General features: G+C 62.9%; 6 protein-coding genes across 12 annotated transcripts in view; all 6 read left to right on the forward strand.

The window, feature by feature from the left end:
* The window catches only part of PPP6R1 (protein phosphatase 6 regulatory subunit 1), a 19,749-nt gene extending 18,279 nt beyond the window's left edge, over positions 1-1,470 (forward strand). For all 6 annotated transcript variants that reach the window (XM_044988887.1, XM_044988884.1, XM_044988886.1 and 3 more), the window contains one exon: positions 207-1,470. In XM_044988887.1, the coding sequence (XP_044844822.1) occupies positions 207-210 (4 nt within the window). In that variant the 3' untranslated portion in view covers positions 211-1,470. The remainder of the gene's footprint in view (positions 1-206) is intronic.
* Positions 1,471-3,471: 2,001 nt separating this feature from the next.
* On the forward strand, positions 3,472-6,679 carry LOC123350382 (lysoplasmalogenase-like). Its single transcript, XM_044988936.1, is given in 4 exon segments — positions 3,472-3,569; positions 3,571-3,630; positions 5,709-5,961; positions 6,230-6,679. Coding segments are annotated over 4 exon segments (771 nt in total). The 5' UTR covers positions 3,472-3,506; the 3' UTR covers positions 6,625-6,679.
* A 2,244-nt stretch (positions 6,680-8,923) lies between these two features.
* LOC123349781 (lysoplasmalogenase-like) lies at positions 8,924-12,463 on the forward strand. Its single transcript, XM_044987955.1, has 4 exons — positions 8,924-9,027; positions 9,461-9,584; positions 10,636-10,888; positions 11,731-12,463. The coding sequence occupies exons 2-4, from the start codon at positions 9,534-9,536 to the stop codon at positions 12,123-12,125; spliced, it is 699 nt and encodes a 232-aa protein (XP_044843890.1). The 5' UTR covers positions 8,924-9,027; positions 9,461-9,533; the 3' UTR covers positions 12,126-12,463.
* A 1,623-nt stretch (positions 12,464-14,086) lies between these two features.
* LOC123349780 (lysoplasmalogenase-like) lies at positions 14,087-17,857 on the forward strand. 2 transcript variants are annotated; one of them, XM_044987954.1, is made up of 4 exons: positions 14,087-14,114; positions 14,964-15,087; positions 16,141-16,393; positions 17,118-17,857. In XM_044987954.1, exons 2-4 carry the CDS (start codon positions 15,037-15,039, stop codon positions 17,510-17,512), a joined length of 699 nt encoding a protein of 232 aa, XP_044843889.1. In that variant the 5' UTR covers positions 14,087-14,114; positions 14,964-15,036; the 3' UTR covers positions 17,513-17,857. The 2 variants fall into 2 exon arrangements, with proteins under 2 accessions (XP_044843889.1, XP_044843888.1); XM_044987953.1 differs by lacking the exon at positions 14,087-14,114 and adding an exon at positions 14,287-14,530.
* Positions 17,858-25,627: 7,770 nt separating this feature from the next.
* Positions 25,628-43,420, forward strand: SYT5 (synaptotagmin 5). Its single transcript, XM_044989314.1, has 9 exons — positions 25,628-25,721; positions 32,584-32,742; positions 32,963-33,141; positions 34,148-34,267; positions 34,707-34,874; positions 36,640-36,807; positions 38,276-38,393; positions 38,865-38,998; positions 39,399-43,420. Exons 1-9 carry the CDS (start codon positions 25,709-25,711, stop codon positions 39,606-39,608), a joined length of 1,269 nt encoding a protein of 422 aa, XP_044845249.1. The 5' UTR covers positions 25,628-25,708; the 3' UTR covers positions 39,609-43,420.
* A 2,331-nt stretch (positions 43,421-45,751) lies between these two features.
* DNAAF3 (dynein axonemal assembly factor 3) lies at positions 45,752-58,355 on the forward strand. Its single transcript, XM_044988355.1, has 12 exons — positions 45,752-45,771; positions 46,547-46,627; positions 47,109-47,251; positions 49,024-49,117; positions 49,266-49,423; positions 51,814-51,990; positions 52,260-52,382; positions 52,841-52,963; positions 56,216-56,360; positions 56,651-56,765; positions 57,920-57,994; positions 58,085-58,355. The coding sequence occupies exons 2-12, from the start codon at positions 46,549-46,551 to the stop codon at positions 58,353-58,355; spliced, it is 1,503 nt and encodes a 500-aa protein (XP_044844290.1). The 5' UTR covers positions 45,752-45,771; positions 46,547-46,548.
* The last annotated feature ends 2,593 nt before the right edge of the window (positions 58,356-60,948 follow it).

Below are 60,948 nucleotides of genomic sequence, written 5' to 3' on the forward strand. Positions count from 1 at the left end.
ATCCCCCTCAGGATCTGGGGGAGGCTCAGCCTGTGCATGGGGGGGTGTTAAATTGGCCCCAGCTCCACCCCCCCAGGCTGGGGAGATGGGCCCTGGGTTGGGAGGTCCGGGCAGACGGGGGAGTCCCAGGTTTGGGAATTGGGTGGGGGGGGGACACGATGGAACAGTGGTGACCCCCCCCCCGTCCGTGTCTCTCTCCTCCCCAGATAAAGCTCGCGGAGGGCGCCTGGGGAAGCTGCTGATCGTGGGGGGGCTGGGGGGAGCCCCCCCCCGAAGCCCGGCCCGCCCACGGAGAGCTCATTCCCGCGGGGGGGGCAGCATAGGACGGGGGGGTCACAGTCCCCCCCATCACAGGATGCTCATGGCGAGATGGCTGAGCGCCCCCCAGGGAGGCTGGTGTGAGCCCCCCCGGCATGGCCCCCCCCTTTTTGCACTGAAATCGGCGGCTGAGCGACGGAATTCAAAGCGAATTGTTCGGATAAGTGACTCTGGGAAGCACTAACACCCCCCCACCTCCCACGCCGGCCCCCCACCGGGCTTCCAACCCTCGAGGTTAGCGGCCCCCGGGCCCCCCCTCCAGCCTGCCTCGTCTGGGGGGCCCCTCCCCACACAGATTAGATCCCCCCCCCCCCGCAGTTCCAGCATAAGCACAACCCCAACTCTTCCCCCCCCCCGCCCTTCTGTGTCAAGTCCAGGGCCTCAGCCTGGGGTGGGGCTCTGCCCCCCGGAGCCCAGCTTAGTTGGGCGGAGGGGAAGAAATGCTGGAGGGAGGGAGTGGGGCAGGACTAGGAGCCCTTGGGGGTGGGGCCAGGGACCATTGGGGGCGGGGTTGGGCATGGGTAGGCGGGGCCCGAGGGGGTGGTGAGTGCGGTGGGTCGGGCTGGGGGGGTTGCGGGGGCCACTACAAGGGAGGGGTGGAACTCAGGGCTGTGGGGCAGGTCCCTGCCCCTCCCGCCCCCCCCCCCCAAGCTGGTTCTGTGACCCCTTTAACCTCATGTTTTCCACTCCCCATTGTTATTTATTTCCCTGGCCTGGGGGGCTGGAGGTGTTGGGGGGCAGAGATGGGTCACGCCCCAGGAAACGGCACCAGCCGGTCAGAGGAAGTTCCCCTCCCACCCCACCCTGGCTGGTTTTCAAGGGGGGGGAGAGGGGATCCAAATAGCCCCCAATGCTCCCCCCCCCCCACCCCAGACTCAGTAGCCTCCCTTCCTGGATCCCACTGCTGGCACCAGCTCAGACTACAGCCCGTCTGCGGGGGAGCGGGGCCACCTGCCCCCCACCTCCATGGGGGCCTGCAGACACCTCCAGCTGTGTCGTCCCGTTCTCCTCCCCCCCCCCCCAATGGAAGGTCTAGGAGGAGGATCTGGGCCCCAGCCCAACCCCCACTCTGATGGTCTCCCCTCCATATGCCCCGGTGGGGGGGCTTAACTCTGTTGACCCTCCCCACATTTGGGGGGGGGGGTGTATCTGGGTACATGGCATGGACCTCAGGTCCCTCAGCCTCCCCAAACCCACCCTGTAGCAGATCTGGCGGGGGGGGGGGCATACGGTACGGAGAGGGGGGGTCTCTTTCCCTCCCCACCCCAGGGGATTCAGGGCCCTTCAGGAGTGGGGGAAGGCTTACGGGGACCTAGGAAGTTCCCTGCCCCCCTAGCTCAGGCTGTAGGGCGTGGGGGGCTAGGGGTCCCCCACCAATCAGCAGGTGTTGGTTGAGGGGCTGCCCCCCTTCCCTCCCCTCCCCACTGATCTTCCCGGCCTCTCCAGAGAGGCTCTGCATTGCACTAGTTTTGGGGGGGATCCCAGGTGCTTGGGGGGGGCGAGGCTGGAAGGGAGGCGTGGGGTCTGATCCCCTCCCCTTGCACAAAGAGACTTTGAAACAAGCCCCCCCCGCCCCCCGCACGGCCCCTGGCTGGGGGGAGACGGGGCCAGACGCCGGGCCAGATGGGCCCGTGACGCACCTTTCTCCTTTGGAAAAGCACTGAATTCCCCCCTCCCCAAGTCAGCAGTAGCCAACAGTGATGTCCTGGTAGCCACCCCCCTCCCCCGGCTACCCCTCTAGTGGCAATATTTAAAAGCTCTTAAACAGGAACCAAATCAAGTGGCCTTTTGGGGGTTGCCCCGGGGCCTCCCCGGCCGGCGACCGTCCCCCCTGTGCCGTGGGTCCCCGGCTCGTCTCTTTTGTTATTCCGGATGAAAATAAAAACCAATGGTTAAAGCCTGAGCCTGCCGCGGCCTCCTTCCTGGGGGTGTCAGGCGCCCCCAGGGCGGGGATCTGCTCTGCTCTGCTCGGGGGTGAGATCCCGCGGCTGCCCCGGCTCTGCAGCTCGCTGGCACAGCAGACGCCGAGAGACCCCCAGGGCCGCAGCCTCTGGTCAGGCACCAAGGCGCAGTGATGGTTCCCTCTAGCAGGGCCGAGTGGGGGGGCGCCAGTGGGGCGATTTACCCCGGGCTCTGCAGGGGCCCCTGGAGCGGGGTCCTTCACTCCCTCCGGGGGCCCTGGAAAACTCTCGCGGGGCCCAGGCCCCCGGAGCTTCTTCCGCTCCAGGTCTTTGGTGGCGGCGGGGCCCTTCCACCCTTGGACCCGCCGCCGAAGTGCCCCGAAGACCCACGGCGGGGGGGGGGGGGTCCTTCCGCCCTGGGACCCGCCGCCATAGACCCCAGGCCCCCCGAATTCTCTGGGCGGCCCTGCCCTCTAGACTTTACTCTACAGGACGTACTATGAATATGTGGCCCCCAGGCACTGGCCACGGCTCAGTCAGTGGCGGGACTTTCCACTGCCCCCTAGTCGCACAGAGACACCGCCCCAGGGATGCAGCCTTATACGCAGGTACAGACACGTTACACATCGCCCCTGACGTACTGAGGGGCAGCCCCCCCCCCCCACGCCGCACGGTGCCGCCCCACGCCGCACGGTGCCGCCCCACGCCGCACGGTGCCGCCCCACGCCGCACGGTGCCGCCCCACGCCGCACGGTGCCGCCCCCCCCTACGTCGCACGGTGCCGCCTCTCACCTCGGACGTGTTGGTTCATGGGCTGGCTCAGCCTGGTCCTTGTTATGTGTGTGGCGTGTGCGAGGCTGCGACCCCCCCCCTGATCTCGGGGGTCCGGGACCTTTCGGGTCCGTCTGTTTTCGCAGCCTCAGCCCTCGCCGGCGGCTGGGAGCAGGGCCGGCCTTGCTCGCAGCTTCGCTTTGCGTTATGTGAGCAAAATCTTGCCCATTACTTTAGTTCAGGCCTCGTACTGGGCCTCTGACAAGGGTTTGTCTCTCAGGGGCTCCTCTTGCTACAGGGGGGAGTGGGAGGCAGCACGCTGGGGGGGGGCAGCCCCGGGGATCACACCCAGGAGCCCGGGCTTCCAGCCCCCCGAGCCCCGCTCCTCCCAGCAGCTGCCTCCCTGTTATCAGCTGGTGCTGGGCGGAGATGAGGCGGGAGAAATCGATTTTGTCTCTTCCGGCCGCCCCCCCACCCCCCCCGGTCTTATCTCTGGCTCTGTTGAACCTACGGGAGATGAAAGTCCAGGCGGGTGCCTGGAGTTGGAAGCAGCAGCCAGGGTGCGTCCCGGAGCCGCTGGCCCTGCACCATGGACATTCTCGAGACGGACGCCCGCTACCGCCGGGACATTGCAGCTGATGTAAGGGGGGGAAACTGAGGCACAAAACAGGGACGAGTGGGGGGGGGGAGAGACTCTCAGTGGCCTGGCTCCCAGTTCCCTTCCCCCAGCCCTCCTAAGCCACTGGGCCCCACTCCTCTCCCAGAGCTGGGGAGAGAACCCAGGAGTCCTGGCTCCTAGCCCCGCCCCCCTGCACTGAACCCCAGTGCCCTCCGTGTGTCGTTGTGCTGCTGTTACGGCTCCTGGGACTGTGAGCCGGTAAATCGAGGCGGGATTTCCCTGCAGCTGTTTCCACTTCAATTCGCATAGCCCGCCTGAGTTGGGGGCGCTGCTGGCCCCAGAGGGGAAGGGAAGTGGGGCTGGTAGCAGGATCAGCGCGGATAGCCCTGATCGCAGTGAGGGCGTGGGTGACCTTGAGGGCACGATATCAGTAGGTTTCAGAGTTAACGCCCTGTTGGTGTGAATGCGGCACGCGCATGGCAGACTTGAGGGACAATTAGGAGCAAAGTTACCTGCCTCTTCCTGCCCAGTCACCTGGTGCTTAAATAGTTACCAAGGGTCTAGGGCCAGCTGCACAATCAGGAGGTTTCAAAATTAAAGCTGGTACTTTAGCATCAATAGGAGCAGAACTTCGCCCTTTGACCAAGCGGCTTTAATTTGGTCTTCCTGCTAAACGGTGGAATGGTTGTTAAATTGTGCAATTGGTAGGTTTCAGAATGAACACCTGCTCGGGTGAGTGGGCCTGGGCCCAGTTTTTACTTTGGCTGGGTGGATGTTTTAGGGTTGGTGTAGTGCCCGGGTTCAACTGGAAATTCCTGGGGAAAAGCTTGCTCGGCTTTGAAACTGGAAAGCTGTGGTTGAAGTGATGCCGGCAGTAGCTTAGTGCCAGGAAAGGGGCTGGATCAGGAATGGGGTCGGGGATAGGGCAGCCGTAGCGGGATGTTGCTGTGATTTGCTCTGGCAGCTGAATTACCAAGAACGATGTGTTACATGAGAGCCGTAGGTTTCAGAGTTAACACTTCATTGAGGTGAATGGGTGGGGGGAAGGTGCCACTTCCCAGCCCCACTGGGAGAAGGTGCCAGCAGATGAGCTGAGTCGATTTAGCTAGGGTATCTTGGTGGTGAAATAGTTAATAAGGCTGGTCTCATTTGGGTTATCAGTAGGTTCCAGAGTTCACGAAAGTGTCGTAAAAAGGGAGTTACGTTTCCAGTTCCAATCATTAAAAGGCTGTAGACAGTAACTCCTCACTTAACGGGGTCGATGCATTCCTGAGAAATGCGACTTTATGCCAAACGATGTTAAGTGAATCCAATTTCCCCCTAAAAATGAACGTCAGTAGAGGGGTTCCGTTCCAGGGAAACTTATTTCACCAGACAAAAGCCGTGACAGACGGAGACAGTATAAGTTTTAAACAATTGAACACTGGACCCAGCGACGAATGATAGTGAAGCCTGGGAGAGGTGGTGAGTCAGAGGCCTGGCTGCTAAACGATGAACTAGCCAATGTTAGGTGAGTCACTGGGCACTGGGTTATCAATAGGGGAGCTAGTGATCCGCATTGATTGTATTCAGCAGGCAGTCAGTAGTTTTCAGTGTTAACACCGTGAAATAACCAACAGGATTGTTGGTTACAACAGATTGTCGTTAGGTTTGGAGTTAACATAGCAAAATAACTGTCCAAACCCAATTTATAACAATCGATATGTCTGTTATTTCCCCCGTTAACCCTGAAACTGAGTGACACCCCATTTTCCAACCCTTGTGTGTCGGTGGGTTTCAGAGTGAACATGGTGAAATAGCCAGACTGTACATTACTATGGACTCATGTAATGATAGGTGTCAGTTAATACGATGGCAGTTAACAGGCTTATGCTTACAGAGTGGGTGATCAGTAGGTTTCAGGGTTAACACGTTGGTCTATTAGCTTTGGAGCATGAGTAGTCCTCAGAGTGGGAAATGACACGTCATTGCTGTCTGAGTCGCATGGTATTGTTCCCTGCTCCCTGATTGGACCGAGGAATAGTCTCCATGCCGGGTGCGCCGTGCTCTCCCTAGTGTAGACGGGCCCCGTCCGTGTCCATTTCCACCCCCCTCTGCAGGCCAAGAGCCGCCGCCTCAAGCTGCTGCCGTTCCTGGCCTCCTGCGGCCTGTACTTCGCCCTGTGGCTGCCGGAGCCCAGCTGGGTCAGCGCCGGCGTCAAGAGCCTCCCGGTCCTGAGCCTGGTCTGGTTCCTGACGGCCCAGGCCTGGGGTGACGGTGCCTGCACCCCGGCCGCCCGCCGGGTCCGCTGGGGGCTGATGTTCTCCAGCGTGGGAGACGCCTGCCTGGTCTGGCCCCAACTATTCCTCCTAGGTACGGAGTCAGGAGTGAGGGGCACCGGCAGGGCTGGGGGGAGCCCAGGGCCGGGCTAGCAGGGGCTGCGGGTCGGGAGTGAGGGGCACTGGCAGAGCCGGGGGAGCACTAACCGGGCTAGCAGGGGCTGCAGGTCGGGAGTGAGGAGCACCGGTGGGGGAGGGAGGGGGGCTGCAGGTCGGGAGTGAGGAGCACCAGTGGGGGAGGGGAAGGGGGCTGCGGGTCGGGAGTGAGGAGCACGGCTCTCTGACGCCCCCCTCCCCCGCAGGGATGGTGGCCTTCGCTCTGGCTCACGTCTGCTACATCTGGGCCCTGGGCCTGCGTCCCGCCCGCCCCTGGCTCCTGCTGCTGCTGGCGCTGGGCTGGGCCGGGGCCTACGCGACGCTGTGGCCCTGCCTGGGGGGCCCCTACGTGCCGGCCGTGGGGGGCTACAGTGCCCTGCTGGCGGCCATGGCCTGGCGGGCCCTGGCCCGGCCTCCCCCCCACCTGGCCGTGGCCACCGGCTCCCTGCTCTTCATGGCCTCTGACCTGGTCCTGGCCTGGGACCACTTCTGCGCCCCGGTGCCCCACGCCCGGCTCATGGTCATGGGCAGCTACTACGCGGCCCAGGGGCTGATCGCAGCCTGGGCCCCCCGCGCCAGCCCCCGCTGGAAGGAGACCTGAGCCGGGCGCCTGTGACCTCTGACCCCAGGGGGCAGCCGGCAGGGGGCACCCACGACCTCTGACCCCATCAGCGCCAACCCATCTGTGATCCCAGCAACCTCTGACCCCTCAGCATCAACCTGCCAGTGACCCCAGCGACCTCTGGCCCCATCAGCACAATGTACTATTGACCTCTGACCCCGGGCCCAACGAGAACCAGCTGACCTGGGTGTTGGGTCCTTTACCTACGACCCTGTGACCTAGGAGTGCCAACCTGCCCAACCAATGACCTGGAAGTAATTGCCTTGACCTTTGACCCTGCTCATTTGTCAGCAGGCCCAATTACAGCTTATTTGGAGATATGCGTTGTCTGATGTGGGCCGGGGGGGGCTGCCCCGGCGGGAGGTGGCGGCTGGGACAGGAGAGAGACAAGGGCTGGGGGAGCTTTTGTTGGCCCAACTTGTCTCCAGCTGTTGAGTGGGACGTTGAGTCCTGTGACCTTTGACATCCCTCTATGGACCTGAAGCCTGACCCCAGAGCCAGAATAGAACATAAGGAGTTCTGGCTCCCAGCCCCCCTGCTCTAACCACTAGGCCCCACTCCCCTCCACAGAGCCGGGGAGAGAACCCAGGACTCCTGGCTCCCAGCCCCCCTGCTCTAACCACTAGGCCCCACTCCCCTCCCCAGAGCCAGGGAGAGAACCCAGGAGTCCTGGCTCCCAGCCCTCTCATGAATGGTGGTTGGAGCCTCTTGCAAAGCCTGTGTCACGGCGCCATCTTGTGGCCGGTTGCAGCAGCCTGGCAGCTCAGGGGGTGGAGGGTTTGAGGCCGGATCTGGTTTTGTGGGAGGGGGCTGGGTTGGTTTTTCTATCTGTACTTTGGGGGGGGGGGGGAAATCCCGGCGTCCTCCAGTTCTCAGCCCGCGAGATGGTCCTGAGAGCGCCGGGGATTGTGGGTAAAGAGACGCAGTCAGGGCTCAACCCTGGAGCAACGGGCAACCCGACCCGGCGATCTCCCATCCAGGCCAAGCCAACGGGGTCACCCTGGTCGAGAGCTGACCTGGAAGTGATTCCCTTGGCCTACGACCTCCCACACAAGAGTCACCCCTCCCACCAGGCAACCCCAGAGGTCAACTTCTTGACCCCTGATCCCCATGCCAGGAGGTTAATTCGTTGAGTAATGACCCCCTGTCCTAGAACTTGTCCAAGAGATAGACCCCCCCCCCGCAAGGTCCAACCTCTGACCCCATGTCAGAAAACCACAGCTCCAAGAGCCAACCACAAGGTCAGTCTCCTGACCTATGACCCCACGGCCATGGGGCGGCCCTGGAATTTATTCCCCTGACCCCTGACCCCTCCCCACTCTGTGCTGAAATCTCAGCGCCCTGGTGCCATGTGAAAGAGCCAACGTAACGTCCCCAGAGGTCAACCCCTTGACCTCCCCCTGGCCCCCCACCCACACATCCAGCCTACCCAGGAGCTGACCTGGAAGTTGTTTGTTTGACCTACGACCCCATGCTGAGGGACCGACCCCAGCCATGACCGATGCCCCACGGCGAGTCGCCCATTCAGCGGCGAGCGCCATATGCGCCCTGTTGACCTCGGCGTTGCCCCATTGACCTGCCTCAAGGAGAGCTCCCGGGGGCTGCTCTTGTGGGACCAGCTGACTCCGAACCAGGGCCAAGGAGACGCCGACCCTCAATGGTCATGACAACGCCAGTCACGGCCGCCCAACTGGAGGGCCCTTGACCCGGAAGTTCTCCCACAACCTTGGCCGGCCCATGGCCAAGGAGACTTGGCCAACCCTGAGCGTCACCCAGAAGTGGTTCCCGGTGGCCGAGGTCCTGCCAATCGCAGCGGCTCCAGGGCAGGAAACCTGCCCCCACCCCGGCCCTGGGAGCGGGTTGACGGTGGGTTGCCCTGGCCCCTCCAGCCCGTGACCTGACGTCGAGCCTCTGACCCAAAGGCCGAGCTCATGACGCCACCCAGGAGAGTTCCAAGGCGCGGGGGTAGGTGGGGTGGAACGTCCCATCCCTGTGGGGCTTTAATGGGGTGGTTGTTGAGGTCGCTGCCCCCTTGCACACACTCCCCCCCCCTGATTGTGCTTATGTCAATAGGGGATGCTCTATAGAGGGGTGAATAAACCAGTCCCTGTGCCCCACCCCAGAGGGGCTGCATCTCAGGGCCGGGCGAGGGCTCCCTGGATAATGCAGGCGTCCTGGCTCTCAGCCCCCCATGGATTCTATCCAGACCCCGCCAGGCCCTGCTCTTCCCGGCTGAGTGGGGGAGGAGAGGGCTGTGGATACAGGATGTGGGTCCGTTCCCAGTTCAAGAGCCAAGGCCCCAGGGAGCCGCCCAGCTGTAGAGGCAGCAAGTGAGAAGAGGGAAGGACGCAGGTGGCAGGGCCAGCTGGCAGCCAGAGGACGGTGAGAGAGATTTAGCTAATGCCCCTGCCTCCTCCCTCTCCCCCTCCCCACTAGACCCCACTCCCCTCCCAAAGCTGGGAGAGAACCCAGGGGGTCCTGGCTCCCAGCCCCCCCCGGTCTAACCACTAGCCCCCACTCCCCTCCCCAGAGCCAGGGAGAGAACCCAGCAGTCCTGGCTCCCAGCCCCCCCTGCTCTAACCACTAGACCCCACTCCCCTCCCAAAGCCGGGAGAGAACCCAGGGGGTCCTGGCTCCCAGCCCCCGCCCCCACTGCTCTGACTGCTGCACCCCACTCCTCACTCCCTCATCCACACACACCAGTTCCTCTTCCCCCTGCCATTGCCTCCCTGTTACCAGTTGGCGCTGGGTGGGGATGGGGCGGGAGGGACCAATTTCCCCCACACCCCCATTTGTGGCTCTGTTGAATCTGCAGGAGCTCAGTCCAGGTGGGTGCCTGGAATTGGGAGCAGCAGCCAGGGTGCGTCCCGGAGCCCCGGCCCCACACCATGGACATTCTGGAGAAGGACACCTGCTACCCCCCGACGTTTGCAGCTGATGTAAGGAGGGGAAAACTGAGGCACAAAGTGGGGCCAAGTGGGGGAGGTAGACCCTTGGTGTCCTGGCACCCACTTCCCTTCCCCCACCCTGCTCTGAGCCACTAGACTCCACTCCTTTCTCAGAGCCGGGGATAGAACCCAGGAGTCCTGGCTCCCAGCCCCCTCTGCTCTAACCCACTCAACCCCAGTGTCCGCCGTGTGTCGTTGTGCTGCTGTTACGGCTCCTGGAATTGTGAGCTGGTAAAGCTGGTCCATCAAGGCGGGATTTCCCTCCAGCCCTTTCTATGTCAATTCTGCACCATTTGGGTTATCAGTAGAGTCCAGAGTTCACAAAACAGTGATGAAAGGGAGTCAGTTCTCAGTTCCACCAGGCCACGGTTCAGCCTGAGATAAGTAGATTTAGCTGGGTGCTTCTGGTAAGTCTCTTGTTAGTGGAATAGTTAACAAGGCCCATACACAGTGGGTTATCATTGGGTTTCAGAGATAACACCTTGTTATCAGCATTAATAACATTCAGTGGGCTGTCAGTAGTTTTCAGAGTCAACACAGTGAAATAACTAACAGGACCGTTAGTTAAAATAGGTTATTGTGAGGTTTTGGCATTAACGTGGCAAAATAACTGACAAAACCCCATTTCTAAGAATGGAGATGTCAGTTATTTTGCCATGTTAACGCTGAAAATAATGATACCACACTGTCAATGAGTGGCTATCAGTAGGTTTCAGAGTGAACATGGTGAAATAGTCAATGTCCATTATAGATTGGTGTAGCGATAGGTGTCAGAGTTGATATGATGACCATTAACAGGCCCGCTATTACAGAGTGGGTCATCGGTAGGTTTAAGAGTTAACACATTGGTCTATTAGCTTTGGAGCATGAGTAGTCCTCAGAGTTGACCCCAGTGGGAAATGACACGTCATTGCTGTCTGAGTCACATGGTATTGTTCCCTGCTCCCTGATTGGACCGAGGAATAGTCTCCATGCCGGGTGCGCCGTGCTCACCCTAGTGTAGACGGGCCCCAGCCGTGTCCATTTCCACCCCCCTCTGCAGGCCAAGAGCCGCCTCCTCAAGCTGCTGCCGTTCCTGGCCTCCTGCGGCCTGTACTTCGCCCTGTGGCTGCCGGAGCCCAGCTGGGTCAGCACCAGCGTCAAGAGCCTCCCGGTCCTGAGCCTGGTCTGGTTCCTGACGGCCCAGGCCTGGGGTGACGGTGCCTGGACCCCGGCCGCCCGCTGGATCTGCTGGGGGCTGATGTTCTCCAGCGTGGGAGACGCCTGCCTGGTCTGGCCCCAACTATTTATCCCAGGTACAGAGTCAGGAGTGAGGGGCACCGGCAGAGCTGGGGGGAGCCCAGGGCCGGGCTAGCAGGGGCTGCAGGTCGGGAATGAGGAGCACTGATGGGGGAGGGGAGGAGGCACCCAGGGAGCTACGGGTCGGGAGTGAGGAGCACTGGTTGGGGAGGGGTGGTGGCACCCAGGGGGCTGCAGGTCGGGAGTGAGGAGCACCGATGGGGGAGGGGAGGTTGCACCCAGGGGGCTGCAGGTTGGGAGTGAGGAGCACCAATAAGGGAGGGGAGGTTGCACCCAGGGGGCTGCGGGTCGGGAGTGAGGAGCACTGGTGGGGGGGGAGGGCAGGGGGGCTGCGGGTTGGGAGTGAGGAGCACCGGTGGGGGAGGGGAGGTGGCACCCAGGGGGCTGCGGGTCGGGAGTGACGAGAACCGGTGGGGGAGGGGCGGTGGTTCCCAGGGGGCTGCGGGTCCAGAGTGAGGAGCACCGGTGGGGGAGGGGCGGTGGTGCCCAGGGGGCTGCGGGTCGGGAGTGAGGACCACTGGTCGGGGAGGGGCGGTGGTGCCCAGGGGGCTGCGGGTCGGGAGTGAGGAGCACCGGTGGGGAGGGGAGGGGAGAGGGGCTGCAGGTTGGGAGTGAGGAGCACTGGTGGGGGCGGGGCGGGGGTGCCCAGAGGGCTGCAGGTCGGAAGTGAGGATCACCGGTGGGGGAGGGGAAGGGGCTGCGGGTCGGGAGTGAGGAGCACCCGTGGGGGAGGGGAGGGGGGCTGCAGGTCGGGAGTGAGGAGCACCAGTGGGGGAGGGGAAGGGGCTGCGGGTCGGGAGTGAGGAGCACGGCTCTCTGACGCCCCCCTCCCCCGCAGGGATGGTGGCCTTCGCTCTGGCTCACGTCTGCTACATCTGGGCCCTGGGCCTGCGTCCCGCCCGCCCCTGGCTCCTGCTGCTGCTGGCGCTGGGCTGGGCCGGGGCCTACGCGACGCTGTGGCCCTGCCTGGGGGGCCCCTACGTGCCGGCCGTGGGGGGCTACAGTGCCCTGCTGGCGGCCATGGCCTGGCGGGCCCTGGCCCGGCCTCCCCCCCACCTGGCCGTGGCCACCGGCTCCCTGCTCTTCATGGCCTCTGACCTGGTCCTGGCCTGGGACCACTTCTGCGCCCCGGTGCCCCACGCCCGGCTCATGGTCATGGGCAGCTACTACGCGGCCCAGGGGCTGATCGCAGCCTGGGCCCCCCGCGCCAGCCCCCGCTGGAAGGAGACCTGAGCCGGGCGCCTGTGACCTCTGACCCCAGGGGGCAGCAAGAGGTGGCACCCACGACCTCTGACCCCATCAGCGCCAACCCGCCTGTGATCCCAGTGACCTCTGACCCCTCAGCATCAACCTGCCAGTGACCCCAGCGACCTCTGGCCCCATCAGCACAATGTACTATTGACCTCTGACCCCGGGCCCAACGAGAACCAGGTGACCTGGGTGTTGGGTCCTTTACCTACGACCCTGTGACCTAGGAGTGCCAACCTGCCCAGCCAAGGACCTGGAAGTAATTGCCTTGACCTTTGACCCTGCTCATTTGTCAGCAGGCCCAATTACAGCTTATTTGGAGATATGCGTTGTCTGATGTGGGCCGGGGGGGGCTGCCCCGGCGGGAGGTGGCGGCTGGGACAGGAGAGAGACAAGGGCTGGGGGAGCTTTTGTTGGCCCAACTTGTCTCCAGCTGTTGAGTGGGACGTTGAGTCCTGTGACCTTTGACATCCCTCTATGGACCTGAAGCCTGACCCCAGAGCCAGAATAGAACATAAGGAGTTCTGGCTCCCAGCCCCCCTGCTCTAACCACTAGGCTCCACTCCCCTCCCCAGAGCCGGGGAGAGAACCCAGGAGTCCTGGCTCCCAGCCCCCCTGCTCTAACCACCAGCCCCCACTCCCCTCCCCAGAGCCAGGGAGAGAACCCAGGAGTCCTGGCTCCCAGCCCTCTCATGAATGGTGGTTGGAGCCTCTTGCAAAGCCTGTGTCACGGCGCCCTCTTGTGGCCGGTTGCAGCAGCCTGGCAGCTCAAGGGGTGGAGGGTTTGAGGCCGGATCTGGTTTTGTGGGAGGGGGGCTGGGTTGGTTTTTCTATCTGTACTTTGGGGGGGGGGGGAATCCCAGCGTCCTCCAGTTCTCAGCCCGCGAGATGGTCCTGAGAGCGCCGGGGATTGTGGGTAAAGAGACGCAGTCATCGCTCCACCCTGGAGCAACGGGGAAACCCAACCCGGCGATCTCCCATCCAGGCCAAGCCAACGGGGTCACCCTGGTCGAGAGCTGACCTGGAAGTGATTCCCTTGGCCTACTACCTCCCACACAAGAGTCACCCCTCCCACCAGGCAACCCCAGAGGTCAACTTCTTGACCCCTGACCCCCATGCCAGGAGGTTAATTCGTTGAGTAATGACCCCCTGTCCTAGAACTTGTCCAAGAGATAGACACCCCCCCCCCCCGCAAGGTCCAACCTCTGACCCCATGTCAAAAAACCACAGCTCCAAGAGCCAACCACAAGGTCAGTCTCCTGACCTATGACCCCACGGCCACGGGGCGGCCCTGGAATTTATTCCCCTGACCCCTGACCCCTCCCCACTCTGTGCTTAAATCTCAGCGCCCTGGTGCCATGTGAAAGAGCCAACGTAACGTCCCCAGAGGTCAACCCCTTGACCTCCCCCTGGCCCCCCACCCACACATCCAGCCTACCCAGGAGCTGACCTGGAAGTTGTTTGTTTGACCTACGACCCCATGCTGAGGGACCGACCCCAGCCATGACCGATGCCCCACGGCGAGTCGCCCATTCAGCGGCGAGCGCCATATGCGCCCCGTTGACCTCGGCGTTGCCCCATTGACCTGCCTCAAGGAGAGCTCCCGGGGGCTGCTCTTGTGGGACCAGCTGACTCCGAACCAGGGCCAAGGAGACACCGACCCTCAATGGTCATGACAACGCCCGTCACGGCCGCCCAACTAGAGGGCCCTTGACCCGGAAGTTCTCCCACAACCTTGGCCGGCCCATGGCCAAGGAGACTTGGCCAACCCTGAGCGTCACCCAGAAGTGGTTCCCGGTGGCCGAGGTCCTGCCAATCGGAGCGTCTCCAGGGCAGGAAACCTGCCCCCACCCTGGCCCTGGGAGCCGGTTGACGGTGGGTTGCCCTGGCCCCTCCAGCCCGTGACCTGATGTCGAGCCTCTGACCCAAAGGCCGAGCTCATGACGCCACCCAGGAGAGTTCCAAGGCGCGGGGGTAGGTGCGGTGGAACGTCCCATCCCTGTGGGGCTTTAATGGGGTGGTCGTTGTGGTCGCTGCCCCCTTGCACACACTCCCCCCCCCCATTGTGCTTATGTCAATAGGGGATGCTCTATAGAGGGGTGAATAAACCAGCCCCTGTGCCCCACCCCAGAGGGGCTGCATCTCAGGGCCGGGCGAGGGCTCCCTGGATAATGCAGGCGTCCTGGCTCCCAGCCCCCCATGGATTCTATCCAGACCCCGCCAGGCCCTGCTCTTCCCGGCTGAGTGGGGGAGGAGAGGGCTGTGGATACAGGATGTGGGTCCGTTCCCAGTTCAAGAGCCAAGGCCCCAGGGAACCGCCCAGCTGTAGAGGCAGCAAGTAAGAAGAGGGAAGGACGCAGGTGGCAGGGCCAGCTGGCAGCCAGAGGACGGTGAGAGAGATTTAGCTAATGCCCCTGCCTCCTCCCTCTCCCCCTCCCCACTAGACCCCACTCCCCTCCCAAAGCCGGGAGAGAACCCAGGGGGTCCTGGCTCCCAGCCCCCCCCGGTCTAACCACTAGCCCCCACTCCCCTCCCCAGAGCCAGGGAGAGAACCCAGGAGTCCTGGCTCCCAGCCCCCCCTGCTCTAACCACTAGACCCCACTCCCCTCCCAAAGCCGGGAGAGAACCCAGGGGGTCCTGGCTCCCAGCCCCCGCCCCCACTGCTCTGACTGCTGCACCCCACTCCTCACTCCCTCATCCACACACACCAGTTCCTCTTCCCCCTGCCATTGCCTCCCTGTTACCAGTTGGCGCTGGGTGGGGATGGGGCGGGAGGGACCAATTTCCCCCACACCCCCATTTGTGGCTCTGTTGAATCTGCAGGAGCTCAGTCCAGGTGGGTGCCTGGAATTGGGAGCAGCAGCCAGGGTGCGTCCCGGAGCCCCGGCCCCACACCATGGACATTCTGGAGAAGGACACCTGCTACCCCCCGACGTTTGCAGCTGATGTAAGGAGGGGAAAACTGAGGCACGAAGTGGGGCCAAGTGGGGGAGGTAGACCCTTGGTGTCCTGGCACCCACTTCCCTTCCCCCACCCTGCTCTGAGCCACTAGACTCCACTCCTTTCTCAGAGCCGGAGATAGAACCCAGGAGTCCTGGCTCCCAGCCCCCTCTGCTCTAACCCACTCAACCCCAGTGTCCGCCGTGTGTCGTTGTGCTGCTGTTACGGCTCCTGGAATTGTGAGCTGGTAAAGCTGGTCCATCAAGGCGGGATTTCCCTCCAGCCCTTTCTATGTCAATTCTGCACCATTTGGGTTATCAGTAGAGTCCAGAGTTCACAAAACAGTGATGAAAGGGAGTCAGTTCTCAGTTCCACCAGGCCACGGTTCAGCCTGAGATAAGTAGATTTAGCTGGGTGCTTCTGGTAAGTCTCTTGTTAGTGGAATAGTTAACAAGGCCCATACACAGTGGGTTATCATTGGGTTTCAGAGATAACACCTTGTTATCAGCATTAATAACATTCAGTGGGCTGTCAGTAGTTTTCAGAGTCAACACACAGCGAAATAACTAACAGGACCGTTAGTTAAAATAGGTTATTGTGAGGTTTTGGCATTAACGTGGCAAAATAACTGACAAAACCCCATTTCTAAGAATGGATATGTCAGTTATTTTGCCATGTTAACGCTGAAAATAATGATACCACACTGTCAATGAGTTGCTATCAGTAGGTTTTAGAGTGAACATGGTGAAATAGTCAATGTCCATTATAGATTGGTGTAGCGATAGGTGTCAGAGTTGATCTGATGACCATTAACAGGCCCGCTATTACAGAGTGGGTCATCGGTAGGTTTAAGAGTTAACACATTGGTCTATTAGCTTTGGAGCATGAGTAGTCCTCAGAGTTGACCCCAGTGGGAAATGACACGTCATTGCTGTCTGAGTCACATGGTATTGTTCCCTGCTCCCTGATTGGACCGAGGAATAGTCTCCATGCCGGGTGCGCCGTGCTCTCCCTAGTGTAGACGGGCCCCGGCCATGTCCATTTCCACCCCCCTCTGCAGGCCAAGAGCCGCCTCCTCAAGCTGCTGCCGTTCCTGGCCTCCTGCGGCCTGTACTTCGCCCTGTGGCTGCCGGAGCCCAGCTGGGTCAGCACCAGCGTCAAGAGCCTCCCGGTCCTGAGCCTGGTCTGGTTCCTGACGGCCCAGGCCTGGGGTGACGGTGCCTGGACCCCGGCCGCCCGCTGGATCTGCTGGGGGCTGATGTTCTCCAGCGTGGGAGACGCCTGCCTGGTCTGGCCCCAACTATTTATCCCAGGTACAGAGTCAGGAGTGAGGGGCACCGGCAGAGCTGGGGGGAGCCCAGGGCCGGGCTAGCAGGGGCTGCAGGTCGGGAATGAGGAGCACCGGTGGGGGAGGGGAGGAGGCACCCAGGGAGCTACGGGTACGGAGTGAGGAGCACTGGTGGAGATGGGGAGGTTGCACCCAGGGGGCTGCAGGTTGGGAGTGAGGAGCACCAATAAGGGAGGGGAGGTTGCACCCAGGGGGCTGCGGGTCGGGAGTGAGGAGCACTGGTGGGGGGGAGGGCAGGGGGGCTGCGGGTTGGGAGTGAGGAGCACCGGTGGGGGAGGGGAGGTGGCACCCAGGGGGCTGCGGGTCGGGAGTGACGAGAACCGGTGGGGGAGGGGCGGTGGTGCCCAGGGGGCTGCGGGTCGGGAATGAGGAGCACCGGTGGGGGAGGGGAGGGGAGAGGGGCTGCAGGTCGGGAGTGAGGAGCACCGGTGGGGGAGGGGCGGTGGTGCCCAGGGGGCTGCGGGTTGGGAGTGAGGAGCACCAGTGGGGGAGGGGAGGGGGGCTGCGGGTTGGGAGTGAGGAGCACCAGTGGGGGAGGGGAGGGGGGCTGCAGGTTGGGAGTGAGGAGCACCAGTGGGGGAGGGGAGGGGGGCTGCAGGTTGGGAGTGAGGAGCACCAGTGGGGGAGGGGAAGGGGGCTGCAGGTCAGGAGTGAGGAGCACGGCTCTCTGACGCCCCCCTCCCCCGCAGGGATGGCGGCCTTCGCTCTGGCTCACGTCTGCTACATCTGGGCCCTGGGCCTGCGTCCCGCCCGCCCCTGGCTCCTGCTGCTGCTGGCGCTGGGCTGGGCCGGGGCCTACGCGACGCTGTGGCCCTGCCTGGGGGGCCCCTACGTGCCGGCCGTGGGGGGCTACAGTGCGCTGCTGGCGGCCATGGCCTGGCGGGCCCTGGCCCGGCCTCCCCCCCACCTGGCCGTGGCCACCGGCTCCCTGCTCTTCATGGCCTCCGACCTGGTCCTGGCCTGGGACCACTTCTGCGCCCCGGTGCCCCACGCCCGGCTCATGGTCATGGGCAGCTACTACGCGGCCCAGGGGCTGATCGCAGCCTGGGCCCCCCGCGCCAGCCCCCGCTGGAAGGAGACCTGAGCCGGGCGCCTGTGACCTCTGACCCCAGGGGGCAGCAAGAGGTGGCACCCACGACCTCTGACCCCATCAGCGCCAACCCGCCTGTGACCCATGACCTCTGACCCCCTCAGCATCAACCTGCCAGTGACCCCAGCGACCTCTGACCCCATCAGCACCAATGTACTGCTAACCCTGTTGACCTCTGACCCCGGGATCAACAAGAAGCAGCTGTCCTGGGTGTTGGGTCCTTTACCTACGACCCTGTGACCTAGGAGTGCCAACCTGCCCAACCAAGGACCTGGAAGTAACTGCTTTGACCTTTGACCCTGCTCATTTGTCAGCAGGCCCAATTACAGCTTATTGGGTGACATGCGTTGTCCGATGTGGGCCGGGGGGGGGGGGGGGGGGGGGGGGGGGGCGGGGGGCTGCCCCGGGCGGGAGGGGGCGGCTGGGACAGGAGAGAGACAAGGGCTGGGGGAGCTTTTATTGGCCCAACTCCTCTCCAGCTGTTGAGTGGGACGTTGAGTCCTGTGACCTTTGACATCCCTCTATGGACCTGAAGCCTGACCCCATCGCCCCAGAGCCAGAATAGAACCCAGGAGTTCTGGCTCCCAGCCCCCCGCTCTAACCACCAGCCCCCAATCTCCCCCCCAGAGCCGGGGAGAGAACCCAGGAGTCCTGGCCCCCCGCTCTAACCACCAGCCCCCAATCTCCCCCCCAGAGCCGGGGAGAGAACCCAGGAGTCCTGGCCCCCCGCTCTAACCACCAGCCCCCAATCTCCCCCCCAGAGCCGGGGAGAGAACCCAGGAGTCCTGGCTCCCAGCCCTCTCATGAATGGTGGTTGGAGCCTCTTGCAAAGCCTGTGTCACGGCGCCATCTTGTGGCCGGTTGCAGCAGCCTGGCAGCTCAGGGGCTGGAGGGTTTGAGGCCGGATCTGGTTTTGTGGGAGGGGGGCTGGGTTGGTTTTTCTATCTGTACTTTGGGGGGGGGGGGGGGAGGAAATCCCGGCGTCCTCCAGTTCTCAGCCCGCGAGATGGTCCTGAGAGCGCCGGGGATTGTGGGTAAAGAGACGCAGTCAGGGCTCCACCCTGGAGCAACGGGGAAACCCAACCCGGCGATCTCCCATCCAGGCCAAGCCAACGGGGTCACCCTGGTCGAGAGCTGACCTGGAAGTGATTCCCTTGGCCTACGAGCTCCCACACAAGAGTCACCCCTCCCACCAGGCAACCCCAGAGGTCAACTTCTTGACCCCTGACCCCCATGCCAGGAGGTTAATTCGTTGAGTAATGACCCCGTGCCCTAGAACTTGTCCAAGAGATGGACCCCCCCCCCAAGGTCCAACCTCTGACCCCATGTCAAAAAACCACAGCTCCAAGAGCCAACCACAAGGTCAGTCTCCTGACCTATGACCCCACGGCCATGGGGCGGCCCTGGAATTTATTCCCCTGACCCCTCCCCACTCTGTGCTTAAATCTCAGCGCCCTGGTGCCATGTGAAAGAGCCAACGTAACGTCCCCAGAGGTCAACCCCTTGACCTCCCCCTGGCCCCCCACCCACACATCCAGCCTACCCAGGAGCTGACCACCTCTGACCCCATCAGCACCATCCTGCCAGTGACCCCAGCGACCTCTGACCCCCTCAGAGCCAACCTTCCGGTGACCTCTGACCCTATCAGTCAACTTGCCTGTGACCCCAGCGACCTCTGACCCCCTCAGGACCAACCTGCCCGTGACCTCTGACCCCACCAGTGCCAACCCGCCTGTGACCCCAGCGACCTTTGACCGCGGGCCCAACGAGAACCAGCTGTCCTGGATGTGGGTTCATTGACCTGTGACCCGAGGGTCTAGAAGCGCCAACCTGCCCAACTAATGACCTGGGAGTAATTTCCCTGATCTTTGACCCTGCTTAAGTGCCAGTGGGCACAATTACAGCTGATTTGATGTCATGTGTTGTCTAATGTGGGCCGGGGGGGCGGGTGCCAGCAGGGTCCGGGGGGGGGGGGGGGCTGGGATACTAGAGAGACAAGGGGGGGTGTTGATTGCCCCAACCTGGGTCTCCAGCTGTTGATGGGGAAGTTGACGTTTGCGACCTATGACCTCCCTCTACAGCCCCTGAGAGTGACCCCGTCCCCCTCGAGCCAGGGAGAGAACCCAGGCGTCCTGGCTCCCAGCCCCCCCTTGCTCTAACCACCAGACACAGGGTCGCCGGGTTTGCTCTGTAAATCTCTGGGCTGGGCCTTCGGGGGAAGCACAAGTGTGGGGAGCGTGGGGCGGGGCTGGCTGGGCGCGATGGGGCGAGGAGCGGGAACCAAAACCAACACAGGCTTGGGGCCAGACACGGCCGCCGGCATCAGAAACTCCTTCCCTCAAAGGGGGGCCGAATCTGCCACGGCCCCGAGCCCGGGGTCCGGAGACGCTGCTTTTCCCCAGTGGGCCGGGCTGGCTACGATACCGCTAGGGGGGAGCTGTGCTCCGGGGAGTGGGGGGGCTTTCGGACGGGGGGCGGTCAAAGTGCAGTGCCCTGGCCGAATCCCAGCCCGGAAAGTGGGGGCTTCCTCATCCTTACGCCCCTCCGTTTTCAGCGTAAATGAAAAACTCCTGGATTTTACAAGAAGTAGTATTCATTCCCGCCCCCCACCCCCCGGCCCCGATTTCCTTCCTGCTTTTGTGGCATGCAGATCGATGAAGAAATAACGTGTTTGATTAGAGCAATTCAAACCACGCGGCGTGAGAGCGCTGGGTTACGCCAAGACATGAGTCCGGGCGGACGTGCAGACAGGGCCATCGACAGCGGGTTCAGGCCCCGGTGAAAAAAAATTTTCGGCCTCCCGGCATGGACTGGCTAATCAGGGCCAACGAAGCCGGGCCCCAGGCCCCCTTCCGGACCGCCAGGCCCCGGTAATTTGTACCGGCTCCCCCCCCCCACCTCGTCGGCCCTGCGTGCAGAACTGAGTCTAGAGAAGATCCCGCCCCAGACACACCTGGGGGCGCACGCCAGGCGGCTGAACGTACCGATGAGGCGCCCGCCCGCCCCGCACACGTATAAATCTGCACCAGTAACGCTCGACTCGGATGAAAAGTTTTCACCGGGGAGCAGCGATTGAGCGAGGACGTGTTGTGTTCTGGGTGCTGGTTGAGTTCGGCAGCAAACCGCACCGAGGAACAGAATTTGAAGCATTGATCTGCTGGGTGCTTCCTCCGACCCGTCTTTCCGTCCAGCAAGATCAAAATTATTCATCTCTTTTTTTTGCGTTGATTTTCACCCAGTTTTTTTGTTGTGGTGATGAACAACACTGATAAATTCCCAGGGGAAATGAAATCAAAGAAACTGAGAACAAAGGGCCTTACACATCTGGCTGTTCCAGGCTGCTGGCTAAGCCCCATGCCCCACCCCAGAGGCAGCCGCATCCCAGCACCAGGGAAGGGGTCCCCATATAACCAGCCCCCATGGCCCATCCCAGAGGGGTTGTGTCTATGTGCTGGGTGAGGGGTCCTCATATAAGCAGCCCCCTGCCCCACCCCAGAGGTGAGGCCCTGAGCTCACTTGAGGATGGGTGGGGGGTGCCATGACTGGCCTGATGGTGGGAGAGAGGGGCCAATCTCAGTCAAGGTCTCTGGATGCTGCTGTTATGGAAATAATATTTGGCTTAGCGGCAGCTTTGAATGTGAGAACGAAAATTGGTTTCTCATGATGCCAGCCCCAAACTGTAACAGAAAGTGTGATAGCGTGACGGGGTTGGGGGGCTGGGAGCCAGCACTCCTGGGTTATTTCCCAGCTCTGGGAGGGGAGTGGGGTCTAGTGGTTAGAGCAGTGGGGGGGAGGGGCTGGGAGCCAGGATGCCTGGGTTTCCCCCCCAGCTGTGGGGGGTCTCATGCTCTCTCTGCCTGCCCCCTGCCTGTGCCTGCCCCAGTGATGAACCTCACCCTCCAGGCTCACTCGAACAGCTCCCTGACCCTGGGCTGGGTGAAGCCTTCTGGGTCCTGCGCCCACAACTACAGCTACGGCATCTGCATGCGGGCGGCAGCCGGGCCCCTCTCCCTGGGAGCAGGCGAGCGCAGGGAGAGACCCTGCCAGCGTCTCCAGCGGCCCCGTCTCCATCACGGGGCTCTTGGCGGGACAGAATGACATTGTATTGCCTGTCCCCTCTAGGGGGCGCCAGCTCCCATCCGGCCCCAGGGCAGGGACTGGCTGGCTCAGGGGGGCAGGGAATGGGGCAGGGGCCTGTCCCCTCTAGGGGGCACCATCCCTGATCTGGCCCCAATCTGCTGTTATCAATAATTATTGAATATTGTCCATAGCTGGTTTCTAATCATTGCTAATTGCTTAGTTCTAGGAATGTAATTAACAGTCACCTGCTAATGATCACTGGTTGCTCCTGTTAATTACTCACATATCCATAATTAATGGTTAAATGTGAGTCAAGGAAATATAGTAATGGTTTGCAATAGGTGCTAATTAGCCACTGTCGTTAATCACAACCCCGGATACTGGGTTGCTAAAGTGCCACCGGGCTAAACGGAGAAAGTAAGAGAAGCCGAGAGACCCTGCCCCAGGCTGGAATGGGGGGGGGCAAGGTGGGACTCCCCCATTTTGACGCCCCGTCTCTGCCGCAGCCCCGGGACGTACTCCTGCACCGGTGCCTGCTGCCGGGGATCCAGGGGAGCGGCCCCGTCAGGTATGAGAACATAGTGGCCAACTGGGAGCATGCGAGACCCCAGGCCTGACCACCCTCATCCCCGCCTCCATCCTCACCTTTGACCCCTCTGCTCCGGACACCCTAACCCTGCACCCCGGTGCCCCCGCCAGGGGGTGAGGGAAGGAACTGGAGTATTAGCTCCACCCTCCCTGGCGCCCCCTGCTGGTGGGAACAAACGGCGAACCATTGGATCTGCTGGCAGGACTCCTGGGTTCTCTCCCCAGCTCTGACAGTGGCTCTGGGGCCAGCGAGGGCGAGGGAGATGGAGATGGGGCACTGCTGTGGGGCGTTGCCTCCACTCCCAGGTGGGGAGAAGGGGCGTGGGGTGCAGGGGTGTGTGTGTGTCTGAGACAGAGGGTGGCGCCCCCTAGCGCCAGCCAGGGGAATCTCTCCTGCCTCTCTCACATGGCTGGGCCCATGGGCCGGATCTGACTAGAAAGTCATTAATTTAGTAAATCCAGGCAACCTGAGCAGGGTGTGTGTCAGTGTGTTTGGGGGGTCGTGTCTGAATTTGCCTCTCAGCTGAGCAGGGGGCAGCCAGGACTCCTGGGTTCTCTTCCTGGCTCTGGGAGGGGGGGCTAGTGGGGTAGAGCAGGGGGCTCGGAGCCAGGACTCCTGGGTTCTCTCCCCAGCTCTGGGAGGGGGTGGGGTCTAGTGGTTAGAGCAGGGGTAGCTGGGTCTGGAAGCCAGGACTCCTGGGTTCTCTCCCTGGCTCTGGAAGCACCCATATAGAGTGGTGCCAATCCTAAATAGCTATTAGGGTACAGGGCAGCATCAGATTTGTCCCAGCAGTGTCACTCCTCTACCATGAGGCAACTGCGTGGAGTAGCCGGGGGCTCCCTGCCCCCACCGCTCCCCACAGCACCCCCTGCTGGGAGAGGCCGGGACTGGGCTCCTTGGCAATCTGGAGAGATTGATTATCTGGTGTGACAAGGGGCGTGTGCCTCAGTTCCCCCCCCCCCCCCCCGTTGCTGCATGTTTAACCGGGTGGTGGGAGGGGGTTGTTGATTGTCTGCAGAGTCTCACTGGCCGTTCCGATGGGCCAGACAGCTGGGCCTAGCAATTAACAACCCGGGACCCATGTCCCACCGCCGGCCGAGAGTCACTGACGGCTCAGCTGGGGGGGGGGGGGGAGGCATCGCTCTCCCGGGACGTGAGTCTCCACCAGGGCTCCCATCCAGGGGGACTCGCTGCAGGGGGCTCCCGGTTAAACCCGGGGGGTGGCGGCTGCATGCTCCAAGGTCTGGCCGCAGGAGGAGGGGAAGCGGAGGGGGTCACCCCAGTGAGAGTGCGACCCTAAGGGGGGGGGGGCTGCTGCATGGCAGGGGTCCCCCCAGGGGCTGTTCCAGAGACGGGCGAGAGCCCCGGGCCAGTGAAGCTGTGACGTATGGTATTGGCTGGGAAGCCGGGGGGGGGGTGGCAGGTCGGGAGCGAGGGGCACCGGCAGGGCTGGGGGGAGCCCAGGGCTGGGCTAGCAGGGGCTGCGGGTCGGGAGTGAGGGGCATCGGTACAGTTGGGGGGGACCCCAGGTTTGGGAGAGCCCCCCAGTGTCTCCCAGAGGCATCAGGGTCAGGCCTGACAGCCAGGGGAGAGCGCCCCCTGCTGGGCCCCACCCGCTGCCCATCCCCCCTGTAGCTCAGCGCCCCCTGCTGGGCCCCACCCGCTGCCCATCCCCCCTGTAGCTCAGCGCCCCCTGCTGGCCCCCCACCCTGTTGATTTCCGGCCTCTGATCGATGAGGAAAGTGGGTGAATTCTCCTGTTGCCAAGGCAACAAAGTATCAACTCCAAGCGTTGCTATGACGCCGGGCGATTTCCCCATCTCGTTCCCATGGCACCGGCGGGTGCGACTCACGCCAGATCATCTGGTCCGCTGCCAGTCCCAGCTCGGAGCGGGGGAGTGGCCGGGCACCCGGACTCCTGGGTTCTCTCCCCGTCACAGGCCAGGGAGGGGGGTCTAGTGGTTAGAGCAGGGGAGGGGCCGGTCACCCAGACTCCTGGGTTCTTTCCCCGTTGCAGGCCGAGGAGTGAGGTCTAGTGGTTAGAGCAGGGGAGGGGCCAGGCGCCTGGACTCCTGGGTTCTCTCCCGGCTCAGGCTGGGGAGTGGGGGCTAGTGGTTAGAGCAGAGGGGGCGGGGCTGGGACGCCCGCTTTGCAATGCCTAAGGGGGAAGTTCCCCTTCTCGCCTGCAGGGGCAGCATCGACCCTTCCCCGCCCCCCACAGGCGCTAGGTTTGTTCACACACTTCACAAAGCCCCGCTCCGCCCCCCCCCCGACCCCTGCTGGAGGGGCCGGGCCCTGCGCTGTGTGTGTCCCTGGCGCCCCCTGCTGGAGGGGCCGGGCCCTGCGCTGTGTGTGTCCCTGGCGCCCCCTGCTGGAGGGGCCGGGCCCTGCGCTGTGTGTGTGTCCCTGGCGCCCCCTGCTGGAGGGGCCGGGCCCTGCGCTGTGTGTGTGTCCCTGGCGCCCCCTGCTGGAGGGGCCGGGCCCTGCGCTGTGTGTGTGATCCTGGTGCCCCCTGCTGGAGGGGCCGGGCCCTGCACTGTGTGTGTGTCCCTGGCGCCCCCTGCTGGAGGGACCGGGCCCTGTGCTGTGTGTGTGTCCCTGGCACCCCCTGCTGGAGGGGCCGGGCCCTGTGCTGTGTGTGTCCCTGGCGCCCCCTGCTGGAGGGACCGGGCCCTGTGCTGTGTGTGTCCCTGGCGCCCCCTGCTGGAGGGGCCGGGCCCTGCGCTGTGTGTGTCCCTGGCGCCCCCTGCTGGAGGGGCCGGGCCCTGCACTGTGGGTGTGTCCCTGGCGCCCCCTGCTGGAGGGGTCGGGCCCTGCGCTGTGTGTGTGTCCCTGGCGCCCCCTGCTGGAGGGGCCGGGCCCTGCGCTGTGCGTGTGTCCCTGGCGCCCCCTGCTGGAGGGGTCGGGCCCTGCGCTCTGTGTGTGTCCCTGGCGCCCCCTGCTGGAGGGGCCGGGCCCTGGGCTCTGTGTGTGTCCCTGGCGCCCCCTGCTGGAGGGGCCGGGCCCTGGGCTCTGTGTGTGTCCCTGGCGCCCCCTGCTGGAGGGGCCGGGCCCTGCGCTCTGTGTGTGTCCCTGGCGCCCCCTGCTGGAGGGGCCCGGCCCTGCACTGGGTGTGTCCCTGGCGCCCCCTGCTGGAGGGGCCGGGCCCTGCGCTGTGTGTGTCCCTGGCGCCCCCTGCTGGGCCCTGCTCCTCACCGCCCCCGCCCCAATTGCTGATCGGGACGAACCATTCCAGCCTGGGGATCCGAACCCAGAGCCCCCACCCCCCTCCTTCCCCGCCATGGGAGAGCCCCCCAGGCCCACCCCCTCCCTGCAATGAGAGCCCCCCCCCCGCTCTCAGCCTGTGACGGAAGAGCCCCTCCCCTCCCAGGGATGGCAGAGCCCCTCCCCCTCCCTCCCTGCCACGGGGGAGCCCCTCCCCCCCCTGTCCCCACCCCCCGCCCCACCCCGCCGCCGTTCAGCACCGCGGGGCGGACAGCTCCGAGCCCCGCTCCGGCCGCCCCCGCGCTTCCCCGCGCCGCGATGGAGGGAGACGGTAGGAGCCCCCCGCTCCCCCCCATGGGAGCCGCCGGCGCTGAGGACTTGGGGGGCCGGGGAGGAGGGGGGCGGGGAGGGGGAACAAAGCCGCGGGGCGGGGAGCGGCTGAAGGGTCCCATCGCGGCTGGGGGAGGGGGGGCCGGGTCCCGGCTGGGTCCATCGGTGTCACTCTGGAGTGACACCCGTTTACACTGGCTGAGGATCTGTCCCTAGAAGCGCCCGCTGTGTCTTGATGGGCAAATTCGCTCCATAGAGGGGAGCGGCTCAGCTGGTGTCTAAAGGGGTGTCACTCCGGAGTGACTCTGAGTCACGCCAGCTGGGGGTCTGGCCCCACAAATCCAATGGAGCTGCGGCCACTGGCCAGGCCGGGGGTCTGGCCCCACAAATCCAATGGAGCTGCGGCCACTGGCCAGGCCGGGGGTCTGGCCCCACTGATCCAATGGAGCTGCGGCCACTGGCCAGGCCGGGGGTCTGGCCCCACTGATCCAATGGAGCTGCGGCCACTGGCCAGGCCGGGGGTCTGGCCCCACTGATCCAATGGAGCTGCGGCCACTGGCCAGGCCGGGGGTCTGGGCCCACTGATCCAATGGAGCTGCGGCCACTGGCCAGGCCGGGGGTCTGGCCCCACTGATCCAATGGAGCTGCGGCCACTGGCCAGGCCGGGGGTCTGGCCCCACTGATCCAATGGAGCTGCGGCCACTGGCCAGGCCGGGGGTCTGGCCCCACTGATCCAATGGAGCTGCGGGCTGGTGGCCCCAGCTGGGGGTCTGGGCCCATGGACCCCAGTGCAGCTGCAGCCCCTGGCTCCTGGCCCCCTTGGGGAGCGGTGAGGATCAGATGGGCAGAGGGGAGCTCACGGCCCCGGGTGGGGTGGGGGGACCTGGGGGGCGAGGAGGGGGCAGGGTCCGTGGGTCAGACTCCGGGAGGGGGCTGGGCGGGAAGCGGAGTCATGCTGGGGATTGGGAGGGTCAATAGTTCAGCGCGGTCGGCTCCCGTCCGGTGTGTGTCTCACGGGACCCCGGGCGCCGGAGGGGCCAGGCCGGGGCCAGGTTCTTGGCCGGCTCCAGGGCTGACTCACGGCGGCTGGGGCTGGGGAGGGGCCCGTCTCCTGCCCTGATGCCCCAAGCGGGACACCCGCTGCCACCAGGGCCAGGCCAGATGGATGCGCTCCGCAAGGTGGGGTCCCACTTCCCAGGTGAAACCATCTCCCCAGCCACAGACCCACGGACCAGCCCAGGTCAGGCCAGCTGGGGGGCTGGCCCCACTGATCCAGTGGAGATACGGCCGATGGGGGATGTCCAGTGCTCAAAGCACATGCCCTGTAGCCCACACCCCATGTGGGCGGGGGGAGGGGCGGGTTGGAGCCAGGACTCCTGGGTTCTCTCCCTGGCTCTGGGAGGGGGGGGGGGGGGAGCTGGGAGCCAGGACTCCTGGGTTCTCTCCTGGCTCTGGGAGGGGAGTGGAGGCTAGTGGTTGGGGGGTCTGGGAACCAGGACTCCTGGGTTCTCTCCCCAGCTCTGGGAGGGGAGTGGGGCTGGTGGTTAGAGTGGGGGGGCTGGGAGCCAGGACTCCTGGGTTCTCTCCCCAGCTCACTTTCCCCCTGGCGGGCCCTGGTCTTGCAGCGTGTTGGGTTTTGTTGCTGGGGCGGGGGCTGTTGTGGTGCAGAAGGGCCCAGCTGTTGTGGCTGCTCCTGCCTCGGGGCACACGGGTGTGTGTGGGAAACACACGTACGCAGGGAGTCAGAACCGGAAAACCGCACACGGAGGCAGAGACACATGCACCCGCCCGGCCCTGGGCTCCCTGCTCCCGCACCAGCGCCCCTCACTCCCGACCCGCAGCCCCCTGCCAGCCCAGCCCTGGGCCCCCCCAGCCCTGCCGGTGCCCCTCACTCCCGACCCGCAGCCCCCTGCCAGCCCAGCCCTGGGCTCCCCCCAGCCCTGCCGGTGCCCCTCACTCCCGATCCGCAGCCCCTGCTAGCCCAGCCCTGGGCTCCCCCCAGCTCTGCCGGTGCCCCTCACTCCCAACCCGCAGCCCCCTGTTAGCCCAGCCCCGGGCTCCCCCCCAGCCCTGCCGGTGCCCCTCACTCCCGACCCGCAGCCCCTGCTAGCCCAGCCCTGGGCTCCCCCCAGCCCTGCCGGTGCCCCTCACTCCTGACCCGCAGCCCCTGCTAGCCCAGCTCCGGGCTCCCCCCAGCCCTGCCGGTGCCCCTCACTCCCGACCCGCAGCCCCCTGCTAGCCCAGCTCCAGGCTCCCCACATTCACAGCTTTTCCCCTGTCCCCGCCCCCAGGGGAAGTCTTTACTGGGGGGGTTCAGTTCTTCTGGCCTAGTCAGCCATATCGCCCCCCCTTGCTGAGGCTGTGGGTTAGTGCCCCTCGGAGGTTGTGCCGTAACAGGGGCTCAAGCCCAGCAAACTCATTTCACGGCAGTGGGACGTGGTAGCAGGGGAGAGAGGTTGGTTGACTCAGAGAACCCACCTCCTAGAGCCGGGGAGAGAACCCAGGAGTCCTGGCTCCCAGCCCCCCCAACTCCCAGCTCTAACCACTAGACCCCACTCCCCTCCCAGAGCCGGGGAGAGAACCCAGGAGTCGTGATACACTGTGTCACTCCACTGACACGTCATTAAAGTGATGTGGTTCCCCCAGCCCCACAGCGCGGACGTCAGGCTGACGTGTGGGGACGTGTGTTCGGGCCTGTGTGACAGGCTGGGCTTTGTCTGTTGGCCTCTGGGGGCTGGGGGCCCCCCTGAGCCAGCCAGTCCCTGCCCCGGGGCTGGATGGGAGCCGGCACCCCCTAGAGGGGACAGGCCCCTGCCCCATTCCCTGCCCCCCTGAGCCAGCCAGTCCCTGCCCTGGGGCCGGGTGGGAGCCGGCGCCCCCTAGAGGGGACAGGCCCCTGCCCCATTTCCCGCCCCCCTGAGCCAGCCAGTCCCTGCCCCAGGGCTGGATGGGAGCCGGCGCCCCCTAGAGGGGACAGGCCCCGTGTCCCAGTCCCCCTTGCACGGTGCTGGTTTCCGGTGGTTGCTCTGTTTGACGAAGGCCTGGGCTGACGGGCGCCGGCGGGGGGGTGGGGGGAGCTGTCACCCAGCTCAGCACAAGCGGGCGTCAGGGCCCGGGGCAGCGAGATTGCATGAGAGAGAGCGAGCGGCCGGCTGCGCTGGGTGAGCAATCGCCGGGGCGGAGGGGCCCTCAGCTCCGATCTGGGGCAGGGGCCGGATACCGCGCTAGACGGGCCCGTGGGTTTGAGCCGGGGGCGGGGGGGTCTCTTGTGTTACCCTGGCTCTGTGCACGTCCAGCATAGGAAGCAGGCCCTGGCTTTGCGCTTAAAGCACTCGACTGGGAGCCAGGACGTCTGGGTCTTTTCCCCGGGTTCAGCCCCCGCCCCGAGCTGGGAGCCCTGTCGTGGCAGGCACTGCCCATGCCTGTCCCCCCCCCAGCTGAAGCCAGGCCCTGCCCGCCCAGGGGAGCCCTCAGCCTGACTCAAGGGGGGCTCGTGCTTTCAATTCCATGGGGAAAGTGAGGCCCAGGGTGGGACCAGACCCACAGAGAAGGCGTCTGGAACTGGACCCAGGCGTCCTGCTGGTGAGGCGGAGGTGGTGGGCCCCTGCCCGGGCCAGGGGGAGGTGAAGGCTCCAGCCCAGGATGCCCACCCCACGACGTGCAGCGCCGCTCACGCCCCACCCGGCACTGGGTCAATCCTGCTGCTGGTGGGTGGGTGTGGGGGGGAGTTAATCCACTCGACTCCATCTGTGAGCTGGGGGGGATTAGTGAGCAGTGCCGGCCCCAGGCACTTTAACGGGCGCTGTACGTGTCCCCGGGCACCTCCCCGTCTCATCGGCCAGCCGGAGCTACCACCCCACTGCCCGTCCCTGGCGTCGGCCCGGCCGGCCAGCCAGAGCTACCACCCCACTGCCCGTCCCCGGCGTCGGCCCGGCCGGCCAGCCGGAGCTACCACCCCACTGCCCGTCCCCGGCGTCGGCCCGGCCGGCCAGCCGGAGCTACCACCCCACTGCCCGTCCCCGGCGTCGGCCCGGCCGGCCAGCCGGAGCTACCACCCCACTGCCCGTCCCCGGCGTCGGCCCGGCCGGCCAGCCCCATACGCCCCCCAGCCAGCCAGCCAGCCAGCCAGCTGTGTGCAGAGCTCGTGCGGCTCGGACGCGCGTCTCCACCACCAGCAGAAGTTGGCCCAAGAGAAGATGTTCCCTCCCCCACCTTGTCTTTCATCCATCCCCATCCACACCCTCTGTCCATCCCTCCCCACTCACTCCATCCAATCCAGCCATCCCCATTCACACCCTCCGGCCATCCCCATTCACACCCTCTATCCCTCCCACCCCGCCCTCCCCACTCACTCCATCCAATCCAGCCATCCCCATCCACACCCTCTATCCATTCATTCACACCCTCCAGTCATCCCCATTCACACCTTGCCTCCCTCCCCATTCACACACACCCTTCCTCCATCCCCATTCACACCCTCTGGCCATCCCCATCCACACCCTCTATCCATCCCGCCCCGCCCTCCCCATTCACTCCATCCAATCCAGCCATCCCCATTCACACCCTCCAGCCATCCCCATTCACACCCTCTATCCCTCCCGCCCCGCCCTCCGCATTCACTCCATCCAATCCAGCCATCCCCATCCACACCCTCTATCCCTCCCGCCCCGCCCTCCGCATTCACTCCATCCAATCCAGCCATCCCCATTCACACCCTCTATCCATTCATTCACACCCTCCAGTCATCCCCATTCACACCTTGCCTCCCTCCCCATTCACACCCACCCTTCCTCCATCCCCATTCACACCCTCCCCTTCCCATTCACACCCTCCCTCCCTCTCCACCCTCCCTCCATCCCCACCCTCCATCCAACCAACCCCTCCATCCACACCCTCCCTCCACCCCCATCCACACCCTCCCCATCCACACCCTCACTTTCTCAATTTCCCCACCCTCACCTGGCCACTCCCAGCGTGGGCGGGGCAGACTACGGCCCCGCCTCTCCCACCAAGGGATACACCCCCCCCCCCGCTCTGCCAGAGGGGTAACCATGACGACCAGCCTCTCTCCCATCACCTGGGCTGGCGGGGGGGGGGGGAGGATAGGCTGGAGGGGACGACACCTCCCCGTGACACTGAGCGCAGTGCTGCCCCCTGCTGGGTGGGAGCAGAGCGCTTTTGGCGTTGTGGCATAGACCCCGCAGGGCAACTGGCTAATGGGGATTCCCCTCTGGCAATGCCAGGAATCCCCCATCCATGAGCTCCTCCCTGCACCTGGACAGTCAGCACTAAACCCGGGTCCGTTCACAGCCCATTATGGGGTCAGGCACTAACAGTGCCTGGTATGGCAGGAAAGGGGGGGGTCTAGTGGTTAGAGCGGGGGGAGGGCTGGGAGCCAGGACTCCTGGGTTCTCTCCCTGGCTTGGGGAGGGGAGTGGGGTCCAGTGGTTAGAATGTGTGTGTGGGGGGGATCCAGGATTCCTGGGTTCTCTCCCCGGTTCTGGGAGGGGAGTGGGGTCCAATGTTTAGAGCAGTGGGGTCCTGGGCGCCAGGACTCCTGGGTTCTCTCCCTGGCTTGGGGAGGGGAGTGGGGTCCAGTGGTTAGAGTGGGGGGGCGTGATCCAGGACTCCTGGGTTCTCTCCCCAGCTCTGGAAGTGGAGCGGGGTCCAGTGGCTAGAGCAGTGGGGGCCTGGGAACCAGGACTCCTGGGTTCTCTCCCTGGCTTGGGGAGGGGAACGGGGTCCAGTGGCTAGAGCAGTGGGGGCCTGGGAACCAGGACTCCTGGGTTCTCTCCCTGGCTTGGGGAGGGGAGTGGGGTCCAGCGGTTAGAGTGGGGGGGCGTGATCCAGGACTCCTGGGTTCCCTCCCCAGCTCTGGGAGGGGAGCGGGGTCCAGTGGCTAGAGCAGTGGGGGCCTGGGAACCAGGACTCCTGGGTTCTCTCCCTGGCTTGGGGAGGGGAGCGGGGTCCAGTGGCTAGAGCAGTGGGAGCCTGGGAACCAGGACTCCTGGGTTCGATTCCTCACCCCGTGGAGTGCAGGGCGCAGAGGCAGTTTGCCAGCGGGTAGCAACGCAAGCGCCGTGTCTGTGTTTGTGGCTCAGCCGTTGTCCCCCCAGGGCGGCCCCGGCCCAATGCATAGGAGCTGGAGGAGCCGTCAGGGAGAGCTGTGGAGAGCCGGGACTCAGTTTGATGGATCGTCCAGTTTGATTGTCCTTCTGCTGGGGGAGGGGGGGGGATTCCCGGGCCTAGGTTCACACATTTAGGGCAAATCCTTTCAAGCTTATCAAGCTAATTTGACCCATTTCCTGGATTCCCGACCTCGCCCGTGCGGTTGATGCCGGTGGCCACTTACAAGCACCTTGCCGGGGCTAAACAATACACACGTCTAAGTTCAGTACCTATCCTGAGCTAAACTGACCGACAGGTGACCCAGGCTTCTGGTCAGCCAGCGTCCCACATACCACCCCTTGCTGAGGGTACCCCCTCACCAAGGAGCCCACAGCTCCACTCTCGGATTTGGTGGTAGCAGTGGGATCCTGCAGTGCCTACCTCAGAAGCCAGGGGGAGACTGCTTGGGAGGGGGATGGTAGCTCCTCCTGCACAGACAAAGCCCCTGCAGGGAGGGGTTGGTGGGGACCTCCCCAGACAGCAGGGAGGGGTTGGTGGAGACCCCCCCACAGCAATGGCGCTGGTAGTTAACACCCCGGCGAGATGTATGGAGCACTTGGGACAATTCACACCTCTCTGAGCAATGGGTTCAGGCTCTCGGCAGACTCAGGCGGGGGCAGGCGGGCACCCTTGGGGCAGTCCCTCTGCCCCTGTGCTGATCGGCCGACCCAGAGCTGTGCCCTCCCCTCCCCCAGGCGCAAAGATGAACGCAGCTCGGCGATCGGCCATGCTGGCCTCGGAGGTGACCGCGCCTCCCACCGAGCCGGCCCTGAACGCCACCGAGACGCCCAGCAAGGAGAACGTCTTCTCCGACATGAAGGACAAGTTCATGAACAAGCTCAGCAAGCTGCCAAGTGAGTGCTCGGGGGGGGGGGATCCCCGCCCCATAGCCCCAGCGCCCCGCCCCAGAGGCAGTCGCATCTCAGCACTGGGTCAGAGGTCCCTGTAGACGCACCCCCCACCCCAGAGGGGCTGCGTCCCAGCGCAGGGCGAGGGATCCCCCCCGTAACCAGCCCCCCGCCCCAGAGGGGCCGCGTCTCACTCCCGCTCTGTCCCCCCCGTCTCCCCCCGCAGTCCCGCCCTGGGCCGTGGCCACCATCCTGATCCTGGCGGCTCTTCTGCTGCTCGGCTGCTGCGCCTGCGCCTGCAAGAAACGCGGGAAGGGGAAGAAGGGGAAGAAGGGGAAGGAGAAAGCGAAGGCTCAGATCAACCTGAAGGAGGTGAAGGAGCTGGGCCAGAGCTACATCGACAAGGTGAGGCCCCCACTAGGGGGCGCCGGCTCCCACCCGGCCCCAGGGCAGGGCCTGGCTGGCCCAGGGGGGCAGGGAATGGGGCCTGGGGCCTGTCCCCTCTGGGGGGCGCCGGCTCCCACCCGGCCCCAGGGCAGGGACTGGCTGGCTCAGGGGGGCAGGGAATGGGGCAGAGGCCTGGCCCCTCTAGGGGGTGCCGGCTCCCACCCGGCCCCAGGGCAGGGCCTGGCTGGCCCAGGGGGGCAGGGAATGGGGCAGAGGCCTGTCCCCTCTGGGGGGCGCCGGCTCCCACCCGGCCCCAGGGTGGGAGTCTGGGGCAGGGGGGGGGGGCAGGGCCCAGTTCTGGACTCAGCTGCTATTGAGCTGCTTATCTCCTGAGCCTCTCAGATGCCTGAGCCGTCAGCCCCTGAGGCAGCAGCCTCTGACCTTGGGGGCTGCCTGGACGCTCTGCCGAGGGGGGGTGGGGGTAGTTCTGTGTGGGGCGGGGGGAGGCAGAGTGCAGCTCTTGTGGGTCATGGTTGTATAAGTGATGTGTGTGTGTCCCTGGCGCCCCCTGCTGGAGGGGCCGGGCCCTGCGCTGTGTCTGTCTCCCTGGCGCCCCCTGCTGGAGGGGCCGGGCCCTGCGCTGTGTGTCCCCCTGGCGCCCCCTGCTGGAGGGGCCGGGCCCTGCGCTGTGTGTGTGTCCCCCTGGCGCCCCCTGCTGGAGGGGCCCGGCCCTGCGCTGTGTCTGTCTCCCTGGCGCCCCCTGCTGGAGGGGCCGGGCCCTGCGCTGTGTGTGTCCCTGGCGCCCCCTGCTGGAGGGGCCGGGCCCTGCGCTGTGTGTGTCCCTGGTGCCCCCTGCTGGAGGGGCCGGGCCCTGCGCTGTGTGTGTGTCCCTGGCGCCCCCTGCTGGAGGGGCCGGGCCCTGCGCTCTGTGTGTGTGTCCCTGGCGCCCCCTGCTGGAGGGGCCGGGCCCTGCGCTGTGTAACTGAGGGGTTGGCTGTACACAGGGTGTTTCTCTCCCCCCCAGGTGCAGCCCGACATTGAGGACCTGGACCCGGCGCTGCTGCCTGAGCCTACGGACGAGAAGCGCCAGGAGAAGCTGGGGAAGCTGCAGTACTCGCTGGACTACGACTTCCAAAACGGGCAGGTGGGTGCTCCCGCGTGGCCTGGCGAGGGACCCAGGTGTCCGGACTCGCATCCCCCGCAATTCCAACCTAGTAAAAAAGCCCTCCCCGCCCAGAGCTGGGAATGGAACACAGGACTCCTGCTTCCCAGCCCCCACCCCCCACTGTAACCACTAGACCCCACTCCCCTCCCAGAGCCGAGGAGGGAACCCAGGAGTCCTGGCTCCCGGCCCCCCAGCTCCGACCACTAGACCCCACTCCCCTCCCTGAGCTGGGGAGAGAACCCAGGAGTCCTGGCCTCCAGCCCCCTGCTCTAACCACTAGACCCAACTCCCCTCCCAGAGCTGGGGAGAGAACCCAGGAGTCCTGCGTCGCCCGGCTGGGGCACTGCTGTGGGGGAAGCTCACAGCATGGCTGACACCCTGTGTCACACCAGGACTTTTCCCTTTCACCCTGTCCCAGCTGTTGGTGGGCATCATCCAGGCAGCCGACCTGCCGGCGCTGGACATCGGGGGCACGTCCGACCCCTACGTCAAAGTCTTCCTGCTCCCTGAGAAGAAGAAAAAACACGAGACCAAAGTGCATCGGAAAACCCTGAACCCCACGTTCAACGAGACCTTCACCTTCAAGGTAACGTCCCTCACTCCCGGTGCCCCTCACTCCCGACCCGCAGCCCCCTCTGTGCCCCCCAGCTCTGCCGGTGCCCCTCACTCCCGACCCGCAGCCCTCTCCGTGCCCCCCAGCTCTGCCGGTGCCCCTCACTCCCGACCCGCAGCCCCCTCCGTGCCCCCCAGCTCTGCCGGTGCCCCTCACTCCCGACCCGCAGCCCTCTCTGTGCCCCCCAGCTCTGCCGGTGCCCCTCACTCCCGACCCGCAGCCCCCTCTGTTCCCCCCAGCTCTGCTGGTGCCCCTCACTCCCGACCCGCAGCCCCCGTGCCCCCCAGCTCTGCCGGTGCCCCTCACTCCCGACCCGCAGCCCGCGCCGTGCCCCCCCGCTCTGCTGGTGCCCCTCACGCCCCACCCGCAGCCCCCTCTGTGCCCCCCAGCTCTGCCGGTGCCCCTCACTCCCGACCCGCAGCCCTCTCCCTGCCCCCCAGCTCTGCCGGTGCCCCTCACTCCCGACCCGCAGCCCCCTCCGTGCCCCCCAGCTCTGCCGGTGCCCCTCACTCCCGACCCGCAGCCCCCTCCGTGCCCCCCAGCCCTGCCGGTGCCCCTCACTCCCGACCCGCAGCCCCCTCCGTGCCCCCCAGCCCTGCCGGTGCCCCTCACTCCCAACCTGCAGCCCCCTCTGTGCCCCCCAGCTCTGCCGGTGCCCCTCACTCCTGACCCGCAGCCCCCTCCGTGTCCCCCAGCTCTGCCGGTGCCCCTCACTCCCGACCCGCAGCCCCCTCCGTGCCCCCCAGCTCTGCCGGTGCCCCTCACTCCCGACCCGCAGCCCCCTCTGTGCCCCCCAGCTCTGCCGGTGCCCCTCACTCCCGACCCGCAGCCCCCTCTGTGCCCCCCAGCTCTGCCGGTGCCCCTCACTCCCGACCCGCAGCCCCCTCCGTGCCGCCCAGCTCTGCCGGTGCCCCTCACTCCCGACCCGCAGCCCCCTCTGTGCCCCCCAGCTCTGCCGGTGCCCCTCACTCCCGACCCGCAGCCCTCCGTGCCCCCCAGCTCTGCCGGTGCCCCTCACTCCCGACCCGCAGCCCCCTCCGTGCCCCCCAGCTCTGCCGGTGCCCCTCACTCCCGACCCGCAGCCCCCTCTGTGCCCCCCAGCTCTGCCGGTGCCCCTCACTGCCGACCCGCAGCCCCCTCCGTGTCCCCCAGCTCTGCCGGTGCCCCTCACTCCTGACCCGCAGCCCCTTCCGTGTCCCCCAGCTCTGCCGGTGCCCCTCACTCCCGACCCGCAGCCCCCTCCGTGCCCCCCAGCTCTGCCGGTGCCCCTCACTCCCGACCCGCAGCCCCCTCCGTGCCCCCCAGCCCTGCCGGTGCCCCTCACTGCCGACCCGCAGCCCCCTCCGTGTCCCCCAGCTCTGCCGGTGCCCCTCACTCCCGACCCGCAGCCCCCTCCGTGCCCCCCAGCTCTGCCGGTGCCCCTCACTCCCGACCCGCAGCCCCCTCTGTTCCCCCCAGCTCTGCCGGTGCCCCTCACTCCCGACCCGCAGCCCCCTCTGTGCCCCCCAGCTCTGCCGGTGCCCCTCACTCCCGACCCGCAGCCCCCTCCGTGCCCCCCAGCTCTGCCGGTGCCCCTCACTCCCGACCCGCAGCCCCCACCGTGCCCCCCAGCTCTGCCGGTGCCCCTCACTCCCGACCCGCAGCCCCCTCCGTGCCCTCCAGCTCTGCCGGTGCCCCTCACTCCCGACCCGCAGCCCCGCTGGGGGAGGGGCGCTGCTGAGCTCTCCCCCACCCCCAGGTCCCCTACGCGGCGCTGGGCGGGCGGACGCTGCTCATGGCCGTCTACGACTTCGACCGGTTCTCCAAGCACGACGCCATCGGGGAGCTGCGGGTGCCCATGAGCAGCCTGGACCTGGCCCAGCCCGTCGAGGCCTGGCGGGACCTGCAGCCTGCCGCGCGGGAGGAGGTGAGGCCCCGCCCACGGGCTGTCACCTGGCAACCGGGGGGGGGGGCTCTGGGGGGTGGGATTCCCGGGGGGGAGGGGGGCTCTGGGGGGTGGGATGCCTGGGGGGGGGGGGGCGCGGGGGGGTGGGATGCCTGGGGGGGGGGGGGCTCTGGGGGGGGTGGGATTCCCTGGGGGGAGGGGGGATCTGGGGCTTGGGATGCCTGGGGGGAGGGGGGCTCTGGGGGTGAGATTCCCTGGGGGAGGGGGGCTCTGGGGCATGGGATGCCCTGGGGGGAGGGGGGCTCTGGGGGTGAGATTCCCTGGGGGAGGGGGGCTCTGGGGCATGGGATGCCCGGGGGGGAGGTGGGGTCTGGGGGGTGGGATTCCCTGGGGGGAGGGGGGCTCTGGGGGCTGGGATTCCCTGGGGGGAGGGGGGCACGGGGGGGTGGGATTCCCTGGGGGAGGGGGGCGATGGGGGCTGGGATGCCCTGGGGGAGGGGGGCTCTGGGGGCTGGGATGCCCTGGGGGGAGGGGGGCTCTGGGGGGTGGGATGCCTGGGGAGAGGGGGGATCTGGGGGGTGGGATTTCCTGGGGGGAGGGGGGATCTGGGGGGTGGGATTCCCTGGGGGGAGGGGGGCTCTGGGGGGTGGGATTCCCTGGGGGGAGGGGGGCTCTGGGGGTTGGGATGCCTGGGGGGTGGGATTCCCTGGGGGGAGGGGGGATCTGGGGGGTGGGATTACCTGGGGGGGGGGGGGTCTGGGGGGTGGGATTCCCTGGGGGAGGGGGGCTCTGGGGGCTGGGATGCCGGGGGGGAGGGGGGATCTGGGGGGTGGGATGCCCTGGGGGGAGGGGGGCACTGGGGGGTGGGATGCCTGGGGGGAGGGGGGCTCTGGGGGTTGGGATGCCCGGGGGGAGGGGGGATCTGGGGGGTGGGATGCCCTGGGGGGAGGGGGGCTCGGGGGGGTGGGATGCCTGGGGGGAGGGGGGCTCGGGGGGGTGGGATGCCAGGGGGGAGGGGGGCTCTGGGGGAGGGGATGCCCGGGGGGAGGGGGGCTCTGGGGGGTGAGATTCCCTGGGGGGAGGGGGGATCTGGGGGTTGGGATGCCTGGGGGGAGGGGGGCTCTGGGGGCTGGGATGCCGGGGGGGAGGGGGGATCTGGGGGTTGGGATGCCGGGGGGGGAGGGGGGATCTGGGGGTTGGGATGCCTGGGGGGAGGGGGGCTCTGGGGGATGGGATGCCCAGGGGGAGGGGGGCTCTGGGGGGTGAGATTCCCTGGGGGAGGGGGGCTCTGGGGGCTGGGATGCCCGGGGGGAGGGGGGCTCTGGGGGGTGGGATTCCCTGGGGGGAGGGGGCTCTGCAGGATGAGATGGGGGGGCAGCGTTGGCTAATGCGGCAGAGGGGGTCCCTAGAGGTAGGATTCCTGGGGCGGGGGGAGCTGCAGTCCAGCCCTCCTAGTCTGACTGTTCCCCCCACCCCCCGTGCCCCACAGCAGGAGAAGTTGGGGGACGTTTGCTTCTCCCTGCGCTACGTCCCCACGGCCGGGAAGCTCACGGTCATTGTTCTGGAAGCCAAGAACCTGAAGAAGATGGATGTGGGGGGGCTGTCAGGTGAGACAGCGCTGCGAGCTTCCTCCCAGCAGTGCCCCATCCGGGGACCCCAATGCTGCGAGCTTCCTCCCAGCAGTGCCCCAGCTGGAGATCCCAGTGTTGCGAGCTTCCTCCCAGCAGTGCCCCATCCGGGGACCCCAATGCTGCGAGCTTCCTCCCAGCAGTGCCCCAGCTGGAGACCCCGGTGCTGCGAGCTTCCCCACAGTAGTGCCCCAGCCAAGGCCGCGTCTCTGCCCCCAGTGAGTCAGGCTCACGCCTGGATGTCCAGGGGGTCGAGCTCTATTGACACCCTGGCCTCGGGGCTCAGCAAACTTACTGGGGTGCTTGAACCTGCGGGAGCCAGGAATTGTGGGATAGCCACCTCGAGGGTCACCTGACTGGCCCAGCTCGGGGGCAGGACGGGGGCTTGCTCCTCAGGCCCAGGTGGGGGCTGGGGTCTCTGTTCTGAACTGTGTCCCCTTCACCCCCCAGATCCCTACGTGAAAATCCACCTGATGCAGGGCGGAAAGCGGCTGAAGAAGAAGAAAACGACCATTAAGAAAAACACCCTGAACCCCTATTATAACGAGTCCTTCAGCTTCGAGGTTCCCTTTGAGCAGATCCAGGTGAGCCCCCCCCGCCCCCCAACCCTGAGCCAGCCAGCTCCTGTCCTGGGGCTGGATGGGAGCTGGTGCCCCCTAGAGGGGAAGGGCCCCGTGCCCCATTCCCTGCCCCCTTGAGACAGCCCGTCCCCGCTCTGGGGCCAGATGGGAGCCGGTGCCCCCTAGATGGGAGCCGGCACCCCCTTCTCTCACCTGCTTGACGTGGATGTTACTGCTGTGGGGGAAGATCACAGCACTGTGGGGGATCCCCAGCTGGGGGCACTGCTGCAGGGAAGCCCGCAGCACGGCACGGGAAATCCCTGGCTAGTGGCACCGCTGCCGGGGAAGTTCACGGCCCTGGCCGATCCCCAGCTGGGGCACCGCGGGAGGTGAGTTCACCGTGGCACCTCTCCTCCCCCGGCAGAAAGTCCAGGTTGTTCTCACCGTCCTGGATTATGACAAGCTGGGGAAGAACGAGGCCATTGGGAAGGTCTTCGTGGGCTGCAACGCCACCGGCACGGAGCTGCGTCACTGGTCCGACATGCTGGCCAATCCCCGGCGCCCCATCGCCCAGTGGCACACCCTGCAGACGGAAGAGGAGGTGGACGTGGTCGTTGGCATGAAGACCTCCTGATGCCCCCTCTTCACCCCCCATCCTGGCCTAGCCGGTGGGCAGCCGTCCCCTCTCCCGTCCTGAGCGAGTGGGAACGTGTGGGTGAGGCGCCTCTGGAGAATGCGTGTGTTGGGTTGCCTGTGAGCCTGTTTCCTCTTTCAGAGCTGTTCCTGGTGAAACATCTTCGAGCAAACCTTCTGTTTCTGATCCGCTGTGTGAACCGTGAGGTTTGCGTTGTGTCGAGAAGCTGGTGGGACGTCTACTATAGGGTTACTATAGGTTTACTATGGAGTTACCATGGGTTTACTATGAGGTTACTGTGGGCTTACAATAGGACTGCAGTAGATTTACACATCATGTTGTGCTGCCACATTTGAAAACTGGGTCTTGTGTGTAAACCTATTGTAAATCTGTTTACTAATAGCTTACAACAGGTTTACTTTAGGGCTACTATAGCTTTGCACAGGTGGATGTCATAGTATGGTGACACACTTGAAAGCTAGGCCTCATGTAAATCTCTTGTAAATCTGTAGCAGAGGCACCCTAAAGATTTCCACCTTTGGATCTCGCAAGTCTCCTGTACGAAACTATTGTAGCTGTGTTTACTACGGGTTTACAATATACTGGCTGCTATAGCACGGTGCCACCTTTGAAAATTAAGCTTAATGTGTAACCCTATTGGAGATTTGATTCCTATATGTTTACAACAGATTCACTCGATGGTTACACTTAGCTTCACATGCCATATTTTAAAACTGGGTTTCATGTATAATCCTGTTGTAAATCTAGTCATAATAGCTTGGCTACTGATTGGCTCCAGGTTCACTTACAGCTTTACACAATGTATTTACTATAGGCTTACAAGATATTTACTATGGGTTTCACACAGGAATACTTTGGGTTTACTACAGGTTCATGACACGTTTACTGTAGATTTGTTGCGGGCTTATGATAGGTCTAATATAGGGTTACAACAGGTTTACGGAGAGTTTACAACAGATTTACTATGACTTTACGTATTACTGAACATTATTTACTGTAGTACATTGTGACTACATTTTGTTGTAGGCTTACAATGGGTTTACAACAGGTTCACTAGAGACTTACAACAGGTTCACTATGGCTTTACTATTAATTTACAAACATGTTTATTATAGGTTTACAGCCAGTTTGCTATTTGTTTACAAACATGGGTTTACAACAAGTTCACTATGGGTTGACAACAGGTTTCCTGTTGTTTTACAAACATGTTTACTGTAGACCTACAACAGGTTTGCTATATGTTTACTATAGGCTTACACTGAGTTTACTGTGGGTTTAGAACAGGTTCACTACGGCTGTACCAGATGTTTACAACAAGTTTACTATTGGTTTACAAACCTATTTTCTATAGTCTTACAACAAGTTTTCTATATGGCTACTACAGGCTAGCAGGGACTTTACCACGGGTTTACAACAGGTTCACTATAGACGTACATGTTTACGATAGCTTTGCGACAGGTTCCCGGTGGGTTTACAACAGGGTCACTATGGGTTCACAGCAGGTATACTATTGGTTTACAAACGTGTTTATTATAGGCTTACAACAGGTTTACAACAAGCGTCCACGAGGGCCAACATTCAAATACACATGCCTTGCTCATATCGTCCCTCCTCTGGCTGCCTCGTGGTGCACATTGGACAATGGGTCCTCGGGCATTTCAATCTACTGCAAGCTTTACACATGAGACCCACCCTCCAAATGCAGGCCCCTTTCCTACGCAAGCCCCAAAATAGGACCATTCCTTTAAAGGCACCAGCATCGAAGAGCTCAGCTCCTGCTGTCCCAGTGCCCGGTGGGATTATTACCTGGCTCGGTATAAGCCACCTCCGTTGATGTTTTGTTTTGGGTTGTTTTCTGCTCAGCTTGTGCCAATGAAATCAGGCCGATCCGAGTCCCCACCTGGTTCCTGTTGTACCAAATCTTGCTGCTGTTCATTGATACTCGCACTTGATAGCTAATTAACATCCTTGAGTGGGGGGAGGGGACTTGGTATGATCACCCCTGGCTCTGGGAAAGTTAGAGCAGGGCGGGCTGGGAGCCAGGACTCCTGGGTTCTGTTCCCGGCTCTGGGAGGGGAGTGGGATCTAGTGGTTAGAGCAGGTGGGATCTGGAGTCAGGACTCCTGGGTCCTATTCACCATCTGTCTTCTGGCAAGCCACTTCCTCTTCATACACCCCTAAAACCGGGCTAACACCCCAGTCTGAAGCCCTCAGACGCAAGACTGCAAAGTATTAGTACAACGACCTCTTGGCTTTCACTGCCCAGACGTCTTCTGCTCGACCCCAGAGCCACCTTTCTCCTCGTGCCCCATCTGGCTCCATTTCAGTTCACAGGGAACTTGGCTCTGTTTCATTACTAACAGCTTCCTCCAGCTATTTAGTCTCCAAAGCTGAATCTCTCATTCCTGCCCTGTCCAGGGATTTCTGTTCCCAGCAAAATGAGCCAAGAAGAAGGACACCTCACCAGGCCAAGAACGGTCACGTGTAGGGGGCGGTGGCCATTTTGTCTCTCGTATTGACCAAGGTAGCATGTTTGGTACTATCCTCCGACTGTAGAATTAGCACTCTTTGGGGACTAAAAAACGCCTTCCATCCACCCTATTTAAATCTTATCCCCTCTGTCTCCTCTCTCTGGTCCCAAATTTTAGTGACGGGCATGACTGTAGGCGTGATTGTGTCGTAATTCCATTGGCCAAGTCCTTGTTAGCTGGATAACTGTCCATCACCTTCTCCCCACCCTCGACCCCCAGTCTCAACTTTTAGCCATAAGCAAAGTGAAGGGCAAGATGACCTCTGCTCAAGATGGCCTTTGTCAAGATGGACGGAAGCATTAAATTACTTCCACTGACCAGTCCCTTATATCTCTCCATCTCTCTTTATCTCCCGGCCCCAACTTCTAGCAAAAACCAGAGAGATTATCAAGAGGGTGGCCATTTGAGATGATGACCACCATTCAAGATGGTGGCCACTCAAGAGGGGGGTGGCCATTCAAGAGGGTGGCCATTTGAGATGATGACCACCATTCAAGATGGTGGCCACTCAAGAGGGGGGTGGCCATTCAAGAGGGTGGCCGTTTGAGATGATGACCACCATTCAAGATGATGGCCACTCAAGAGGGGGGTGGCCATTCAAGAGGGTGGCCATTTGAGATGATGACCACCATTCAAGATGGTGGCCACTCAAGAGGGGGGTGGCCATTCAAGAGGGTGGCCGTTTGAGATGATGACCACCATTCAAGATGGTGGCCACTCAAGATAGGGGGTGGCCATTCAAGAGGGTGGCCATTTGAGATGATGACCACCATTCAAGATGGTGGCCACTCAAGATGGGGGTGGTCATTCAAGACGGTGGCCATGCCACATGATGGTGAACTGTGAGGTAATACTAGTCTCCCCAATCTCCTTTCCACCCTAAGTCCCAACTTCTAGCAACAACCGGTGTGTAAATGCCCGGTGCAAGATGGCCTCTGCCAAGTGTTGAAGAGATGCTGCGTCCTTGCCCCCTCCGGGAACCCCTTGTTCGTGGTTCAAGACAACCGCCCCACCTCCGTAACAATGGGTGTGCCAAGAACTAGCTGGCCACCACCGTGCCGCGATAGATGTGCTGTAGGATAATGGCAGACAGGATCGTGTACAGGCCAAAGAGGAGCGTTTGTGACCTATGACGTGTGTGGATTCTAGCCCCGCCCTCCCATTTTGAGGAACCTCCCTGTCCCCGCCCCTTAGTGGTGCTGTCCTTTATAAGCCGCACCCCTTTTGAACAGGTTTTCATATCGATGTCTTTGACCGCGTGTCTGCTCAGAAATAAATCGAAGAGCTCTATCTTTCAACGGCGTCTTCCTCATTGTCTCCGACGGGGAAGCGGGGAGATAAAAGTTAAGCTTCCCTTGATTTACGCCGGGGGCGGGCGAAAGCGGACTCAGCTCCGTGTGACTCCAATCAGCTTTCTCCTTATCACGCTCCCGGTTGATAGCCCCACCGCTCACCGGAGACCCTCCCGCAACCAACCGGCATGCAGCTCCCAATGTTCACAAGTAACCCAACAATAGCAAGCGAGGCCCGGTTCTCACAAAAGACCCTATAACGACAAACCAGCCCAGAGCTCACGAGAGACCCTACAATAACAAAGCAGGATGTGAAGAGCTGCGTGCCAGGCAAGCCTGACACATACTCTCCTGGTTGCGGCTGCATGACCAGGACGTTCACAGCTGCTGCCGGTAGCTATATTTTGTAATCCCAGCAAAGAGCAGGAGAACAGGTGTTAGCCACCGGCCAGGCCCTGCCTGCTTAGGAACCCCAGCCTGGGGCCTGCTGATCCGGAGCAAATTATGGTATTAAATACTCTGTCCCCCAGCAAATCCCTTGCCAATCCAGGAGCAACCAAGGGCTTTAGAGGAAGATGAAAATCTCCTTTTCTTCCCAGAGACGTAATTCATTGTGTGCCATTAAGGGGAGGGGAGGGAGTGGGACAGAGGGAGGATGAGAGGGATGCAGGGAAAGAGGAAAGGAAGTCAGCGAGGTGTGCCTAGGGCGGGCGGGCGGGCGGGCGAGCGAAATGAACCGATCCAAAGAGGCGTGTGTATGGGGAGTCGATAGACTGACAGATCAGATAGATGAGTGAGCCCCCCCCCCGCCCCCAACACGCTATAAACAATCCACGGTCCACTTGTGCCACAACAACTGTTTTCTGCGTCTCAAACCCACGACCTTACGGGGTAGCCAGCAGGGCAATTGCTCGGCCTTCGGCTTCAGCCCCGGGGGACCCCGGGCTTCAGTCCCAGGCGGTGGGGGTGGGGCGTTGGCTTCCGCCCTGGGCCCCAGCGAGCCTGACCCTGGCCCTGCGTGGCGGCCTCCCCAGGTGAGAACTGCTGGTCTAGACTCAGCGCATACGTAGATGGACTGGGTTAGACAGAGCTGGGTGTGCAGGGCTGGATAGATAGAGCGATAGATAGATAGATGGGGGGGTGTGGGGATAGATAGATAGATAGATAGATAGATAGATAGATAGATAGATAGATGGGGGTGTGGGGATGGATAGATAGATGGGGGGATAGATAGATGGGGGTGTGGGGATGGATAGATAGATGGGGGTGGGGATGGATAGATAGATGGGGTGGCTGGGGATAGATAGATAGATGGGGGGGATAGATAGATAGATGGGGGTGGGGATGGATATATAGATGGATGGGGTGTGTGGGGATGGATAGATAGATAGCTAGATAGATAGATAGATAGAGGGGGTGTGGGGATGGATAGATAGATAGATAGAGGGGGGTGTGGGGATAGATAGATGGGGGGATAGATGGGGGATAGATAGATAGATGGGGGTGGGGATGGATAGATAGATGGGGGATAGATAGATAGATGGGGGTGGGGATAGATAGATGGGGGGATAGATAGAGGGGGGGATGGATAGATAGAGGGGGGTGTGGGGATAGATAGATAGATGGGGGATAGAGGGGGGGATGGATAGATGGGTGTGTGGGGATGGATAGAGGGGGGGATAGATAGATAGCTAGATGGGGGTGGGGATAGATAGATGACAGGGTGGATCGGGGAGGGGGGAGGGAAGGACAGAGGGTGGGTGGGGGAGGGGGTCACATGGGGGGTAGGGGGAAGGGACGGGGGGCCAGATGGAGGGGGAGGGGGACGGATGGGGGAGGGGAAGAGAGGGGGGGCCGGACAGAGGAGGGAGGGGGAGGGGGAGGGGGAGGGGGAAGGGACGGGGGGCCAGATGGAGGGGGAGGGGGACGGATGGGGGAGGGGAAGAGGGGGGGGGCCGGACAGAGGAGGGAGGCGGAGGGGGACGGGAGGGAGGGGCGGGGTCTGGGGCAGGGGCAGAAGGGGCGGGGCTCCCCGAGGGGCGGGGTCTCCGGGGCAGAAGGGGGCGGGGTGTAACCCCGGGGTGGGGGCGGAGGCTCCAGGGAGCGGAGGCCCCGTTGCCAGGGCGACCGCGTCCCGCGGCGCAACCGAGCTGCCGGCGCCGGCCGAGCCGCGCTGCCGTGGGTGGGACTCGGGGCCCGGCCCCGCAGCCCATTGGCCCGGAGCCCTGCCTGTCACGAGGGGCGGGGCCCGCGCGGGGCAGCCAGGCAGGGTGAGAGCGCGGGGCGGGGGTCAGTGGGGGGCAGGAGATCGGGGGCGGGGTGAGTGTGGGGGAGAGCGGCAGGGTGGGGGGAGGGGAAGTGTAGTGGGGGTGCGGGTGGGGGCAGTGTGGGGGCGGCAGGGTAAGTGAGGGTGCGGGTGGGGGCAGGGTGGGGGTGGCAGGGTAAGTGTGGGGGGAGGGGCAGTGTGGGGGCGGCAGGGTAAGTGTGGGGGGAGGGGCAGTGTGGGGGCGGTAGGGTAAGTGTGGGGGGAGGGGCAGTGTGGGAGCAGCAGGGTAAGTGGGGGTGCGGGTGGGGGCAGTGTGGGGGCGGCAGGGTAAGGGGGGGTGCGGGTGGGGGCAGTGTGGGGGCGGCAGGGTAAGTGGGGGGAGGGACAGTGTGGGGGCGGCAGGGTAAGTGGGATTAGTGTGGGAGCAGCAGGGTAAGTGGGGGTGCGGGTGGGGGCAGTGTGGGGGCGGCAGGGTAAGTGGGGGTGCGGGTGGGGGCAGTGTGGGGGCGGCAGGGTAAGTGGGGGTGTGGGGAATAGATGAGAGGGGGTCAGTGGGGTGCAGGTGAGGGAGGGGGCAGGAGGTGCTGGGGGTCAGGGGAGTGGAGAGCACCCGGTGGGTGCTCAAAGTGGCAGAGGGGAGATGGCCAGTGGGGGAGGAGGAGAGATGGGGCAGTGGCGGGGGAGGTAGGTGGTCACTGGGGAGGGAAAGAGACAAGGGAAGTGGGGGGCCAGGCATTGGTGGCAGCAAGAAGGTTGGGGGGGCGGCCCCCCGGCCCTGGCGGCCCCAGCCCCACACCCACGCAGGGGGCCCGTGTCTTTGTTTTCCAGCCATGACTACAGGAGCCGGCAGCAGCTTCGGCACCACCTGCTGGTGGGGCTTCTCCCCCGCGCTCGACCTGCAGAGGGAATGTGGGTCCCCCTCGTCACCTGCGTTACGGTAGCACATGGGAGCCCCACTTACGGACCAGCCCCCCATGGCGCTAGGCGCTGTACAGACCCAGCGCAAGGAAAACCCCTGCCCCAAAGAGCTGACAAGCCAGCTCTTGGCTCCTCCCCATCTTAGGGGTCTGGGGGGCAGCTTGGGCCCCTCCAGTCTATTCCTCCCGGCCCCTTGTGGGGCAGAGCCAGGATCACGCCCCCCCCCCCCCCCCCCCCCAGTCTATTCCCCCATCCCAGGGGATTGCACCATCTCACGGGGTGGAATCATCCCTTTAAGCGTATTCCAAAATCTAATCCCTCTGGGACATGTGGCATCCCGGTTTTAAATGGGGTGGGGTGGGGCTGGTTATATGGGGACCCCTCGCCTGGAGCTGAGATGCGGCCCCTCTGGGGTGGGGCGCGGAGGCTGGTTGTACAGGCCCGAGATGCACCCATTCTGTTTTCCCTGCAGGTCTGGAGAGCTCCATGGCCCATCTGTGCCTGTCACAGGACGACCTGCCCGAGCTCAATATCCTGCTGGTGGGCTCCGTCGACGGCCGGCACGTCCTCCGGACCATGAGTCAAGCCCACCGCTGGCCGCAGAGGAGGATCAATGTAGGTGTCCCCCCTCCCCAGCTCCCCTCCCTCTCGCCTGGCCCAGAAGTGGAGTGGAGTGGTTAGAGCGCAGGAGTGAGCAGTCTCTGGAGAGCTGGGTTCTCTCCCCGGCTCTGGGAGGGGAGTGGGGTCTAGTGGTTAGAGCAGGGGGGCTGGGAGCCAGGACTCCTGGGTTCTACCTCTGGCTCTGGGAGGGGAGTGGGGTCTAGTGGTTAGAGCAGGGGGGGGATGGGAGCCAGAACTCTTGGGTTCCCTCCTTGGCTTGGGGAGGGGAGTGGAGTCTAGTGATTAAAGCAGCGGGGATCTGGGGGCCAGGTCTTCTGGGTTCTATCCTGGCTCTGAAAGGGGGTGGGGTCTAGTGGTTAGAGCGGGGTGGGGGGGCTGGGAGCCAGGACTCCTGGGTTCTATCCCCAGCTATGCCCCATTGTCAAGCCTGCCCCGCATTTGGGAAGGGCTTGGGGATCCCCAGTGCAGGTGCCCCAGCCCAGCCGCGTTGCGGGGTCGGCAGAGGCTGCAGCGACAGCTCTGCCAGCGAGGGCCGTGGTGGCAGCCGCCCGCGGGCCATTTCTGAGCTGGTGTCAGGACTCATCAGGCTGACGGGCGAGACGGGGACGGTTTATTCCGCGGGGCATCCGGAGGCTGGCGGCACGTGTGGCACGGGGTGTTGGGGGGAGGGTGAGCGTGGGGAGAGGTCCGTTCCGGCTGCCAGGCCCCCTCCCGCAGCCCCCCAGTGCCTCTTATGTAAACACCCCCCAGGACTCCCCCCTGTGCCAGAGGATCTCCCCGCCGCTCGCTGTGCCCCCTACGAATCGCCTGGGCCCCAGGCTGGAAGGGGGACGTGGGGGGCGTGGGGCTTCAGTACCCACAGGGTTATTCCGAGGGGAGAGAGGGTACGGAAGGGAAGCGTGAGGAGAAATCTTGGGGGTTCTGCAATTACAACTGACCCATGGTACCCCTTCTGGGAGAGGTGGGGCTGGAGTAGGCAGGAGCTCCCCCCCCCCACAGCCAGCGCTCCTGCCCTGCTCCCCCACAGAGCCCCCTGCTGGGAGAGGTGGGGCTGGAGTAGGCAGGAGCTCCCCCGCAACAGCTGGTGCTCCTGCCCCGGTCCCCACAGAACCCCCTCTTGAGAGACATAGGGCTGGGGTCGCCGGGAGCCCCCCCACAGCCAGCACTCCTGCCCTGCTCCCCCACAGAGCCCCCTGCTGGGAGAGGTGGGGCTGGGGTCGCCGGGAGCCCCCCCACAGCCAGCACTCCTGCCCTGCTCCCCCACAGCACACCCTGTTGGGAGAGATGGGGCTGGGGTCGCTGAGAGCCCCCCCACAGCCAGCACTCCTGCCCTGCTCCCCCACAGAGCCCCCTGCGGGGAGAGGTGGGGCTGGGGTTGCTGGGAGCCCCGCCCCAGCCGGCACTCCTGCCCTGCTCCCCCACAGAGCCCCCTGCTGGGAGAGGTGGGGCTGGAGTCGCTGGGAGCTCTTTACTGCAGCAGAAGTGACAGTCTGGCCTAGTGGGTTTCATAAGCAAAGTCAGGGCTGAAACGTAGAAACATTTATATCAGGGGGATCCCAAAGCTCCCCACAGGCTTCTCATTGTCTATGGAAGGTTCCCTCATGTGGCGCTGGGCTGCGGCCCCTCTGGGGTGGGGCGTGGGGGCTGGGTATACGGGGACCCCTCGCCCGGCGTGGAGACACGGCCCTCTGGGGCGGGGGAACCTATAACGCCCTCCCCGTATGGACGCCGACTTTTCCCAGCTTGTTTTCCTTCCCTCTTCTCAGTTCTACATCGTGGAGAATAACCTCGAGGCGCTGGGCCGGCAGCTGCTTTTCCTCAGCCTCGCCCTGGAGTCTCCGGAGAAAATGGGTCTGCAAGGTAAAGGTCACGAAATCCCCGGCTCTGACCACTAGACCCCGCTCCCCACCCAGAGCGGGGCTGGAACCCAGGAGTCCGGGCTCCCAGTACCGAGGACGGAGGTGGGGAGACAGTGTCTGACGGCAGCACTCGCCTCTCCGCTCCGCAGAGAAGAGCGAGATGTTCCTGGAGCTGCTGGGGAACAGCCTGATCCGCAGCCCGACAGCCGCCTACCTGCAGGAGAAATCAGACCTGTTCGTCCGTTACGTCACCGATCCGGACTTCCAGCAGCGCCACCTGGGGGCCGTGGACCTGTCGGCCCTGAAGGTGGGTCCCCGCCACTTCCCACCACGGCCACCGGCCTTCCCGTGCAGCGGGGCTGACCCCTGCAGCGCTCTGGCCCCACCTCTAGTGGTTAGGGCGGGTCTGGCGCTCGGGCTGCTGGGAAATAAAACGCCACCACTGTGCCTTGTGGGAGCTGTAGTTCATGTGCTTCATGCTCCCATTATCCTCTGTGGGCCAGGCTTCCGCGCCGGACTACATCTCCCAAGATGCCCCATGATCTCACTGGGTAGGGCAGGCGCATCATGGCACTGATGTGGCTGCACTGCATCATGGGAATTGTAGTCCCATAAACATAAAATCATCCCTGATAATGTTTGCAGAGGAGACGAACTGGGGGAATAAAGCAGAGGCCGGGTCAGGGCTATGGGGGTTGCTGGGGAAGCTGGGCGCCAGCCGCCAGCCACCAGCCTGCGCTTTCCTACGGCGACATGTCAGCGTGTCCATCCGGGACCAGAGAACGCCGGCCGCACGCACAGGCTGGGGGTCGCCCTCCTGGGCAGCCGGGACTCTGGGAAAGATTTGGGGTTGTGGTGGAGAATCAGCGACACCTGAGCTCCCTGGGTGGCGCTGGGGCCAAAGGGCAAACGGGCTCCTGGGACGCATCAACCGGGGATCCCCGAGTGGGAGCGGAGAGGTTGTCCGGCCTCTGGATCTGGCCCTGGGGCGATGCTGCAGGAATCCTGTGCCCAGTTCTGGGGCCTGCAGTTCCAGGGGGAGGTGGCAAAATGGCAGAGGGGCCGGAGAAGAGCCACGGGGATGACTGAAGGGTTAGAAAAACCTGCCAGAGGGCGAGAGATGCCAGGAGCTCCAGCCGTGTCGCTGAGCACGGAGACAGTTCAGGGGGGACGCGATCCCCAGGTCTAGGGACCGACGCGGGGAACAAATATTTAATAACGGGCTCCTCAGTCGAGCAGAGGAAGGTCTAAAACGATCCATGGCTGGAAGGTGAAGCTAGATACGTTCAGGCGAGCGTTCGTTTTTAATGGTGAGAGTAATTAACCATTAAACGGATTTACCAAGAGTCGTGGTGGATTTTCTGTCACCGACAACTTTCAATCCAGCTTGGCTGTCTCTGGGAAAGCTCTGCCCTGGGAATTATCATGGGGCTGGTCTCTGGCCTGGTCTATACAGGGGTTCAGACTAGGTTCCACTGGCCCCTCTGGCCTTGGAGTCTATGAATCGATGGTCTGGCCAGGGAGCCTGGCTACTCCCAGATGCATGCTGCTCCTACCCAGAGAAGAGACCACGGTGCATCCTGGGAGACGTAGTCCAATCTGTGAGCCTGGGACTGGAGCATGAGGGACCCCAACTACGTCTCCCATGATACACTGCTGCCATAGTACCGCCATGTGACATATCTCTGTTACCTAGAGGAGAGACTGGTGCATCCTGGGGGACGGAGTCTAACTAGAGAGCCTGGCCTATTAGAGGGGAATGGCACTCTGAGGCACCAGAGCTACATCTCCCATGATGCACCAGAGCTGCCGGTAGGCCATAATGCATGCCTCTCCTACCCAGAGGTGGTACCATGAGGCATCCTGGGAGACGTAGTCCAACAAGGGAGGTCATCCCATGGAGCGGCATGGGGCCTTGAGGCCCCTGAACTACAACCCCCATGATGCATTGCTTCCCCTACCTCAAGGCAGTACCGTGGTGCATCCTGGGAGATGTAGTCCAACCTGGCAGCCCGAGCCATGCAGGCGAGCGGGAGGCACTTGAACTACATCTCCCATGCTGCACTGGAAACTCACATTTTCGGGGGAGGGAGGAAGCCCCCACTTTCTGCTCCCCCCCCCCCACGCTTGGATTGAGGATCCTAAGGCTGCGCCTGCTCCTGACCTGAGACAATTTGGACACGAGGCCCCTCACGTGTCAGCCTCCAGAGCTCGTGGGTTCAGTCCCCCCTGCCGGCCCACGCGGGGTCAGGCTCTGCACAGAGACGCCCAGAGAACAAGGAGAGGGGCTGAGAGATGCGGGGGGTGGGATGAGGGGTTGAGAGCAGCGCGAGCCCCCCACCCTGCAGAGGTGGCGCTGCACCAGTCACAGCAGTGGGCCCGTGTACCTCAATTATCCTGCCTCCCACCAGCCCAGCTCAGCCCAGGGACTCCAGTATCCCCATGTCCTGTGGCACTGGGTCAGACCTAGGAAGGACTGTGATCTAATGGTTAGAGCGGGGGGCTGAGAGCCAGGACTCCTGGGTTCTGTCCCTGCCTGAGTCTCTCTGTGAGCTTAGTGGCAATTTGCAGGCCTGCTTTGTGCCTCAGTTTCCCCACTGCAGCGTGAGGGTGATGACCCAGGCTGCGGGGTGGCTCTTGGGGGGGGGGGGGAGGAATGTCTCTCCCCCCACCCTCCCGTTGCTCTTTGTCCAACAGTTCAAGGAGCGGGATCAGCTGGAGAGCATCTTCCGCTTCTGGCGGAACCCGGACCCGCAGGCCTTCCCGATCGCCCGGCTCTGGGACCTGCGGGTCCGGCAGTACCTGGGCACCCGATACGACGCCCGCCGCGGCGTGTGCGACTGGGACCTCACCATGAAGCTGCACGAACGCGGGGTGAGCCCTGGGAGCCCGTGGAGCTGCGGGCACAGCCGGGGGGTGGGGGACGGGGGGGGGAGCTTTCTGCTGGGTGCGGCCCTAGGGGGCACTGGGCGTCAGGGGGCTCAGCAGGGGGTGCTCTCCCCTGGCATTCAGGGCTGGCCCCAGGCCCCAGGGTGGTGCCGGGGGGCACTGGCCCAGCTGGGTTCCAGGGTGGCTACGGGAGGGCCTGCTAGCAGCCCCTGGCAGGGGATTCTCACCACCTTCCCCCCCCCCCCCCCTTGCAGGCCAGAGCGATCGGCGGGCGGGAGTTCGCCCGGTGGCGGGACACGGGGGTGGCCTTCGAGCTGCGGGAGGGCGTCTACCAGGTCCCCAACAAAACCTTGGCCTCCGGGAGGCTCCTGAGACACGTGAGCAGCAGGGCGGCCGTGGGGGGGATCCCCAAGGGGGGGGCTGGAGCCTGAGGGCGAAGAGGGGCAGGGGAGGCCGGAGAAGAGAAGCTTCCGTGACCCAAGGGAGGGGGGGTGAAAAATGTTTCAGTGGGGGGAGCCGGAGAGAGCCCAGGTCAGGGGGGCTGGAGGGGGCGGAGGTCACAGGTGGGGGAATTGGAGGGCGGCTGCCGTAGGCCGGGGGGCTGGAGGGGGCGGAGGTCGCAGGTGGGGGAGTTGGAGGGGGGCTGCCGTAAGCCGGGGGGCTTGGAGGGGGCGGAGGTCGCAGGTGGGGGAGTTGGAGGGCGGCTGTCGTAGGCCGGGGGGATGGTGGGGGAGGGTCTCAGATGGGGGGCTGGAGGGGGCTGCCATAGTCCCAGAGGGGAGCTGGGGGGATCTGTCTCCCCAGGTGGGTAATGCCCTGTCTCCCCCCCACCCAGAAGGGGGAGCTGGTGCCTGCCCGGGGGTACTGGGGCGACATCGGCACGGGGCCGTACCTCCCCTTCGGGATCGAGTCCGAGGAACCGAGTCTGCTGAAAACCGTCAATGGGATCCCTGCCAAGGTAGGGGTCGCCTTTTGGGGGGGCAGGGCCATCGAGGAGAGGGATGATCCCGGTGGGGGGGAATTGTAGAGCCCTGATCCCGGGGTGGGGGCGGGAGGAGAATCGGGGAGCCCTGATCCCAGGGGTGGGGAGAATTGGGGAGCCCTGATCCCGGGAGCAGGGGAAGAATCAGGGAGCCCTGATCCCAGGAGGGGGAAAGAGAATCGGGGAGCACTGATCCTGGGGGGGGCAGGAGAACATAAGAACATAAGAAAGGCCGTACTGGGTCAGACCAAAGGTCCATCTAGCCCAGTATCTGTCTACCGACAGTGGCCAATGCCAGGTGCCCCTGAGGGAGTGAACCTAACAGGCAATGATCAAGTGATCTCTCTCCTGCCATCCATCTCCATCCTCTGCTGAACAGAGGCTAGGGACACCATTCTTACCCATCCTGGCTAATAGCCATTTATGGACTTAGCCACCATGAATTTATCCAGTTCCCTTTTAAACATTGTTATAGTCCCAGCCTTCACAACCTCCTCAGGTAAGGAGTTCCACAAGTTGACTGTGCGCTGCGTGAAGAAGAACTTCCTTTTATTTGTTTTAAACCTGCTGCCTATTAATTTCATTTGGTGACCCCTAGTTCTTGTATTATGGGAATAAGTAAATAACTTTTCCTTATCCACTTTCTCAACATCACTCATGATTTTATATACCTCTATCATGTCCCCCTTAGTCTTCTCTTTTCCAAACTGAAGAGTCCTAGCCTCTTTAATCTTTCCTCATATGGGACCCTCTCTAAACCCCTAATCATTTTAGTTGCTCTTTTCTGAACCTTTTCTAGTGCTAGAATATCTTTTTTGAGGTGAGGAGACCACATCTGTACACAGTATTCGAGATGTGGGCGTACCATGGATTTATATAAGGGCAATAATATATTCTCAGTCTTATTCTCTATCCCCTTTTTAATGATTCCTAACATCCTGTTTGCTTTTTTGACCGCCTCTGCACACTGCGCGGACATCTTCAGAGAACTATCCACGATAACTCCAAGATCTTTTTCCTGACTTGTTGTAGCTAAATTAGCCCCCATCATGTTGTATGTATAGTTGGGGTTATTTTTTCCAATGTGCATTACTTTACATTTATCCACATTAAATTTCATTTGCCATTTTGTTGCCCAATCACTTAGTTTTGTGAGATCTTTTTGAAGTTCTTCACAATCTGCTTTGGTCTTAACTATCTTGAGCAGTTTAGTATCATCTGCAAACTTTGCCACCTCACTGTTTACCCCTTTCTCCAGATCATTTATGAATAAATTGAATAGGATTGGTCCTAGGACTGACCCTTGGGGAACACCACTAGTTACCCCTCTCTATTCTGAGAATTTACCATTAATTCCTACCCTTTGTTCCCTGTCCTTTAACCAGTTCTCAATCCATGAAAGGACCTTTCCTTTTATCCCATGACAGCTTAATTTACGTAAGAGCCTTTGGTGAGGGACCTTGTCACAGGCTTTCTGGAAATCTAAGTACACTATGTCCACCGGATCCCCCTTGTCCACATGTTTGTTGACCCCTTCAAAGAACTCTAATAGATTAGTAAGACACGATTTCCCTTTACAGAAACCATGTTGACTATTGCTCAAGAGTTTATGTTTTTCTATGTGTCTGACAATTTTATTCTTTACTATTGTTTCAACTAATTTGCCCGGTACCGACGTTAGACTTACCGGTCTGTAATTGCCGGGATCACCCCTAGAGCCCTTTTTAAATATTGGCGTTACATTAGCTAACTTCCAGTCATTGGGTACCAGAGCCGATTTAAAGGACAGGTTACAAACCTTAGTTAATAGTTCCGCAACTTCACATTTGAGTTCTTTCAGAACTCTTGGGTGAATGCCATCCGGTCCCGGTGACTTGTTAATGTTGAGTTTATCAATTAATTCCAAAACCTCCTCTAGTGACACTTCAATCTGTGACAGTTCCTCAGATTTGTCACCTACAAAAGCCAGCTCAGGTTTGGGAATCTCCCTAACATCCTCAGCCGTGAAGACTGAAGCAAAGAATCCATTTAGTTTCTCCGCAATGACTTTATCGTCTTTAAGCGCTCCTTTTGTATCTCGATCGTCAAGGGGCCCCACTGGTTGTTTAGCAGGCTTCCTGCTTCTGATGTACTTAAAAAACATTTTGTTATTACCTTTGGAGTTTTTGGCTAGCCGTTCTTCAAACTCCTCTTTGGCTTTTCTTCTTACACTCTTGCACTTGAGTTGGCAGTGTTTGTGCTCCTTTCTATTTGCCTCACTAGGATTTGACTTCCACTTTTTAAAGGAAGTCTTTTTATCTCTCGCTGCTTCTTTTACATGGTTGTTAAGCCACAGGGGCTCTTTTTTAGTTCTTTTACTGTGTTTCTTAATTTGCGGTATACATTGAAGTTGGGCCTCTATTATGGTGTCTTTAAAAAGGGCCCATGCAACTTGCAGGGATTTCACTTTAGTCACTGCACCTTTTAACTTTTGTTTAACTAACCCCCTCATTTTTGTATAGTTCCCCCTTTTGAAATTAAAGGCCACAGTGTTGGGCAGTTGAGATGTTCTTCCCACCACAGGGATGTTGAATGCTATTGTATTATGGTCACTATTTCCAAGCGGTCCTGCTATAGTTACCTCTTGGACCAGCTCCTGCGCTCCACTCAGGATTAAATCTAGAGTCGCCTCTCCCCTTGTGGGTTCCCGTACCAGCTGCTCCATGAAGCAGCCATTTAAAGTATTGAGAAATTTTATCTCTGCATTTCGTCCTGAAGTGAAATGTTCCCAGTCAATATGGGGATAATTGAAGTCCCCCACTATTATTGGGTTCTTAATTTTGATAGCCTCTCTAATTTCCCTTAGCATTTCATCATCACTATTACTGTCCTGGTCAGGTGGTCGATAATAGATCCCTAATGTTATATTTTTACTAGAGCATGAAATTTCTATCCATAGAGACTCTATGGAACCTGTGGATTCGCTTAAGATTTTTACTTCATTTGAATCTACACTTTCTTTAACATATAGTGCCACTCCTCCCCCTGCACGGCCTGTTCTGTCCTTCCGATATATTTTGTACCCCGGAATGATTGTGTCCCATTGATTGCTCTCAGTCCACCAGGTTTCTGTGATGCCTATTATATCTATATCCTCCTTTATCAGAATTGGGGAGCCCTGATGTTGGGGGGGGATGGAGCAGGATTTGGGGGATCCCCCCCTCACCTCTCTCCCCTCTGCGTTGCCAGAGTGCCCAGGAGATCTCCTTGTACAATGTCACGGCCCTGTTCCACGAACTGGCAGCCCGGGCCCCCTACACCCCCCCGCCGCCCACCCCCGAGGGGGCCCAGGAGAGCCCCGCCCCGAATCCAGATCCGGACCTGCAGGATCACAGTGAGTCCTTGCGCCGGGGGAGGGGGAGTGTTGGCGGCGGCGGGGGGGGGATTCCACCCCCGGCTCCGTGTGTCTGTCCTGCAGCCCCGGGGTCCGTCACACTGATATTGAGACCCCCCCAGTCTCGCGGATCCCCGCAACGCTGGGGCTCCCGGCCCTTCCCCCGTGGGGAGGGGATCCCCAGCCTCACAGCCCCCCCCCACTACTAGGGGTCCCTCGCAGTCCAGCCCCCTCCCGCCAGGCCCCGGCCCCAGGCTGATCAGTGTCGGTTTCCCCCCACCCCACCCCAGAGGCCGCCTGCCCCGGGCCCGTCCGGATTCACTTCCTGCCGCTCGGCTGCACAGCTCGGCTGCCCTGCAAGAGCCAGTATCACCAGCGCTTCCACCTGCTCTTCTTCTCCTGCAGGTAGGGGGCGGCCAGCCGGACGCCGGGGTTCGGCCTGGCTCGGGGAGCGGGGGGGGGTCTGGTGGTTAGAGCGGGGAGGGGGGCTGGGTTCTGCCTGGCTCTGGGTAGGGAGGGGGGATTGGTGGTTAGAGCGGGGAGGGGGGCTGGGAGCCAGGACACCGGGGTTCTGCCTGGTTCGGGGAGGGGAGGGGGGTCTGGTGGTTAGAGCAGGGAGACTGGGAGCCAGGACTCCTGGGTTCTCTCCTGGCTCTGGGCAGGGAGGGGCGTCTGGTGGTTAGAGCGGGGAGGGGGGCTGCCAGCCGGACGCCGGGGTTCTGCCTGGCTCTGGGCAGGGAGTGGGGGTCTGGTGGTTAGAGCGGGGATGGGGGCGGCCAGCCGGACGCCGGGGTTCGGCCTGGCTCGGGGAGCGGGGGGTGGGGGTCTGGTGGTTAGAGCGGGGAGAGGGGCTGCCAGCCGGACGCCAGGGTTCGGCCTGGCTTGGGGAGCGCGGGGGGGCTCTGGTGGTTAGAGCGGGGAGGGCGGCTGGGTTCTGCCTGGCTCTGGGTAGGGAGGGGGGATTGGTGGTTAGAGCGGGGAGGGGGGCTGCCAGCTGGACGCCGGGGTTCTGCCTGGCTCTGGGCAGGGAGAGGGGGTCTGGTGATTAGAGCGGGGATGGGGGCTGCCAGCCGGATGCCGGGGTTCGGCCTGGCTCGGGGAGCGGGGTCTGGTGGTTAGAGCAGGGAGGGGGGCTGCCAGCCAGATGCCAGGGTTCGGCCTGGCTTGGGGAGGGGCGGGGTCTGGTGGTTAGAGCAGGTGGGGGGCTGGGAGCCAGGACGCCGGGGTTCGGCCTGGCTCGGGGAGGCGGGGGGTCTGGTGGTTAGAGCGGGTGGGGGGCTGGGAGCCAGGACGCTGTGGTTCTGCCTGGCTCTGGGAGGGAAGCGGGGACTGGTGGTTAGAGCAGAGGGGGCTGGGAGCCAGGACTCCTGGGTTCTCTCCAGGCTCTGGGCAGGGAGGGGGGGTCTGGTGGTTAGAGCAGGGAGGTGGCTGGGAGCCCGGACTCCTGGGTCCCATCCCCGGCTCATGGGAGGGAGAGAAGGCCCCTGACCCAACTGCCTTCCCCAACCCTTCCAGCCCTCGCCTGGCCTCGTGACGCCTCCCCGCCCCTTGTCTTCCAGCATGGTCCACGCCCTGACCCCGGAGCTGCAGCTGGTATCTGCCCCCAGGGCTACGCTGATCACTGAGCTGACCAGGTGAGTGCCAGCGAGGGGGGGCCCCGCTGTGGGGCAGCTCCAGTCCCCCCGGCCCCTCCTCTAACCCCACCCCCGCCGTTTTCCCCACAGCTTCCTGCCCGACGTGCGCAAGGAGCAGGCGGACGCCTTCCTCGCCCGGGTGACGGCCCTGGCCGCAGGGGCCGGCTTCGCGCCGTGCGGGACGCCCGAGGGACAGAACCAGGCCTGGGCCCGCTTCCAGCGCCGGGAGGAGGGGCCCGGGGACCCACTTCGCCCCCTCCTGGCTCCCGATGGCCCCCCGGAAGATGGACGCCCCACACACGCGCCCCCTCCCGTCTGCCCATGGCCCAGCTCTGTGGGTGGGGGGGTTAATGAGGTTTGACTGGAAATAAAATCCCCCCCTCCCCCCTGGAATCGTGGCTGCTTGGGCGGTTTGTTCTGCTGCAGGGAGCGGGCCGGGGGTTCAGTATGGGGTGGGGATCAGTGGGGGGCACTGGGCTGTGGGGCTGGGCTGGGGGAGTCAATAAGGGGCAGAGGTCAGTAGGGGGCACTGAGCTGCAGAGACCGGGCTGGGGGGGTCAGTGAGGGGCCGGGGTCAGTGGGGGGCACTGGGCTGCAGGGACTGGGTGGGGGGGTCAGTGAGGGGCGGGGGTCAGTGGGGGGCACTGGGCTGCAGGGACCGGGTGGGGGGGGTCAGTGAGGGGTGGGGGGCAGTGGGGGGCACTGGCCGGGGGTCAGCAGGGGGCTGTGACGTTCCCCTGGTGTTACCGGACCGGTGAGCTGCTCGGTCACTCCAGCCCTCGACTCTGGGAGCCAGCCCCACCCTGCTCCGCTGGGAGACCCCGACCCCCGGGCTGCTCCCGCACGGCCTCTGGCGTGTGCGCGGCTCCCAGCTCCGGGAGTGAGCGCTCTGGGCAGCCGCTGCTTGGACTGTGCAACCGAACGTCACCGGCCGAGATCTCCGGTCCCAGACACCCCCCTGGGAACCTCCGTCCTGCAGCGCCCAGTTCTGCCGCCGGACGCCGCAAGCTTCTCCGAGTTCATCTATTTAACAAAGAAGCTGACACGGTCCAGGCTCGTTCTGCCAACGGGAGCCTCGGCCGCGCCTCACACCAAACGCGCTGCTTCCGGGGGAATAACCCAACCGATTTATTGCCCAGAGCGACGGATTGAAGTGAGTATAAGTCAAAGCACAAGAAGTCGGGTTTGCTCAAATGAAATAAAAGCGAAACGCCGTCTACGCCGATCGTAACACTTTCAGCCCTTACAAACGTAGATGCTTCTCGCCACAGGCTGGCTGGGTGCCCTTCAGCCAGGCACTCCCCTTCGATCAGCGCTTCAGTCGCTGGGTGCTGGTGGCTGGAGATGGAGGTGGAAGAGCGAGCAGGGAAAACGTCTCTCCCTTTTATCATGTCCTTTCTTCCCTCTTGGCTTTGTCCTCCCTCACTTCAGAGTCAGGTGAGCGTTACCTCATCGCTGTCCCACACGGACCAAACGACGGGGGTGTGACGACGTGGGGACGTTCTTAATGTTTTCTCTGAATACTGGGCGGGTGCCTCAGTTTCCCCTATGCAATTCTCAAGGATCTAGGTGGTGGGATAAGGGGGTGTGATTGGTGCAGAGCCCTAGGCAGGTGTGATGGTGTCTGCACAGAGAAGGGCCGACACCCTGTCTCCTGGGCCCCTCCCCTGCACGGTGCCAACTGAAGGGGCTGGAGAACAGAGATCAGGTGGCCTCCTGGCCCTGGAAAGAGACAAAGGCCAGAGGAGGGGCCTGGGGAGTTTCAGTTTGGAGCTGGCTGGGGAGATGGGGGGAGTCCCAGGGCTGGGGGTCTAAGCTCCCTGCCCCCCAAGATGGACCTGACTGAGGGGTCCTGTTCTCTGTACCTACAAGCTCTGCTTGGGACTGTGTTCCAGTCGTCTAATAAACCTTCTGTTTTACTGGCCGGCTGAGAGTCCCGGTGAATCGCAGGAAGTGGGGGGTGCAGGGCCCTGACTCCCCCACACCCCGTGACAGGGGGGTGACTCACTCGAGGGTCTAACACAGGGGTCGCTAACCCGTGGCTCCGGAGCCACCTGCGGCTCCTCAGAAGTTAAGAGGCGACTCCTTGTACAGGCACCGACTCCGGGGCTGGAGCTACGGGCCCCAACTTTCCAATGTGCCGGGGGATGCTCACCGCTCAACCGCCGGCTCTGCCCCCCACTCCACCCCTTCCCTCCCCTGAGCCTGCCGGGCCGTGCGGGAGTAACTAGGACTCTCTTCGGCTGTGTCAAGAGTCTAGTTACAGGGCCGCGGCTTTGAGACCTCAACCTCCCCGTGGTCCCTCTGGACGGCTCTTGGGAGATGAGTTGACTGACTGAGGCTCAGGTGCTTTGCTATCCCGCTGCTATTGTTCTGGTGCACCGGCCAGACAGTAGGATTCAACGGTGGAAAACCATAAAACGATGGCGGCACTAGATGATGCCCGAACAAGCCCGTGTCGAAGGGCTAATTCGACACAACTAAATAAAAAGATTGTACCTTGGGGCAGGTGCATCTTTCGACCCAGTGAGCCCCGGCGCCATATCGAGTGGCGACACAAACTGAAAGTGAGGCATCAGAGGTCCAGCCTGCCTCACAGACAAATACGACCATAAATGAGGTACATCTTCTATCACGTACCTCACAAGACAATGTTAAGAAAGTTGCTTTTGAGTGGCAATTATACAAATGAAACAAAAGATTTGTCTAATTCCTACATTCGAATATATGAACAGTGCATTCATAGAGACTGCTGAAGCCATCTGTCTGGCAAGCCCTGACCTTGTAAATATCTTTGGTGAAGAGGAATTGGACTCTGAGGGTTCGAAGGAGGGACAAATGGAGTCCATAAAATTCCTATTGTGGAAGAGCCCGATGCTGAAGAAGCAGTGAGAATAACTACACCTCTACCCCATTATAACGCCACCCGACATAACACGAAGTCGGATATAACG

This window comes from Mauremys mutica, chromosome 15 (assembly GCF_020497125.1).
Source record: "Mauremys mutica isolate MM-2020 ecotype Southern chromosome 15, ASM2049712v1, whole genome shotgun sequence".
Classification (NCBI taxonomy): domain Eukaryota; kingdom Metazoa; phylum Chordata; order Testudines; family Geoemydidae; genus Mauremys; species Mauremys mutica.

Coding starts and splice junctions, on each gene's coding strand:
- SYT5 (XM_044989314.1), top strand. Junction 32,743..32,962: donor CAAGCTCAGCAAGCTGCCAA/GTGAGTGCTCGG, acceptor CTCCCCCCGCAG/TCCCGCCCTGGGCCGTGGCC. Junction 33,142..34,147: donor GCCAGAGCTACATCGACAAG/GTGAGGCCCCCA, acceptor TCTCCCCCCCAG/GTGCAGCCCGACATTGAGGA.
- LOC123349781 (XM_044987955.1), top strand. CDS start 9,534: ATGGACATTCTGGAGAAGGACACCTGCTACCCCCCGACGTTTGCAGCT. Junction 9,585..10,635: donor CCCCGACGTTTGCAGCTGAT/GTAAGGAGGGGA, acceptor CCCCCTCTGCAG/GCCAAGAGCCGCCTCCTCAA. Junction 10,889..11,730: donor GCCCCAACTATTTATCCCAG/GTACAGAGTCAG, acceptor CCTCCCCCGCAG/GGATGGTGGCCTTCGCTCTG.
- DNAAF3 (XM_044988355.1), top strand. CDS start 46,549: ATGACTACAGGAGCCGGCAGCAGCTTCGGCACCACCTGCTGGTGGGGC. Junction 49,118..49,265: donor GGAGAAAATGGGTCTGCAAG/GTAAAGGTCACG, acceptor TCCGCTCCGCAG/AGAAGAGCGAGATGTTCCTG. Junction 52,964..56,215: donor TCAATGGGATCCCTGCCAAG/GTAGGGGTCGCC, acceptor CTGCGTTGCCAG/AGTGCCCAGGAGATCTCCTT.
- LOC123349780 (XM_044987954.1), top strand. CDS start 15,037: ATGGACATTCTGGAGAAGGACACCTGCTACCCCCCGACGTTTGCAGCT. Junction 15,088..16,140: donor CCCCGACGTTTGCAGCTGAT/GTAAGGAGGGGA, acceptor CCCCCTCTGCAG/GCCAAGAGCCGCCTCCTCAA. Junction 16,394..17,117: donor GCCCCAACTATTTATCCCAG/GTACAGAGTCAG, acceptor CCTCCCCCGCAG/GGATGGCGGCCTTCGCTCTG.